Source organism: Conger conger, chromosome 9 (assembly GCF_963514075.1).
Source record: "Conger conger chromosome 9, fConCon1.1, whole genome shotgun sequence".
Taxonomy (NCBI): domain Eukaryota; kingdom Metazoa; phylum Chordata; class Actinopteri; order Anguilliformes; family Congridae; genus Conger; species Conger conger.
This window is the reverse complement of record NC_083768.1, coordinates 6,565,101-6,635,806: the sequence shown is the minus strand read 5'-3', so window position 1 is coordinate 6,635,806 and position 70,706 is coordinate 6,565,101. Positions and strand designations below refer to the sequence as shown.

Here is a 70,706-nt window from a genome sequence, read left to right as displayed (position 1 = left end):
TTGCATAGTGTAGTAATTTGTCTCAAACATTGAAATGCAGGGCTATGTATAAAAATGACTGCAATTACTACATGGTGAAACTACTATGTACAAAAATACCCTTTTCTAGAAGCTGAGAATCTGCACTGTGACCATTTATGAATTGTTTGATCACAGAGGAAATAAAACATTCATAGAAAAAAGCACAACAAGGCTTGACTATGCATAAAATTATGCAGATACGGTCAGGACCTTTAGTTAATGTTTACATCAACCATCAGAATGGGGAGAAAATGTGATCTCAGCAATTTTGACCATGGCATGATTGATGGTGCCAGACGGGCTGGTTTGAATATTCCTATAATTGCTGATCTCCTGGGATTTTCACGCACAAGAGTCTCAAGAGTTTGCAGAGAATTGTGCGAAGAAAAAAAAAAACATCCAGTGATAGGCAGTTCTGCAGACAGAAATGCCTTGCTGATGAGAGAATGGCCAGACTGGTTTGAGCTGACCGAAAGGCTATGGTAACTCAGATAACCACCACTGTACAATTGTGGTGAGCAGAAAAGCATGGCAAAGGCTCATGACAATCTGCTGACAAAAGACAGAAACAAAGGGGTTTAAATTCACAACTAAACAAGCACAAAACGAGAAACAGTACATATAAGGACTGGGGAGGCAGAGACATGCAATGGGACACAGATGAAACAAATGCATGAAGGTGAATGAAATAGAAAACAGACTACGGTGAGCACAGAGGGTAAAAAGGGTCAGAATTTGGCGGCAACAGCATGAATCCATGGACCAAACCTGCCTTGTGTCAACAGTCCAGGCTGGTGGCGGTGGTGTAAAGATGTGGGGAATGTTTTCTTGGCACACATGGGCTCGTTAATACCAATCAACCATCACGTGAATGCCACAGCCTAGTGTTGTTGCTGACCGTGTGCATGCCTTCATGGCCACAATGTACCCATCTTCTAATGGCTATTTCCAGCATTATAATGCACCATGTCACAAAGCAAAAGTAATCTCAAACTGGTTTTATGAAAATAACAATGAGTTCAATGTTCTTCAGTGGCCTTCCCAGTAACCGGATCTGAATCCAATAGGACACCTTTGGGATGTGGTAGAACAGGAGATTCACGGCATGCATGTGCAGCTGAAAAATCTGCAGAAATTGTGTGATGCAATCATGTCAACAGAATCTCAAAGGAATGTTTTCAACATAGAATCCATGCCATCCAGGCCCTATCCAGTATTAGTATAGTCTTCCTAATAAAGTGCTCAGTGAATGTATATCTGCGTTAGAATCCCTGGTTATTGCTGAGAATCATCACAGACTAAAATAGTGCTGCTATCATTTAGCGTTAAACTTTATCTCCAATATTTCCACTGGTAACATATTGCTCCCAGAAGTTTGTTGTATAGAGGAATCTCGTGTTTGTGGGTAGGCTATAGTAACATTTCAAAATGGGATACACACATGGTAATTTCATCCGCGCCTTTGATTTATCGTAAAATGTGTTTTTAAAGGTAGCTTACAAGTTCTGAAAAAGTACATTTGGTGCAGTGTGTCTACCTTGGAGCAAATATGCTTCTTAATTTTCAAGTCATTCATTTGTGATTTATTTTTTGATCTAGCATACAGCTTACTTTCTGTTGTTCAATTCTGGAAACAGGAAAATCCCATTCTCCTCCAAACTCTTTTGGACTTTGGATAACAAACACTTCAGCCAGTTCCCCAAGCTGGCCAGTTCCCTGTCTGGCAGTCGGCGATAAATTGCTCCTGACGAGCTGGTGGGTGCCTTGCATGGCAGCCAATAGCCGTTAGAGTGTGTGTGTGAATGGGTGAATGAGAAGCATCAACTGCACAGCGCTTTAGATAAAGGCGTTCTATAAATTCCAACCATTTACAATTTAGGAAGCACACTGTTGTACAATGTCCATGATCACAATACACTGACCACTGGCTCACCAACAACTGGCAGAAGTGCACTGCCAAGTAACAGCTAAGTTTGGACTATCGCCGGTCAGACTTGTGCTTATTTCCCAATGAACAATTCCCAATGAACAATACTCGATGAAACTAAGGACAATATCTTGGTAGAAGACACCAAATGGGTAATGTTACACACTGATTTTCTAGACTACTTGTGAAATTACTGGCAAAATACTATTACAATCACGTCACCCCCTCCGAGGAATCGCCACCTTAACGTGGTGGAGGGGTTTGTGTGTCCCGGTGATCCTGGGAGCTAGGTTGTCGGGGGCCCTGTTAGCCCCCAGTAGGGTCTCCCAAGGCAAATTGGTCCCGGGGGAGGGGCCGGACTAAGAGCGATTCAAAGACTCCCATGATACGGCCACACAAAGACCCAGTTACCTCGCCCAGAAAAGGGAAGAAAAAAAAAAAACATCCAGTGATAGGCAGTTCTGCAGACAGAAATGCCTTGCTGATGAGAGAATGGCCAGACTGGTTTGAGCTGACCGAAAGGCTATGGTAACCCAGATAACCACCACTGTACAATTGTGGTGAGCAGAAAAGCATGGCAAAGGCTCATGACAATCTGCCGACAAAAGACAGAAACAAAGGGGTTTTAATACACAACTAAACAAGCACAAAATGAGAAACAGGTCTAATTAATGACAGTAGACAGGAACAAAGTACATATAAGGACTGGGGAGGCAGAGACATGCAATGGGACACAGATGAAACAAATGCATGAAGGTGAATGAAATAGGAAACAGACTACGGTGAGCACAGAGGGTAAAAAGGGTCAGAATTTGGCGGCAACAGCATGAATCCATGGACCAAACCTGCCTTGTGTCAACAGTCCAGGCTGGTGGCGGTGGTGTAAAGATGTGGGGAATGTTTTCTTGGCACACATGGGCTCGTTAATACCAATCAACCATCACGTGAATGCCACAGCCTAGTGTTGTTGCTGACCGTGTGCATGCCTTCATGGCCACAATGTACCCATCTTCTAATGGCTATTTCCAGCATTATAATGCACCATGTCACAAAGCAAAAGTAATCTCAAACTGGTTTTATGAAAATAACAATGAGTTCAATGTTCTTCAGTGGCCTTCCCAGTAACCGGATCTGAATCCAATAGGACACCTTTGGGATGTGGTAGAACAGGAGATTCACGGCATGCATGTGCAGCTGAAAAATCTGCAGAAATTGTGTGATGCAATCATGTCAACAGAATCTCAAAGGAATGTTTTCAACATAGAATCCATGCCATCCAGGCCCTATCCAGTATTAGTATAGTCTTCCTAATAAAGTGCTCAGTGAATGTATATCTGCGTTAGTATCCCTGGTTATTGCTGAGAATCATCACAGACTAAAATAGTGCTGCTATCATTTAGCGTTAAACTTTATCTCCAATATTTCCACTGGTAACATATTGCTCCCAGAAGTTTGTTGTATAGAGGAATCTCATGTTTGTGGGTAGGCTATAGTAACATTTCAAAATGGGATAAACACATGGTAATTTCATCCGCGCCTTTGATTTATCGTAAAATGTGTTTTTAAAGGTAGCTTACAAGTTCTGAAAAAGTACATTTGGTGCAGTGTGTCTACCTTGGAGCAAATATGCTTCTTAATTTTCAAGTCATTCATTTGTGATTTATTTTTTGATCTAGCATACAGCTTACTTTTTGTTGTTCAATTCTGGAAACAGGAAAATCACATTCTCCTCCAAACTCTTTTGGATAACAAACACTTCAGCCAGTTCCCCAAGCTGGCCAGTTCCCTGTCTGGCAGTCGGAGATAAATTGCTCCTGACGAGCTGGTGGGTGCCTTGCATGGCAGCCAATAGCCGTTAAGAGTGTGTGTGAATGGGTGAATGAGAAGCATCAACTGCACAGCGCTTTAGATAAAGGCGTTCTATAAATTCCAACCATTTACAATTTAGGAAGCACACTGTTGTACAATGTCCATGATCGCAATACACTGACCCCTGGCTCACCAACAACTGGCAGAAGTGCACTGCCAAGTAACAGCTAAGTTTGGACTATCGCCGGTCAGACTTGTGCTTATTTCCCAATGAACAATTCCCAATGAACAATACTCGATGAAACTAAGGACAATATCTTGGTAGAAGACACCAAATGGGTAATGTTACACACTGATTTTCTAGACTACTTGTGAAATTACTGGCAAAATACTATTACAATCACGTCACGGGGGTGGGGGGGGTGCTAGTGCTCCAAAGCACAATGCTGTTCGCACCACTGACTCTCGATGACAAGACAAAACTGAATGAAGGGCTAGTTATTCCAGTTTGATGTCTTACAAACTGTTTAATCATTTCCTTTAAAGACTGTATTCAAAATGAAACTATATCCTTCCCTAAAACCTGAAGAGGGCTGAACCAAACACGCCCTACCGCGAGGACTCACCTTTATAAGAGACAGTAGAGCATCAGCATTGAGAACAGCATTTCGCAGACGCCCGCATCTTCAACGCACAGGGATTTACCACCATCTCACAAGCAAGAAAAAATCCACCCAGGTAGGGAAACTGTTGCCTTAATTTGGTGGATTTTCATCCTGCAGTTGTCATATAGGCTGGCTCTGTCTGTTAATCATTGTGTTCTGATTATCTGTTAAGTTTGATGACATGTAATATGTAAAGAGCTTTTCACAGAAGAATGTCAAAAGGACACTTTAGAGAGTAACAGAGGATGTAAAAAAAAAAGAAGGGAAAAGGACAGGCCTGAACTCCCAGATAGCAACTACATGAAGTAAAAACTCCCTCACATGGGAGTGTGCCGACCAACATCAATATCTGCGTCTATATTTTATAACTATTTGTGATGCCAATTCAATGTGTTTTTTTTTCCATGTCCTAGCACATACCTTGCCCTGCAAGTCGTGTTAAAAAAAATAGCAGTACGGGGTGTCTCGGTGGCGCAGCCTGTAGAGCACTGACCGCATGCTCATTGCGAGCTGCGACGTCGGTGGTTCGAATCCGACCGTCTGACATTTGTCGCATGTCTTCCCCTGTCTCTCTATACTATATACTGTCCAATGAAGCTGAAAAAGGCCTAAAAAAATGTAAAAAAAATAAATAATAGCAGTACAACATCAGTAACCTGATGAACCACTGTTATTAGTGATATTATTTGTAGATGTAGTAGTGTAATAGAAAAACAACAGACCCAACTGTCATGACATTCACACTGCTTGTTCTGAGTAATTGAGTCATTCATTGAAAGGAGCGTGTTCAAAATAATAGCAGTGTGGAGTTTAATTAGAGAATTCATTCTGTGAAAAAAACAGGTGTCATTAATTAATTGTCCTTTATTAAGGAAGAAGGGAGGCAAATGTTTCACACAGTTATAAAATATATAATTGCTAAGTAAAATAGGCCGTTCCAAACATTGTTCGGAGGAACAACGTCATTTGATTAAAAACTTGATTGGAGAGGGGAAAACGAATAACGAAGTGGAGCAAATTATAGGATGCTTAGCTAAAATGATCTCAAATACTTTAAAATGGCAACAAAAACCCAAAACAAGTGGAAGAAAGCGAGCAACTACTGTTCAAACGGATTTAAGAATAGATTCAGCCATTCATCAGCTCCAGAAAGATCAAAGATAATCTACAATTACCTGTAAGTGCTGTTACAGTCAGGAGACATTTGATTGAAGCTGAGCTATCAGCAAGAGCCCCCACCATTGTTGAAAAAAGCACCATTGCACCATTGTTGAAAAAATTGAATGTGCAGAATCGGTTAAAATTTGGCAAAGAACACATCAATTGGCCCGCTCAATCCCGACCTCAACCCCATTGAAAACTGGTGGGGTGACATAAAAAATGCATTTTCTGAAGCAAAACCTAAAAATTCACAAGAACTGTGAAATGTAGGTAGTTCATCCTGGGCTGAAATACCTGTTTCTAGGTGCTAGAAGTTGGTTGACTCGATGCAACACAGATGCGCAGCAGTTATCAAAAACAATGGTCATACAACTAAATACTAGTTCAATAATTTAAAGTTAAGTGAATCTTTAAAAATGTCTTCAGTTTATAAAGTAATGTTTGAGTTTGCAGAGAAAAATGTTGACTGCCATTTTCTTTGAACAGATTAATATTCTAAAGAATAATAGACTTGATAAAAATTTGTTAATGCTTTGATTTGGAATTCAATGTGTAATGTGTCCGCTACATTTGAAATATGGAACTAAAAGCTTTTAAAAAATAGTTGCACTTTATTCACTTTTTTTAACGCACTGCTATTTATTTGAACACAACTGTATTTGTAGCCGGACTTACTCGAACTTCAACCAACAGAGCTGGTGTTCAGTGACTCATTGTAACCCTGTGAAAATCCAATAAAAAGATATGCTCCACAGGGCAACATTCACTGTAGCGCGGGCCAGGGATGGTAGGGCTTCAATCAGCTGGTCGTCACAACCCAAAAGTTGAAATGCAGTCTTTACGTCCTTGGACAAGATCCGAAGACTACGTTAAATTCTAAATCCAAGAACATTCCTGGTTAAGGAAGAATTGTTGTCATTATTATTCCGGTACATCTATGGATTCCAACCAATCAAGTCCCTGCTGTGAGTTAGCAGCAAAAGGGTGAGCTAAACTACCTGGTGTTTCTGTGTTGCTGTACTGTACCTGATCAAGACCAACCTGTTCTTCACTGGTGAAGAGTAGACTTGTCCAGGATCCTCACACAAAGGAATCACTGTCTTATTGCACTTGCCATATATTATTACATTGTCCTCTCTTACATGCACGTCAGGTAACAAGATTCTTCAGGTGACAAATACAAAAGCAGCCGGAAAACCTCCATGTGGACTAAATGATGAGATTGTAAAATGTATATGCCCTGATTTTACACATGCTTTAACACGGGCAGAGCCAGGATTGAAAATGAGAAGTGAGCTCAACAGTAGTGCTCCGCATAGGAAATTATCTCAGTACCTGTCTGGCTCACCTTGTAGGAGCCGTTCATCTTCAAGTTCATCACCGTAACCTATGATTCCTCTGCTCACAGATTATCCTCTTCTGTTGCAGGAAATGGACAGCAGACTGATTTATGCCGTTGCCTTGGTGATAGGATGTTGGGTGCTGGCAGCCAAAGGCCTCATGATCAACTCCACCCACCCAGTGGGAGCTCTTATCGTAAGTCTGGCTCTATGCTGCTTTCTGTTGGCCCTCTCTGACAGAAGGAGAATATACGTCTTTGAATGACCTTCTTAATGTTGTTTGATTTTCTCTGTAAAAGTCAGCATGATGATGATGAGGTTTACAGAGATGAATGTCACTGATAGGCCCCCATCGGTCGTGCCGGCTGTGGCCAGACGAAGACTTGCTTGGAGACCCCAGCGGACTGTGACCCCGAAGGCAACAGTCCCTGCCTGTTTGTCTCTGGCTCCAGGACCAACGGGCCCGGCTTCACTCCCGAAATTGCCATCGAGCTGCGTGGAGACTCTGAAAACTACATTGTCATGATTGCGTCCTCCGATAACACTGAGGTATGCACTACAGGTTAACACTGAACACCAATAACCAGACCTCAGATTCAATCATTCCCAATAAGCAGCAGGTCTGCCCAAAACCTCAATCTCTCACACACAAACACACTTACACACACACACACACATGGTTTGGTGGTTCAAGTGTTAGTGTAGACACAATGAGATCGTTGCAGCCCCTGAGCAAGGCCTATAACCACACATTGCTCCAGGGGAGTTTAGCCCCTGTCAAAGTTGCTTTGGATAGGAGTGTCAGTTAAGTAATTGTAACACACACAAACATACAGGTTGTAGCTGTTAGGGCTCTTGGGTCAGTAAAATGTGTAAAAAGCCCGCTTTGCCTCTTCAGGGAGGGGGAGATGTGGCCTTTGTCTGCGCACAGTACAATAACACACAGCACTTCTTCGCCACGACCTTTGACAATGGATCACTGACCCTCAACAATGTGAGTATGGCGACAGACCTTGAGCAACATGGTCAGTACCAATACATTGCATGTATGATGTCTTTGCGATATAGCCTTTGTGTCTACATATTGTTGATGACCTGGTTGTTTTCCCTGTCTTTCAGAATATAATGGTCAGTAATGTCCTGGCCTCATTCAATGAAAATGTGATCCGATGCACCTTCACTGTCCCGGGATTGAATGCCGCCCAATACATTTTCGCCGGCAATGGGAACTTCAGCAATGGTGAGAATCTAACCCATACCTGTCCCACTCTCCTGAACAGCCAAACACTGACCCACTCTGCTTACCAGCCCAACAACACTGACCCACTCCGCTTAACAGCCAAAAACGCTGACCAAATGCCATAATAAACAGTATTTACAGAGCAGATTTCGAATACACAGTGCCATTCAATACATCACAGAAAAGCAACAGAAGTAAAAACAGACAATTAAAAGAGGTACTATATATAAAATAACGGCAAAATAACATTAATGGAAATTGATAGAAACACTGAGAAAAAAAAAACATTGAGTACAACATCACAAGCACACACACAGCACAGACGGACACATCAGTGGGGATGCCACAGGTTCCTAGGTGCTCTTGATGGATGTTGTAGTGCCTCAGGAGACTGAAGGGCATATTTATGTTTTTTCTGCAGGACTCCTGGGGGATCCTGAAATTACCCTTAGGAGCAACGGCAGTGTGGACCCGATCAGCACCAATATGCCTTCTCCATCGCAGAACATGAATACCATCCCTGTGGGAGCTCTCAATGTAAGCTTCACTCTGTGCTCCATTCTGCCGGCCCCCTCTGCCAGCCAGGAAAAGATGTGTCTCTGGATGGTCTTCATACAGTAGCTTGCAATGCTGTTTGATTTTCTCTGTAAAAAAATAGGTCAGCCTGACAGTGATGTTGTTTACCGAGACAAATGTCATTGACAGGCAGCCATAAGTCGTGATACATGTGGCCAAACGAAGCTTTGCGAGGAGGTTCCAGCGGACTGTGATCCCAGCGGAAATGGTAACTGCCTGTTTGTCTCCGCCACCACTGCCACCACCACAAGACCCTCCGGCATCAATATTGCCTTCGAGCTGCGTGGAAACACCAGCGGCTACGTTGCCCTCATTCTGTCCCCCGACATGAATCAGGTACGCACAATAGACTCATTCTACACTGATAAGCAGACACAGTCCTCACACTCAATCACTCCCAAATAACCAGCAAGTTAGCACCCCAAACTCTCACTCTCCCTGGCGTGCACACACACACAGAAACAAACACACACACGCACATTAAATCTCTTGGGTCTGTGAAATGTCTGAAAAGCCCTCTATACCTCTACAGGGAGGAGGTGATGAATCCTTTGTCTGCGCACAGTTCAATAATACCCTCAGGTTCTTCACTGCCTCCTTCGACAATGGAGCACTGACCATGACCAACAGGGTGAGTATTAACACAGAGCCTGACCATCACTGCACATCGACTCAGTGACCACTTCATTAGGTATTTATTGGACTTATTGGTCTCCTGCTGCTAAGCCCATCCACTTCAAGGTCCACTTCTGATATGTTGTGTGTTCAGAGATGCTCTTCTGCATACCACTGTTGTAACACATGATTATTTCAGTTACTGTCGCCTTCCTGTAGGCTTGAAACTGTCTGGCCATTCTCCTCTAACTTCTCTCATTAACAAGGCAATTCCATCCAGAACTTGCACTCAACTTTTTTCGTACCATTCTCTGTAAACATGGGAGACTGTTATGTGTGAAAATCCCAAGAGATCAACAGTTTCTGAAATACACAAACCACCAAGACAGGCCTCACCAATCATTCCATGGTCAAAGTCACTTTGATCACATTTCCAAACCCCATTCTGATGTTTTGTCTGAACAACTGAAACTCCTGGCCATGTCTGCATACTTTTATGCACTGCTACATTATTGGCTGATTAGATATTTGCATTAATGAGCTGTTGAACAGGTCTACCTAATGAAGTGGTCACTGAGTGCATGTGGTTTCTAAGTGAGACATGGTCTTTGTGCCTGCACATCGTTGATGTCCTGGGCATTTTCTGTGTGTTTCAGATGGGAGCTGTCAGTAATGCCCTGGCTTCACTCAATGGAACTGTCATCCGATGCACCTTCACTGCACTGGGGCTGAATGCCACAGCCAGACGATCCCCTGACTCCTCCTTCTACGTCTTTGCTGGCACAGGGGAATACGATGGTGGTAAGCACCGATCCACATAACTGACCGACTCTCCTGACCAGCACAATAGCCAAACACTGACACACTCTCCCTACCAATAAACCACTGACCCTCTCTCCTTACCAGCCAAAAACGGACCTTCTCTCTTGACCCAACTGAACACTCACCTACTCTCCTGACCAAGAAAACACTGCCCCACAGTCCTGACCGACCAAACCACTGACACGTTCTCCTTACACTGAGCAAATACACGCTCAAACACAGCATAGATGGACATAAAACTGCGAATGTCCCAGATTCCCAGTTGCGCTTGTTCCCTGTTGTATTTCCTCTGGAATCTGAAGGGGTTACTTATGTTTTTACTGCAGTAAGCCTTGGGGATCCTGTAATTAGTCTTGCGAGCAACAGCAGTCTGGACCTCACCAACAGCACCAGCAACCTGCCAGGGTGCAATGGCGGAGCTGGCTTGCACCCCACATCTCTGGGTAAGGAACTGCTCCTTAACCACAGCCTGATATGTGACCACACTCTCAGTATACACACAATTTCCTGCTGCAAACTACTGAGTCCTCAAAATATGTACTGTCTACCTAACGTACTGCCTTGTCATATTCTTACACTATGTGCTCCGGAATGCAGACTGTGAGTATCCTGGATGAGAAAGTTGTTGCAGTTGTACAGTTTTCTCTTCATGTAGTGTACTTAAAATCCCACACTATAACCACATTTCTGGGGTTTCGCTGAGTCTATTCGGGAGAACACTTTTCTGGAAATAAACCATAAATTATAGGAGGACCCACAGATTGGCAGAGGAAGAAGAGGTGGAAGAAGATTTTGAGGAAACAGTACTTCTGGGCATGCCCACACTTGCATATCCTTCAGGGATTTTAAATACACTACATTTAGAGAAACTTTTCACCAACTCAACAAATTTCTCATCCAGTGTACTAAATACTCAATTTACATAAATGCATAGCAGGCAAATAAGCAGTTTTGGACACGGGAAAAAAAAGTCCTCCCATTGATCACTTTGAGCACTTGCCCTTGCCAGCAGCACCTGTTACACTGAACTGAAACTAGTGTGCCACTTAATGTTAGGTCATGATCTGAATCCTGCTGGATATGGGTCAGTGAATAGCAATCCCAGCCCCCCACCCTACTTTTTTTTTCTGGTTTATGGTTTATTCATATTTACTTTTTCCTCTCTTCTCAGTTTTGTTGGTCCTGCTCAGTGCCTTGATCTCTCGTCTGGTTTGAGGAGCTGAATGACGGGCGCCCCCCCACCCCCCCAACCCCCCACCATCACACTCACTTGAATGAGTCAATCAGCACTGTGCCAAATGGAACCCCAAGTTCTGATGTTATATATACCTTTTCATTTACCTCTTTTGCTGAGTATTTTTGAGTGTGTATGTAAAGTGTAAAGTAGGCCGATGTGTTTGTGTGCGTGTTTGTTACAAATGAAGCCGACCGGTGGAAGTGTGGCAAGCTGTCATGGTTCTGTGTGCAGACCAGAATGCTGCATAATAGGCTGGCATACTGCTCTAATTAAACATGTATCATCACCCTTATATCATTATAATAAACAATGTATTTTTGTATTACTTAATTCAAGCCTGTTGTCATTCTTGGCATTCAAACATTTTCAGTTGTAGGCCCCTGTGGACAGGCTCCCTCTTGGTTTAGATCATACCAACCAGACTGATATCAATCCAGGGTTAGATATGGCGTTCCACAAGGATTTGTGCTTGGGCCCTTGCCCTTCTCTCTACATCTGCTTCCCCTGGGACAAGTTACTTGCAAGCATGGCATTAACTTCCACTGCTATGCAGACAACACCCAGTTGTATCCGTCAGTCAAACATGAGGTCTGTCAACTATGGAGGCCTGTCTTGAAGACATAAAAGAATGGATGGCCCACAACTTTTTTTTTGCTAAACCCTGATGAGACTGAGATAATGGTAGTGGGACCCAAGTCCCTGAGATGCGAATCATCTGACGATGTGCCTAACATTGATGGAATTTCCATCACTTCAAGTGCTCCCATCAAAGATCTTGGTGTTACTTTTGAACCACATCTCTCGGGTTGCTGTTTATCAGTACATGATGCAAAAAATCTAGTACATGCTTTTATTACCTCACACTGGTGTCAACCAGCAGCAGACGATTCCCCCACTGAGTCTGGTTCTGTTCAAGGTTTCTTCCTGTTAGCCCTGGAGTTTGTCTTTGCCACTGTTGCCCTTGGCGTACTCTTGGGGGCCGGTTCTCTGTAAAGCTGCTTCATGACAAAGGCAAAAAAAAATACCGATTTTGGCATAGCTATGTATGTTGTGCCATTACCATGCTGTGGACAGCCCTTAAATTAAATTAGAATAAACATGAAGACGGTGCAAAGATTTTTCCCTTATTTAGAGGGAAATGGCAGTTATCGGTTGCATTCACGAGAAGGCCTAATCGTCAAGCACGTTCACTTTTGAATTCCATTCCAGATTTATACGTCACCAGTGCATACGCCACTGTAAACCAACTTGAGCAACTTTCTTTGGTCAGTTAATTTTAGAAATCAAGGGGAAGCACAATTTGGGGAAAGTAACACCCCCCCCAAACTTTGGGGAAAACATCAAATGGTTGCCAAAAATGATCATGTTGGTGGTTCTGTTAGTTTGGGTGCTACACCACCACCACTTGCCGCCCCCACCCCAACATTGAAATGGAATCCACATCCTTGGAAATGACCCAAAGATATATTTAATCAAAGAACATTTTTACAAACAAGACCCCCTGGTTTATTAAGAATTGTTGCATTGTTATTATTCCAATACGTTTCTGGATTCCAACCAATCAAGTCCCTGCTATGAGTTATGAGCAACACAAGAGATAGAGCTAATCTATCTGGTATTCCTGAGCTGCGTGATGAGGCCCAATGCTGGTTATGCCACACCCTGTTGATGACGAGACAGAATTGAATTAAGGGCCAGTTATTCCAGTTTGGTGTCACCCCCTTGGACTGACCTTTATAAGACGAACATCAGCACTGAAAACACCATTTCGTGCATTTACAACCATCTCACAAGCAAGAACAATCCACACAGGTAGGCAAAGTGTTTTCTTTAAAGGGTGATTTCATCCAGTAGTAACTATATAGGGTGGCTTTGTCCGTTAACCCTTGTGTTCCAATTACCTGTGAGCACATGAAAATGTAAGTCTGGGGCAAATCAATTGAATTTTATTTGTAAAGCGTTTTTCACAGAACACTTTACAGAGTAAGAGTGTGTAAAAAAGGGAAGACACCCGGCCTGAACTGCTAGATCAAGCACATGAGGTACAAAAAATAACACCCGAGTGGGGAGCAAAACCCTCAAATGGTGGCAATGGGAAGAAATCTCAGAAGGAACCTGGCTATAGAGGGGGTAATATACCGACGGCAGGTGAATGGTTTACAGAACTCCAATCTAATGAATGGATGGGGGGTATAAATCATGTTTTTCTGTGAAACCTTTCCATTAAACAAGATTTAAAGATTTAAAAAATTAAAATTATTTTTCATCTTTGACATTCCATAGCTCATATAGGCAAAAAGACTTGAAGCAAATAAAGATGATGAAGAGCAAACATAAATTAAAACACAACAGCTAAAATTACTCTGGTTTAGTCACTGGTTATGAAAAACATCTATTAAGTGTCATTCCTCTTTTATTAAGTTAAAAACAGGTCAATTTGACTCAAATTGAACAGGGGCAAAGGCACTGTCCTAGTGAATGTCTATGTCACAAGATCTGGTATTGGATCCAGACGCTAGTGCCAACGGTGGCTGGCAGCTCCGCTGAGCAATGGATAATTCACTGTAGCTTGGGCCAGGGATGGCAGGGCTTCAGTCAGCTGGGGTCACTGTGTCTCACTGTTAGCCAGTGGCTTGACCCCAAATGAGTGTGAGGCTGGAAAAGCATGTGTGTGCATGCAGAGGATTCAGTTTTGAGAAGACGTGGAAGGAGTAGATAATAATGCAGACATTATGTGCAAATAATAGAACGATATTTGTTAAAAACTGAGGCCTCATGTATAAAAAAGTACTGCGCTGTTTCTTAAACAGCGGCTTAGGCAGAAAACCATGACTACGTACTTGTGAAATCCCACTTGCATGTTTGTATCAAAGTTAGCCATGAGTTAATTACCTATGGCTTGTGTCAAGGTACACTATGTTTGAACGCTGTGTGTGGATCCCTCAAGTAGACTGTATTCATGCTTTAGGAATAACACTGAATTGAAAGTCCATAAAAGGTATGGAGTGAAAGACATGTTGAAAGGTAACCTGTTACTAGTTGCTCACCTTGTAGGAGCCGTTCATCTCCAAATCGTCGCACTCTCACTCCGCCCACCCTTCCTATGATTGCACTGCTCACAGATTCTTATCTTCTGTGGCAGGAAATGGACAGCAAACTGGTTTATGCCGTTGCCTTGGTGATAGGATGTTGGGTGCTGGCAGCCAAAGGCCTCAAGATCAACTCCACCCACACTGTGGGAGCTCTTACCGTAAGTCTGGCTCTATGCTCCTTTCTGTTGGCCCTCTCTTGACAGGAGAAGGAGAATATATGTCTCCGGATCGCCTTTTTTAATGTTGTTTGAATTTCTCCGTAAAAGATAAGTCAGCATGATGGTGATGAGGTTTACAGAGATTAATTGTCACTGACAGACCACCATCAGTCGTGACGGCTGTGGCCAGACAAAGACTTGCTTGGAGACTCCAGTGAACTGTGACCCCAGCAGCAACAGTACCTGCCTGTTCGTCGCTCCCTCCGTTCCCATCTCCAGGGATGATGACGGATGGAGCTTCGCTTCCCTTATTCCCAAATTCAGGAAAGAGCACAAGGCCGGATGGAGCTTCAACACCGATATCGAATTTGAGCTGCGCGGAGACTCCGAAAACTACATTGTCCTTCTTCTGTCCTCCGATAATAATCTGGTATGCACTACAAGCTCACATTGTACCCCGATAGTCCTTACACTCAATCACTCCCAATAAAAAGTAGGCCTGCCCAAACTCCCAATCACTCTCTCTTTCTCTGACTGACACACAAACACACACACACAAACACACGGGTACATACACATATAAAAATACATCCACTCAAACACAACATACATAAACACAAACACAAGAGACATGCATGAACAGACAGACACACGCAAACACACAAGTTGTGGACTCATGTCCACCATATGTAAATGGTAAATGGTTGGCATTTATTTAGCACCTTTATCCAAAGCGCTGTACAATTGATACTTCTCATTCACCCATTCATTCATTCATTCATACACACACACACACACACACACCAACGGCGATTGGCTGCCATGCAAGGCACCAACCAGCTCGTGAGGAGCATTTGGGGGTTAGGTGTCTTGCTCAGGGACACTTCGACACACCCAGGGCAGGATCGAACCAGCAACCCTCCGACGAGCCAGACGACTGCCTCTTACCGCCTGAGCCAATGTCGCCCCCTATATGTAAATATGTCAAATCTCTCTGCAGGGAATGGGCGATAGCGGCGTCGTCTGCGCACAGTACCAGAACATGAGCCGTTTCTTCACCGTGACCTACAACAACGGATCACTGACTGTGGTGGATGTGAGTATGAGCAGAGCCAACTGACCAACATGGTCAGTCTCACCACACGGCATGTGTGATGTCTGAAAGGGAGACACACGCGGCTCACTCCCGATCACTCATCGTCCCCTTTTATTTTACTTGCTCCTCACCCGGATATCGATCAAGATTCACCATCTTTAAGGACATTCCAATCATGTTCTTAATGAAGTTAAGAACTCCCAATCTTCCCTTTTGGCAAAAACAAAAATCAGTGCTGCCACTTTCCCCGTCTTCATTTCTTTTTCATTAATTCATTTCTCGTGATGGGTGGGGCTAGGAGTCAGAAAATAGCAAGAAAAATAAAAAAGATTCGAAAAATAAGCGATTAGAACGAGCCTATAGCTCATTTGTGTCTGCGTATTTGTCTGCGTATTGTTGATGTCCGGGCACTTTTCTGTGTGTTTCAGTTTGAAGGAGTCAATAATGTCCTGGCCTCACTCAATAGAAATGTGATTCAATGCACCTTTACTCTTCTGGCGAATTCCACAGGCAGGCCAGCAAACTTCTACGTCTTCGCTGGCAATGGGATGTTCAGCAATGGTGAGAAACTAGCCTCATATCTGACCCACTCTACTGACCAAGCAAAAAAAACATCACACCCACAGATCCCCAGTTGCTTTTGTTATTTGTTGTATTGCTTCAGGACTCTGAAGGGGATATCTGTTTTTAATGCAGGAGTCCTGGGGGATCCTGAAATTACCCTTATGAGAAACAGCAGTGTGGACCTGACCAATGTGCCATCTCAGAACATCCCTGTGGGAGCTCTCAATGTAAGCTTCACTCTGTGCTCCTTTCTGCTGGTCCCCTCTGCCAGCCAGGAAAAGATGTGTCTCTGGATGGTCATCATGCAGTTGATGCTTGATTTTCTCTGTAAAATTATTATTTTTTTTTTTAAGTCAGCCTGACAGTGATGTAGTTTACCGAGACAAATCTCACTGACAGGCCGCCATAACTCGTGACACATGTGGCCGGACGAAGCTTTGCGAGGAGGTTCCAGCGGACTGTGATCCCAGCGGAAATGGTGACTGCCTGTTTGTCTCCGCTGCCACTGCCACCACCAACAGACCCTCCGGTATCAATATCGCCTTCGAGCTGCGCGGAAACACCAGCGGCTACGTTGTCCTCATTCTGTCCCCCGACATGATTCAGGTACGCACAATAGACTCATTCTACACCGATAAGCAGACACAGTCCTCACACTCAATCACTCCCAAATAACCAGCAAGTTAGCACCCCACTCTCACTCTCTCTGCCGCACAAACACACACACACACACACACACACACACAGTAAGGCGCTTGAGTCTGTGAAATGTCTGAAAAGCCCTCTATACCTCTACAGGGAGGAGGTGATGAGTCCTTTGTCTGCGCACAGTTCAATAATACCCTCAGGTTCTTCACTGCCTCCTTCGACAATGGAGCACTGACCATGACCAACAGGGTGAGTATTAACACAGAGCCTGACCATCACTGCACATCGAATCAGTGACCACTTCATTAGGTATTTATTGGACTTATTGGTCTCCTGCTGCTAAGCCCATCCACTTCAAGGTCCACTTCTGATGTGTTGTGTGTTCAGAGATGCTCTTCTGCATACCACTGTTGTAACACATGATTATTTCAGTTACTGTCGCCTTCCTGTCAGATTGACCATTCTCCTCTAACTTCTCTAATTAACAAGGCAATTCTGCCCAGAACATGCACTTAACTGGAAGTTGGGTTTTTTTCCTCACCATTTTCTGTAAACTCTGGAGACTGTTGTGTGTGAAAATCCCAAGAGATCAGCAATTTCTGAAATACACAAACCACCAAGACAGGCCTTACCAATCATTCCATGGTCAAAGTCACTTTGATCACATTTCCAAACCCCATTCTGATGTTTGGTCTGAACAACTGAAACTCTTGGCCATGTCTGCATACTTTTATGCACTGCTACATTATTGGCTGATTAGATATTTGCATTAACAAGCAGGGTTCTAGACTGCGACCAATATGCTACCATTTTTTGAGAGTGTGCGAGCTACAATTTCACATGGTCGCATTAGTGCGAGTGCATGATGATCACCGGTGTTTTGGTGCCGCTCCGGCAGCGAATATCACACGCGTACTGCGTTAGCCATTGTGGTTGAAAATAGTACTTTTTCTTCTTCACTGGCTCAGTCGCTCTCTCCCTACCTGCACTCTTACTGCCTGTACCTTCATCATTAGTGCGCGTGCACGTAGCGGCGCTGAAGACAAAAGGCGCGAAACAAACAAACAATCAAAAAAAATTAAGCGGTCCATTACAGATTATTTTAAAAAACAAAGTGAGGAGAGAGAGAAGGAGGCTGGTGGAGAGGGAGAGCCAACAATATGTCCCGAATCAGACACGACTGATGATGAGAGTGCAGGCAGCAGGGAGAAGAGTGCAGGTGGAAGCAGGGAGCGACTGAAGAAAAAAAAGTATTGCTTTCAAACACAATGGCTAACGCAGTACCCGTGGTTGCGGTACGAACGGGTGAATTTAGATTCAGATTTCCTTTATTGACATTGGGAAACCACAAAATTCAGAGTTCAGTGTGGTGATGGCCTTGGGATAAAAACTGTTCATTAATCTTGTGGGTCCAAAACATTCAATGTTTGGCAGTGTTCAGTTCACGTATGAATGCTGCAGCTAATAAGTTATGCTGTTAGTAGGGAGGGCAAAGTGGAGCTTTAGAATGTAGACCGCTGTGTGTGCGCGTGAGTTCGCCAATAGATTTCTCACAGAAAACGTAATTTGTCCACGTTTTTACTTCACAGTAGAGGTGATCAAACTTACAATAACTAAGTGCTAGTGTGTTCTAAGCCTTTACTGGTCCCTGTACGATGTTAGCATGATGTAGCTAGCATACGCGAATAGCACAAAGCCATACAATTTGCTTTTTAACGCCACTTGGTCATTCGGACGATATAAATAAAAGCATTTGATTAAGTTCGACGGCACCGGAATTTTCTGTCGTACCGTCCATAAATGGCAAAAGTCCCACCATAGGATTTATTTAAATCTTTAAAAGTTATACATTTTCTGAATCATGAATTCATCTTGTTTCTATCAGTGATTCGGCGTGATCGGACAGTTCTGTAACTATGTAAGTGACGTAAGAAGGATACAACAGTGTTATGCTAAGCAAAGCCGTTATGCTTTGCTTGTATGTTTGTTATATTTAGTTATGTTCAGTTATGTTCAGATTAAAATATTTTGCAAATAACAAGTCTGGAGTCACTGTCAATCTTTACATCAATGCAAAACTAGGGTATGCAACTATTCATCAAGGTCATTGATTAATACCATGCTGTACAAAGAAAAAAGGGGCGACCAAATCATATGCTGGTGCGGCCAACTGAGAAAGGTGGTAGCACCAGTGCTACCAGTGGAAAAGTTAGTCTGGAACCCTGTTAACAAGCTGTTGAACAGGTCTACCAAATGAAGTGGTCACTGAGTGCATGTGGTTTCTAAGTGAGACATGGTCTTTGTGCCTGCACATCGTTGATGTCCCGGGCATTTTCTGTGTGTTTCAGACGGGAGCTGTCAGTAATGCCCTGGCTTCACTCAATGGAACTGTCATCCGATGCACCTTCACTGCACTGGGGCTGAATGCCACAGCCAGACGATCCCCTGACTCCTCCTTCTACGTCTTTGCTGGCACAGGGGAATACGATGGTGGTAAGCACTGATCCACATAACTGACCGACTCTCCTGACCAGCACAATAGCCAAACACTGACACACTCTCCCTACCAATAAACCACTGACCCTCTCTCCTTACCAGCCAAAAACTGACCTTCTCTCTTGACCCAACTGAACACTCACCTATTCTCCTGACCAACCATACCACTGACTCACTCTCCGGACCAACCGAATACTCACCCACTTTACTGACCAACAAAACACTGCCCCACAGTCCGGACCGACCAAACCACTGACCCATTCTCCTTACACTGAGCAAATACACGCTCAAACACAGCATAGATGGACATAAAACTGCGAATGTCCCAGATTCCCAGTTGCGCTTGCTCCCTGTTGTATTTCCTCTGGAATCTGAAGGGGTTACTTATGTTTTTACTGCAGTAAGCCTTGGGGATCCTGTAATTAGTCTTGCGAGCAACAGCAGTCTGGACCTCACCAACAGCACCAGCAACCTGCCAGGGGGCAATGGCGGAGCTGGGCTGCACCCCACATCTCTGGGTAAGGAACTGCTCCTTAACCACAGCCTGATATGTGACCACACTCTCAGTATACACACAATTTCCTGCTGCAAACTCCGGAATGCAGACTGTGAGTGTCCTGGATGAGAAAGTTGTGGCAGTTGTACAGTTTTCTCTTTATGTAGTGTACTTAAAATCCCACACTATAACCACATTTCTGGGGTTTCGCTGAGTCTATTCGGGAGAACACTTTTCTGGAAATAAACCATAAATTAAAGGAGGACCCACAGATTGGCAGAGGTGGAAGAAGATTTTGAGGAAACAGTACTTCTGGGCATGCCCACACTCGCATATCCTTCAGGGATTTTAAGTACACAACATTTAGAGAAACTTTTCACCAACTCAACAAATTTCTCATCCAGTGTACTAAATACTCAATTTACATAAATGCATAGCAGGCAAATAAGCAGTTTTGGACACGGGAAAAAAAAGTCCTCCCTTTGATCACTTTGAGCACACCTGTTACACTGAACTGAAACTAGTGTGCCACTTAATGTTAGGTCATGATCTGAATCCTGCTGGATATGGGTCAGTGAATAGCAACCCCAGCCCCCCACCCTACTCTTTTTTTCTGGTTTATGGTTTATTCATATTTACTTTTTCCTCTCTTCTCAGTTTTGTTGGTCCTGCTCAGTGCCTTGATCTCTCGTCTGGTTTGAGAAGCTGAATGACGCACACCCCCCCCCACCCACCCACCCACCCACTTGAATGAGTCAATCAGCACTGTGCCAAATGGAACCGCAAGTTCTGATGTTATATATACCTTTTCATTTACCTATTTTTGAGTGTGTATGTAAAGTGTAAAGTAGGCCGATGTGTTTGTGTGCGTGTTCGTTACAAATGAAGCCGACCGGTGGAAGTGTGGCAAGCTGTCATGGTTCTGTGTGCAGACCAGAATGCTGCATAATAGGCTGGCATACTGCTCTTATTAAACATGTATCATCACCCTTATATCATTATAATAAACTATGTATTTTTGTATTACTTAATTCAAGCCTGTTGTCATTCTTGGCATTCAAACATTTTCAGTTGTAGGCCTCTGTGGACAGGCTCCCTCTTGGTTTAGATCATACCTACCAGACTGATATCAATCCAGGGTTAGATATGGCATTCCACAAGAATTTGTGCTTGGGCCCTTGCCCATCCCCTGGGACAAGTTATTCGCAAACATGGCATTAACTTCCACTGCTATGCAGACAACACCCAGTTGTATCCGTCAGTCAAACATGAAGTCTGTCAACTATGGAGGCTTGTCTTCAATACAAAAAGGAATGGATGACCCACAACTTTTTTTTGCTAAACCCTGATGAGACTGAGATAATGGTAGTGGGACACAAGTCCCTGAGATGCAAATCATCTGACGATGTGCCTAACATTGATGGAATTTCCATCACTTCAAGTGCGCCACTGTTGCCCTTGGCGTACTCTTGGGGGCCGGTTCTCTGTAAAGTTGCTTCATGACAAAGGCAAAAAAAAAAATACCGATGTTGGCATAGCTATGTATGTTGTGCCATTACCATGCTGTGGACAGCCCTTAAATTTAATTAGAATAAACATTAAGACGGTGCAAAGATTTTTCCCTTATTTAGAGGGAAATGGCAGTTATCGGTTGCATTCACGAGAAGGGCTAATCGTCAAGCACGTTCACTTTTGAATTCCATTCCAGATTTATACGTCACCAGTGCATACGCCACTGTAAACCAACTTGAGCAACTTTCTTTGGTCAGTTAATTTTAGAAATCAAGGGGAAGCACAATTTGGGGAAAGTAACACCCCCCCCAAACTTTGGGGAAAACATCAAATGGTTGCCAAAAATGATCATGTTGGTGGTTCTGTTAGTTTGGGTGCTACACCACCACCACTTGCCGCCCCCACCCCAACATTGAAATGGAATCCACATCCTTGGATATGACCCAAAGATATATTTAATCAAAGAACATTTTTACAAACAAGACCCCCTGGTTTATTAAGAATTGTTGCATTGTTATTATTCCAATACGTTTCTGGATTCCAACCAATCAAGTCCCTGCTATGAGTTATGAGCAACACAAGGGTGAGCTAATCTATCTGGTATTCCTGAGCTGTGTGGTGAGGCCCAATGCTGGTTATGCCACACCCTGTTGATGACTAGACAGAATTGAATGAAGGGCTAGTTATTCCAGTTTGGTGTCATCACCTTGGACTGACCTTTATAAGACGAACATCAGCACTGAAAACACCATTTTGTGCATTTACAACCATCTCACAAGCAAGAACAATCCACACAGGTAGGCAAAGTGTTTTCTTTACAGGGTGATTTCATCCAGTAGTAACTATATAGGGTGGCTTTGTCCATTAACCCTTGTGTTCCAATTACCTGTGAGCACATGAAAATGTAAGTCTGGGGCAAATCAATTGAATTTTATTTGTAAAGCGTTTTTCACAGAACCGTGTCATAAGGACACTTTACAGAGTAAGAGTGTGTAAAAAAGGGAAGACACCCGGCCTGAACTGCTAGATCAAGCACATGAGGTACAAAAAATAACACCCGAGTGGGGAGCAAAACCCTCAAATGGTGGCAATGGGAAGAAATCTCAGAAGGAACCTGGCTATAGAGGGGGTAATATACCGACGGCAGGTGAATGGTTTACAGAACTCCAATCTAATGAATGGATGGGGGGTATAAATCATGTTTTTCTGTGAAACCTTTCCATTAAACAAGATTAAAGATTTTAAAAATTAAAATTATTTTTCATCTTTGACATTCCATAGCCCATATAGGCAAAAAGACTTGAAGCAAATAAAGATGATGAAGAGCAAACATAAATTAAAACACAACAGCTAAAATTACTCTGGTTTAGTCACTGGTTATGAAAAACATCTATTAAGTGTCATTCCTCTTTTATTAAGTTAAAAACAGGTCAATTTGACTCAAATTGAACAGGGGCAAAGGCACTGTCCTAGTGAATGTCTATGTCACAAGATCTGGTATTGGATCCAGACGCTAGTGCCAACGGTGGCTGGCAGCTCCGCTGAGCAATGGATAATTCACTGTAGCTTGGGCCAGGGATGGCAGGGCTTCAGTCAGCTGGGGTCACTGTGTCTCACTGTGAGCCAGTGGCTTGACCCCAAATGAGTGTGAGGCTGGAAAAGCATGTGTGTGCATGCAGAGGATTCCGTTTTGAGAAGACGTGGAAGGAGTAGATAATAATGCAGACATTATGTGCAAATAATAGAACGATATTTGTTAAAAACTGAGGCCTCATGTATAAAAATGTACTGCGCTCAGTTTCTTAAACAGCGGCTTAGGCAGAAAACCGTGACTACGTACTTGTGAAATCCCACTTGCATGTTTGTATCAAAGTTAGCCATGAGTTAATTACCTATGGCTTGTGTCAAGGTACACTATGTTTGATCGCTGTGTGTGGATCCCTCAAGTAGACTGTATTCATGCTTTAGGAATAACACTGAATTGAAAGTCCATAAAAGGTATGGAGTGCAAGACATGTTGAAAGGTAACCTGTTACTAGTAGCATTCATAAGATGGGATAATAGTCCATTTGAGATGTACACATCAGCAGTGCATACACCACTGTAAACCAACTGAAGCAAGGTTATTTTTATAAATCTCTCAGTCTCAAGGGTGACCTAATCTACCTGGTATTCCTCTGCTGCTTGATCATAACCAACCAGTTCTTCAGTCTACCTCCTGAAGAATAGACTTGGCCAGGATCCTCACACAAAGGAAGCACTATTTTCCATATGCAACACTGTCTGACATGCAACTCAGGACATGAGGGTTTTTCAGGTCACAAGCAAGGAAGCAGCTCGAACCCCTCCATGTGCACTCAATAATGAGACTGTAAAACGTATACGCCCCTTATTTTACACATACTTTAACACAGCCGGATATGTGACTGAATTCAAAATGAGAAGTGAGCTCAACAGTAGTGCTCCACACAGGAAATTATCTCAGTACCTGTCCGGGAGATTGGCTCACCTTGTAGGAGCCGTTCATCTCCAAATCGTCGCACTCTCACTCCGCCCACCCTTCCTATGATTGCACTGCTCACAGATTCTTCTCTTCTGTGGCAGGAAATGGACAGCAAACTGGTTTATGCCATTGCCTTGGTGATAGGATGTTGGGTGCTGGCAGCCAAAGGCCTCAAGATCAACTCCACCCACATTGTGGGAGCTCTTAACGTAAGTCTGGCTCTATGCTCCTTTCTGTTGGCCCTCTCTTGACAGGAGAAGGAGAATATATGTTTCCGGATCGCCTTTTTTAATGTTGTTTGAATTTCTCCGTAAAAGATAAGTCAGCATGATGGTGATGAGGTTTACAGAGATGAATTGTCACTGACAGACCACCATCAGTCGTGCCGGCTGTGGCCAGACGAAGACTTGCTTGGAGACCCCAGCGGACTGTGACCCCAGCGGCAACAGTACCTGCCTGTTCGTCTCTGCCTTGGTTCCCAGCTCCAGGAAAGAGAGGGCCGGATGGCGCTTCAACACCGATATCGACTTTGAGCTGCGCGGAGACTCCGAAAACTACATTGTCCTTCTTCTGTCCTACGATAATAATCTGGTATGCACTACAAGCTCACATTGTACCCCGATAGTCCTCACACTCAATCACTCCCAATAAAAAGTAGGCCTGCCCAAAATCCCAATCACTCTCTTTTTCTCTGACTGACACACAAACACACACACACAAACACAGGTACATACACATATAAAAATACATCCACTCAAACATAACATACATAAACACAAACACAAGAGACATGCATGAACAGACAGACACACGCAAACACACAAGTTGTGGACTCATGTCCACCATATGTAAATGGTGGCACTTATTTAGCACATTTATCCAAAGCGCTGTACAATTGATGCTTCTCATTCACCCATTCATTCATTCATTCATACACACACACACCAACGGCGATTGGCTGCCATGCAAGGCACCAACCAGCTTGTGAGGAGCATTTAGGGGTTAGGTGTCTTGCTCAGGGACACTTCGACACACCCAGGGCAGGATCGAACCAGCAACCCTCTGACGAGCCAGACAACTGCCTCTTACCGCCCGAGCCAATGTCGCCCCCTAGATGTAAATATGTCAAATCTCTCTGCAGGGAACGGGCGATGACGGCGTCGTCTGCGCACAGTACCAGAACACGAGCCGTTTCTTCACCGTGGCGTACAACAACGGATCACTGACTGTGGTGGATGTGAGTATGAGCAGAGCCAACTGACCAACATGGTCAGTCTCACCACACGGCATGTGTGATGCCTGAAAGTGAGACACACGCGGCTCACTCCCGATCACTCATCGTCCCCTTTTATTTTACTTGCTCCTCACCTGGATATCGATCAAGATTCACCATCTTTAAGGACATTCCAATCATGTACTTAATGAAGTTAAGAACTCCCAATCTTTCCTTTTGGCAAAAACAAACATCAGTGCTGCCACTTTCCCCGTCTTCATTTCTTTTTCATTAATTCATTTCTCGTGATGGGTGGGGCTAGGAGTCAGAAAATAGCAAGAAAAATAAAAAAGATTCGAAAAATAAGCGATTAGAACGAGCCTATAGCTCATATGTGTCTGCGTATTGTTGATTTCCGGGCACTTTTCTGTGTGTTTCAGTTTGAAGGAGTCAAAAATGTCCTGGCCTCACTCAATGGAAATGTGATTCAATGCACCTTTACTCTTCTGGCGAATTCCACAGGCAGGCCAGCAAACTTCTACGTCTTCGCTGGCAATGGGATGTTCAGCAATGGTGAGAAACTAGCCTCATATCTGACCCACTCTACTGACCAAGCAAAAAAAACATCACACCCACAGATCCCCAGTTGCTTTTGTTCTATGTTGTATTGCTTCAGGACTCTGAAGGGGATATCTGTTTTTAATGCAGGAGTCTTGGGGGATCCTGAAATTACCCTTATGAGAAACAGCAGTGTGGACCTGACCAATATGCCATCTCAGAACATCCCTGTGGGAGCTCTCAATGTAAGCTTCACTTTGTGCTCCTTTCTGCTGGTCCCCTCTGCCAGCCAGGAAAAGATGTGTCTCTGGATGGTCATCATGCAGTTATGATGCTTGATTTTCTTTGTAAAAAATTTTTTTTTTTTAAGTCAGCCTGACAGTGATGTAGTTTACCGAGACAAATCTCACTGACAGGCCGCCATAACTCGTGACACATGTGGCCGGACAAAGCTTTGCGAGGAGGTTCCAGCGGACTGTGATCCCAGCGGAAATGGTGACTGTCTGTTTGTCTCCGCCGCCACTGCCACCACCAACAGACCCTCCGGTATCAATATCGCCTTCGAGCTGCGTGGAAACACCAGCGGCTACGTTGTCCTCATTCTGTCCCCCGACATGAATCAGGTACGCACAATAGACTCATTCTACACCGATAAGCAGACACAGTCCTCAATCACTCCCAAATAACCAGCAAGTTAGCACCCCACTCTCACTCTCTCTGCTGCGCAAACACACACACATATACACACACACATACACACACACACACACACACAGTAAGGCGCTTGAGTTCTGTGAAATGTCTGAAAAGCCATCTATACCTCTACAGGGAGGAGGTGATCAGTCCTTTGTCTGCGCACAGTTCAATGATACCCTCAGGTTCTTCACTGCCTCTTTCGACAATGGATCACTGACCATGACCCACATGGTGAGTATTAACACAGAGCCTGACCATCACTGCACATCGAATCAGTGACCACTTCATTAGGTATTTATTGGACTTATTGGTCTCCTGCTGCTAAGTCCATCCACTTCAAGGTCCACTTCTGATATGTTGTGTGTTCAGAGATGCTCTTCTGCATACCACTGTTGTAACAGATGGTTATTTCATTTACTGCCGCCTTCCTGTCAGATTAACCATTCTCCTCCAACTTCTCAAATTAACAAGGTAATTCTGCCCAGAACATGCACTGAAATGGAAGTTTTGTTTTTTCGTACCATTTTCTGTAAACTGGAGACTGTTGTGTGTGAAAATCCCAAGAGATTAGCAGTTTCCTTTGGCCTGAAGAACTGAAACTCCTGGCCATGTCTGCATACTTTTATGCACTACTACATTGTTGGCTGATGAGATATTTGCATTAACGAGCTGTTGAACAGGTCTACCTAATAAAGTGCTCACTGAGTGCATGTGGTTTCTAAGTGAGACATTGTCTTTGTGCCTGCATATCGTCGATGTCCTGGGCATTTTCTGTGCATTTCAGATGGGAGCTGTCAGTAATGCCCTGGCTTCACGCAATGGAACTGTCATCCGATGCACCTTCACTGCACTGGGGCTGAATGCCACAGCCAGACGATCCCCTGACTCCTCCTTCTACGTCTTTGCTGGCACAGGGGAATACGATGGTGGTAAGCACCGATCCACATAACTGACCGACTCTCCTGACCAGCACAATAGCCAAACACTGACACACTCTCCCTACCAATAAACCACTGACCCGCTCTCCTTACCAGCCAAAAACTGACCTTCTCTCTTGACCCAACTGAACACTCACCTATTCTCCTGACCAACCAAACCACTGAATCACTCTCCAGACCAACCGAATACTCACCCACTTTACTGACCAACAAAACACTGCCCCACAGTCCGGACCGACCAAACCACTGACCCATTCTCCTTACACTGAGCAAATACACGCTCAAACACAGCATAGATGGACATAAAACTGCGAATGTCCCAGATTCCCAGTTGTGCTTGTTCCCTGTTGTATTTCCTCTGGAATCTGAAGGGGTTACTTATGTTTTTACTGCAGTAAGCCTTGGGGATCCTGTAATTAGGCTTTCGAGCAACGGCAGTCTGGACCTCACCAACACCACCAGCAACCTGCCAGGGGGCAATGGCGGAGCTGGCCTGCACCCCACATCTCTGGGTAAGGAACTGCTCCTTAACCACAGCCTGATATGTGACCACACTCTCAGGATACAAGCAATTTCCTGCTGCAAACTACTGAGTCCTCAAAATATGTATTGTCTACCTAACGTACTGCCTTGTCATATTCTTACACTATGTGCTCCGGAATGCAGACTGTGAGTGTCCTGGATGAGAAAGTTGTTGCAGTTGTACAAATTTCTCTTGATGTACTGTACTTAAAATCCCACAATTTAAAATAACCACATTTCTGGGGATTCGCTGAGTCTATTTGGGAGAACACTTTTCTGGAAATAAACCATAAATTATAGGAGGACCCACAGATTGGCAGAGGAAGAAGAGGTGGAAGAAGATTTTGAGGAAACAGTACTTCTGGGCATGCCCACACTCGCATATCCTTCAGGGATTTTAAGTACACAACATTTAGAGAAACTTTACACCAACTTAACAAATTTCTCATCCAGTGTACCAAATACTCAATTTACGTATATGTATAGCAGGCAAATAAGCAGTTTTGGACACGGGCAAAAAAAGTCCTCCCTTTGATCACTTTCAAGAGCACTTGCCCTTGCCAGCAGCACCTGTTACACTGAATGTTAGGTCATGATCTGAATCCTGCTGGATATGGGTCAGTGAATAGTAACCCCATCCCCCCACCCTACTGTTTTTTTCTGGTTTATGGTTTATTCATATTTACTTTTTCCTCTCTTCTCAGTTTTGTTGGTCCTGCTCAGTGCCTTGATCTCTCGTCTGGTTTGAGGAGCTGAATGATGCACCCCCCCCCCCCACCATCTCAGTCAATCAGCACTGTGCCAAATGGGACCCCAAGTTCTGATGTTATATATACCTTTTCATTTACCTATTTTTGAGTGTGTTTGGAAAGTGTAAAGTAGGCCGATGTGTTTGTGTGCGTGTTTGTTACAAATGAAGCCGACCGGTGGAAGTGTGGCAAGCTGTCATGGTTCTGTGTGCAGACCAGAATGCTGCATAATAGGCTGGCATACTGCTCTTATTAAACATGTATCATCACCCTTATATCATTATAATAAACTATGTATTTTTGTATGACTTAATTCAAGCCTGTTGTCATTCTTGGCATTCAAAAATGTTTTCAGTTGGAGGGAAATGGAGAGATGCAGATGGGGAGAGGTATTAAAATTACCTGGGTTGAGCTTTCGATGGTGGTTGTCCATCCAGCACTGGATGTCACTCAGGCAAGCAGAGATACAGGCTGAAACCTGTGTATGAGATGGTGGGAACGAGATGAAGGGTTTAGTGTCGTCTGCATAGCAGTGGTAGGATAGCCCATGTGCAGTGATCACAGGGCCAAGGCAACGAGTGTAAAGAGAAAAAAGAAGTGGGCCAAGGACTGAGCCCTGGGGAACTCCTGTGGCAAGGAGCCGAGGTGTCGATACCGTACCAGCCCAGGCAACCTGGAAGGAGCGACCAGAGAGGTAGGACTCAATCCAGTTCAGGGCTGTGCCACAGATGCCCGTTGCTGACAGGGCGGACAGGAGGATGGAGTGATCCACAGTGTCGAAGGCAGCAGAGAGGCCTCCGTGGACAGGCTCCCTCTTGGTTTAGATCATACCTACCAGACTGATATCAATCCAGGGTTAGATATAGCGTTCCACAAGGATTTGTGCTTGGGCCCTTGCCCTTCTCTCTACATCTGCTTCCCCTGGGACAAGTTATTCGCAAACATGGCATTAACTTCCACTGCTACACAGACGACACCCAGTTGTATCTGTCAGTCAAACATGAGGTTGTCCATCTGTGAACTATGGAGGCTTGTCTTAAAGACATAAAGGAATGGATGACCCACAACTTTTTTTTTGCTAAACCCTGATGAGACTGAGATAATGGTAGTGGGACCCAAGTCCCTGAGATGCAAATCATCTGACGATGTGCCTAACATTGATGGAGTTTTTCTTTGCCACTGTTGCCCTTGGCGTACTCTTGGGGGCCGGTTCTCTGTAAAGCTGCTTCATGACAAAGCCAAAAACAATACGGATCGATTGATTGAATGAGTGAATTGGTCAGCTCTCCAATAACTGATTTTTTTAACCTTGCCATTTAAAAATCATTCTAAATGCATTTGCAATTGCCATTGGCCCACCAAATACCGATTTTGGCATAGCTATGTATGTTGTGCCATTACCGTGCTGTGGACAGCCCTTAAATTAGAATAAACATGAAGACGGTGCAAAGATTTTTCCCTTATTTAGAGGGAAATGGCTGTTATTGGTAGGATTCACGAGGGGCTAATCGTCAAGCACGTTCACTTTTGAATTCCATTCCAGATTTATACGTCACCAGTGCATACGCCACTGTTAATCAACTTGAGCAACTTTCTTTGGTCAGTTATTTTTAGAAATCAAGGGAAAGCACAATTTGGGGAAAGTAACACCCCCCCCAAACTTTGGGGAAAACATCAAATGGTTGCCAAAAATGATCATGTTGGTGGTTCTGTTAGTTGGGGTGCTATACCACCACCACCACCTGCCGCCCCCACCCAAACATTGAAATGGAATCCACATCCTAAAGATGTGGAAATGACCCAAAGATATATTTAATCAAAGAACATTTTTACAAACAAGACCCCCTGGTTTATTAAGAATTGTTGCATTGTTATTATTCCAATACGTTTCTGGATTCCAACCAATCAAGTCCCTGCTATCAGTTAGCAACACAAGGGTGAGCTAATCTATCTGGTATTCCTGAGCTGCGTGATGAGGCCCAATGCTGGTTATGCCACACCCTGTTGATGACGAGACAGAATTGAATTAAGGGCCAGTTATTCCAGTTTGGTGTCACCCCCTTGGACTGACCTTTATCAGCACTGAAAACACCATTTTGTGCATTTACAACCATCTCACAAGCAAGAACAATCCACACAGGTAGGCAAAGTGCTTTCTTTACAGGGTGATTTCATCCAGTAGTAACTATATAGGGTGGCTTTGTCCGTTAACCCTTGTGTTCCAATTACCTGTGAGCACATGAAAATGTAAGTCTGGGGCAAATCAATTGAATTTTATTTGTAAAGCGTTTTTCACAGAACCGTGTCATAAGGACACTTTACAGAGTAAGAGGGTATAAAAAAGGGAAGACACCCAGCCTAGCAGTTCAAGCACGTGAGGTACAAAAAATAACACCCGAGTGGGGAGAAAAGCCCTCAAATGGTGGCGATGGGAAGAAATCTGGCTATAAAGGGGGTAATATACCGACGGCAGATAAATGGTTAACAGAACTCCAATCAAATGAATGGAAGGGGGGTATAAATCATGTTCTTCTGTGAAACCTTTAAACAAGATTTATTAAAAAAAAAATTTTTTAATTTTAAACAAGATTTTTCCTTTGACATTCCATAGACCAGATAGACAAAAAGACTTGAAGCAAATAAAGTGTCAAGGTACACTACGTTTGACCGCTGAGTTTGGATCCCTCAAGAAGACTGTATTCATGCTTTAGGAATAACACTGAATTGATAGTCCAGGTGTGGAGTGCAAGAAATGTTGAAAGGTATCCTGTTACTAGTTGCATTCATAAAATGGAATAATAATCAATTCGAGATGTACACATCACCAGTGCATACACCACTGTAAACCAACTGAAGCAAGGTTATTTTTATAAATCAACACAGTCTCAAGGGTGACCTAATCTACCTGGTATTCCTCTGCTGCCTGATCATAACCAACCGGTCCTTCAGTCTACCTCCTGAAGAGTAGACTTGGCCAGGATCCTCACACAAAGGAAGCACTATTTTCCATATGCAACACTGTCTGACATGCAACTCAGGACATGAGGGTTTTTCAGGTCACAAGCAAGGAAGCAGCTCAAACCCCTCCATGTGCACTCAATAATGAGACTGTAAAACGTATACGCCCCTTATTTTACACATACTTTAACACAGCCGGATGTGTGACTGAATTCAAAATGAGAAGTGAGCTCAACAGTAGTGATCCACACAGGAAATTATCTCAGTACCTGTCCGGGAGATTGGCTCACCTTGTAGGAGCCGTTCATCTCCAAATTGTCGCACTCTCACTCCGCCCACCGCCATGATTGCACTGCTCACAGATTCTTCTCTTCTGTTGCAGGAAATGGACAGCAAACTGGTTTATGCCGTTGCCTTGGTGATAGGATGTTGGGTGCCGGCAGCCAAAGGCCTCATGATCAACTCCACCCACCCAGTGGGAGCTCTTACCGTAAGTCTGGCTCAATCCTCATTTCTGTTGGCCCTCTCTTGACAGGAGAAGGAGAATATATGTCTCCGGATCGCCTTTTTTAATCTTGTTTGAATTTCTCCGTAAAAGATAAGTCAGCATGATGGTGATGAGGTTTACAGAGATGAATTGTCACTGACAGACCACCATCAGTCGTGACGGCTGTGGCCAGACGAAGACTTGCTTGGAGGCTCCAGCGAACTGTGACCCCAGCGGCAACAGTACCTGCCTGTTCGTCTCTGCCTCTGCTCCCAGCTCCAGGGTCGCATGGAGCTTCAACACCGATATCGACTTTGAGCTGCGCGGAGACTCTGAAAACTACATTGTCCTTCTTCTGTCCTCAGATAATAATCTGGTATGCACTACAAGCTCACATTGTACCCCGATAGTCCTCACACTCAAATCACTCCAAATAAAAAGTAGGCCTGCCCAAACGCCGAATCATTCTCTTTCTCTGACTGACACACACACACATACACACACACACACACACGGGTACATACACATATAAAAATACATCCACTCAAACATAACATACATAAACACAAACACATTACATTACATTATTGGCATTTGGCAGACGCTCTTATCCAGAGCGACGTACAACAAAGTGCATACCCATAACCAGGGATAAGTTCGCTGAAAGACCCTAGAGGTAAGTACAATTTCAACTGCTACCTGTACAACAAAGATAAGGACAAGGGCCATTTTTTATTATTTTTTTAAACAAACAAACAGACACAAGAGACATGCATGAACAGACAGACACACGCAAACACAAGTTGTGGACTCATGTCCACCATATGTAAATGGTAAATGGGTGGCATTTATTTAGCACCTTTATCCAAAGCGCTATACAATTGATCCTTCGCATTCATTAATTCATTCATTCATTCATTCATTCATTCATTCATACACACACACACACACACACACACCAACGGCGATTGGCTGCCATGCAAGGCACCAACCAGCTCGTGAGGAGCATTTGGGGGTTAGGTGTCTTGCTCAGGGACACTTCGACACACCCAGGGCAGGATCGAACCAGCAACCCTCCGACGAGCCACACGACTGCCTCTTACCGCCCGAGCCAATGTCGCCCCCTAGATGTAAATATGTCAAATCTGTCTGCAGGGAACGGGCGATAGCGGCGTCGTCTGCGCACAGTACCAGAACACGAGCCGCTTCTTCACCGTGACCTACAACAACGGATCACTGACTGTGGTGGATGTGAGTATGAGCAGAGCCAACTGACCAACATGGTCAGTCTCACCACACGGCATGTGTGATGTCTGAAAGTGAGACACACGCGGCTCACTCCCGATCACTCATCGTCCCCTTTTATTTTACTTGCTCCTCACCCGGATATCGATCAAGATTCACCATCTTTAAGGACATTCCAATCATGTTCTTAATGAAGTTAAGAACTCCCAATCTTTCCTTTGGGCAAAAACAAACATCAGTGCATCCACCTCCCCACCTGCCACTTTCCCCGTCTTCATTTCCTTTTCATTTCTCGCGATGGGTGGGGCTAGGAGTCAGAAAATAGCAAGAAAAAGAAAAAAGATTAGAAAAATAAGCGATTGGAACGAGCCTATAGCTCATTTGTGTCTGCGTATTGGTCTGCGTATTGTTGATGTCCGGGAACTTTTCTGTGTGTTTCAGTTTGATGGGAGTCAATAATGTCCTGGCCTCACTCAATGGAAATGTGATTCAATGCACCTTTACTCTTCTGGCGAATTGCACAGGCAGACCAGCAAACTTCTACGTCTTCGCTGGCAATGGGATGTTCAGAAATGGTGAGAAACTAGCCTCATATCTGACCCACTCTACTGACCAAGCAAACCACTGACCCACTCTCCTTACAAGACAAATGAAATAACTCTCCTTTAAGCCAAACACAGACCAAGTCAGAGTAAAACATCACACCCACAGATCCCCAGTTGCTTGTGTTCTATGTTGTATTGCTTCAGGACTCTGAAGGGGATATCTGTTTTTAATCCTGAAATTACCCTTATGATAAACAGCAGTGTGGACCTGACCAATATCCCTGTGGGAGATCTCACTGTAAGCTTCCCCCTGTGCTCCTTTCTGCTGGTCCCGTTTGCCAGCCAGGAAAAGATGCGTCTCTGGATGGTCATCATGCAGATTTATGATGCTTGATTTTCTCTGTTAAAAAATAAAAATTAAAAAAAAGTCAGCCTGACAGTGATGTAGTTTACCAAGATAAATCTCACTGACAGGACACCATAACTCGTGACACATGTGGCCGGACGAAGCTTTGCGAGGAGGTTCCAGCGGACTGTGATCCTAGTGGAAATGGTGACTGCCTGTTTGTCTCCGCCACCACTGCCACCACCAACAGACCCTCCGGCATCAATATCGCCTTCGAGCTGCGCGGAAACACCAGCGGCTACGTTGTCCTCATTCTGTCCCCCGACATGATTCAGGTACGCACAATGGACTCATTATACACTGATAAACAGACACAGTCCTCACACTGAATCACTCCCAAATAACCAGCAAGTTAGCACCCCAAACTCTCACTCTCTCTGCCACGCAAACACACACACATGGTAAGGCGCTTGAGTCTGTGAAATGTCTGAAAAGCCCTCTATACCTCTACAGGGAGGAGGAGATGAGTCCTTTGTCTGCGCACAGTTCAATAATAACCTCATGTTCTTCACTATCTCCTTCGACAATGGAGCACTGACCAGGACCAACAGGGTGAGTATCAACACAGAGCCTGACCATTTATTGGACTTATTGGTCTCCTGCTGCCTTTGGCCTTTGGCCTGAAGAACTGAAACTCTTGGCCATGTCTGCATACTTTTATGCACTGCTACATTATTGGCTGATTAGTCTCACACACACACACACACACACATATATATATATATATATATATACACACACACTCACCGAGCACATTATTAGGAACATTTTTACTTTATTACACCTACTTATTCATGTGATTATATAATCAGCCAATTGTGTGGCAGCAGTGCAATACATACGATCATGAGATCAGTTGCTAGCAAGCCGAGGCCAGGGCAACACCTTGAACTCCTCAAGCCACTCTTGAACAATTTGTGCAGTGTAGCAGGGAGCAATATGCTGAAAAAGGCCACTACCATTGGGGAATACCGTTTTGACGAAGGGGTGAACCAGGTCCGCAACAATGTTTAGGTCGGTGATCTGTGTCAAATTGACGTCCACATGAATGCCCAGACCCAAGGTTTCCCTGCAGAACATTGCCCAGTTAGGGTATTGCAGCAAGACAGTGATCCAAAGAATACCTCAAAATCAACCATGAAGTGCCTCCAGGATAGACGGATGAAGGTTTTGGAATGGCCACCAGGCCCCAGACTTGAGATCTCAAATATGCTGTACATACAAGGAGGTCGAAGAATATTTCTGAGGTGTTCTGCCAGAAAGAATGAGGAAAAATTCCAAAAGCGAGAATTGAAAGACTTAGCTGGCTACAGGAAGCGTTTGCAAACTGTTACATTAACCCGAGTTAGAAAGTACTGACTGACAGGGTTCCCACAATTTTTCCTTTTATATTATTCTGAAACTGTAAAAAAATAAAATAAAAAGTAATCTTGCTTTCAGGAAATGTGTCCTGTTTAACTTTGTACCATTTAGAAGTTAGGTTCGCTTCTCTTCTCTTCAATATTCATTGTAAAAGGCTCAATTTTGGCACACCACTGTAGCTACCGGCAACATAAGCTAATGCTAAAGTCTCACCAGGGCTGAGCCTGTGTGGATTTTTTTGCATTACTTTTTTCACGGTGCAATTTTCAGTCACTATGGTAGCAAGATATACCGTTTGAAAGCTTAAAATGTGTGATTCTCTCTCTATAACCTATTTTGAGATGCCATTGCTTTAGCGAACACTTCCTTATTTCGTAACGTGTGCATGACAAAACAAGAGTGGGGAGGGCCTCACCTTCTCTGCATCTTGGAAATCCACAGACTACACGAACGTCCTTTTCACAGCAAGTGTCCAGTGAACCAAATGCATAATATTTTCAGTGAGAAACAAATCTTCCACTTCAGCTTTTCCAGCTTTGTTTCAGTAATATTTAGAGTAATTTTGACTCTTGGAAAACAAACCCCAAAGGGTTAGCTACCTTTCAGAAGAGGCCAGGATTAGACATAAAGGCTCAAGAATAGTAACCATTTTATTTTGAGTACGTCATTTTCAAGCTAGTGTTAAAAAAAGCTTGAAAATGACACTCTGGGCTTTGCTGTGTTATAATACTGTTTGTAGGATGCAGCAGGGCCAGAAACATCTTCCTCAGAGAGGAATACAATACTTGCAATACAACATGTTCACATTTTCTGAATATAGAAGACTTGGGGAGTTATTGGTGTGTGACATTTTTTGGACATGTGCATGTAGTTGGTAAACTGATTAGTATAATCAGGTGTGTGAATGATTGGTTGGAACAAAAGACTGCACCATGGGTAAGATTGAGTATGATATGGAGAATTATCCCCATTACATAGTCTCAAACATAAAATAATAAAAAAGAATGTTTGGTTATGCATCACATACGCCAGTACACACTTAAAGGGACATGAGTTTTTTGTGTAAAACATTGTTACAAGACCATTGTGAATCCCTTATTATCATTGAAAAAGGATCACTGACATGTTGACTCACCCTCTGCCTGTGTATATAGTCCTTACATTCTGGTTTCAAAATGGACAGTTGACGGCCGTCACTCTGTACCAAAACATTGCACATCTGTACAATATTTCAAGTTCATTGGTTGAAAAAAATGTTTATTGCCACATTTTTAATTCACATTTGTCGTGTGTAGCTGCCCAAATTGCACTCCAGACAAGCTATCACTGAAACTCTGACAAGTTATAAAACGATACCAGTTTGCTATTGGTAGCAAAAAGCAAATTAGCCATAGTTAGCTCGACGAATTTACAAATATCCACCTGAGGCAATACGAACATAGTAGCTAGCCTTGCGAACATTGTTGCACAGGCGTTGTGTCTCCGGTGGATATTTGTAAATTCGGCAAGCTAACTAATAGCTAATTTGCTGTTGCTACCGATAACGATCTGGTATCGTTTTATAACTAGATATGTATTCCTCGCTTGGATAATAAGCAATAGTATACTGTTTCAGTGATAGTTTTCTGGAGAGCAATTTGGCCAGCTACACGTTGCTTTTATCTCGAGGGTGTTTTTGCTGCAATTCCTCTCGTTACCTATTGTACCTTTAAAATGAACCTTAACGTCCGCCCTTACAGGTCAGTTTGAGACCCTTCACGTCCGCCATTACAGGTTTCAATAAACAATTTTTTTATATATATATATTTTTTTACATGCGTCTATGGGCTAAGATTAAAATAAAAAGTACTACTAAAAATACTATTGTGAAACAGGGGTAACAAGAGTACAATATAAACCACATACCTGGGGATATAGATCAAAGCGGGTCTGTGAATCATATTTTCACACCGTCTTCAACATGCCTACCGGTAGGGAGAATTTACGATAAGCACACGGAGATAAAATTGAGACCGTTAGATTAACGTTATAGAACACTCGTTGGCTAATGAGATAGCTAACATACTGAGCTGATTTGCTCGAAAGAAACGAGCAAAAATTATGTAAAGCACCACCTTAAGCAAAATAATTTAGTTCACCGCAATGATATTACAAAAAATACAAGCTGCTATGCACTTAATACGACGTTGGTGCTTTGAATTTTCACATTCTTACCCACAGCTGAGCACACATATCTCACGCAAGGTCAAGGCAGACTGACTTGACGGTTAGAGGAGAGCGAGCACGACGTAATGACGACAAAATCATAAGTAGTTCGGATTGACAAAATACATTGGTACTACCAACCAGAAAAGAATAACAAGCAAGTAAAGGATTTTTGGATCTGCAACACTTGCTAAAACTCAACTGACAGTAGCAGCATTACCATTTTAGCCTGCTAAATTTGCTAGCTAGAACTGTGGAGTATTTCACGAAGCAGGATTAGCAGTTATTTATTTAGCTGCTGCACTAAAATACCAGAAACCCGCCAAAAATATAAAACAGTAAAAAGAGCAGTGCTGGGGTTTTATTTGGTGCAGTTATCCAGCTAACTCGGTAATTTTGCTGAGTGAAATACTCCCCAGTTCACTTAGCTATAGCTACAGGCAGATGACTAAAATGCTTATGTTATGCTGTGCTATACACAGATGTAGCTAGCAACAACAGCAATAAGCCAACAGGGTCCCCAAGATGAGCTTTTAGAACACCAGCTGTTAAAATAATTTACATGGACGAGAAACGGAGGCGTTGAGCAGTTTATCGTAGGATATATACCATCCATAAGGAATCGCTAGGATTCCCAGTGATCCTTGCACACTATAGTTATTTCTCAGGGTAGGTCAAGGCCAAGTTACATACAGTGCAGCCCGTAAGTATAATTTGGACAGTGGTACAATGTGCGTTCTTTTGGCTATGTACTCCAGCACATTAGATTTGAAATGAAACGACGAATATGGGCTAAAAGTACAGACTGTCACAGGGTATTTGTATCCATTCCGGGGGATCCGTAGAAATTGCTTCCCTTTAAATGAGTCCCAATATTAGGGGACCAAACGTAATTGGACAGTTGGTTTGAACGAGGTTAAAGTGCAGACTGTCACCTTTAATTCTACATCCATATTGTAGGAATTGTATCTTCTTTTTTTTAATCCTTTTTTTAAGGGACAAAAATTAATCGGACAGTTGGCTTCTCAGATGTTTCTCGTTAGTCAGGTGTATTCAATCGCTTCCTTAGTGCAGGTATGAAAGAGCTTCCAGTATCTAGTTCTCATTCTAGGCTTTTGATTGCTTTTGGAGTCTCTTATTGGCATTTGTCAACATGAGGACCAGAGGTGCAATGACAGGAAACCCATCGTTTCATTTCAAATCCAATGTGCTGATTAGAACCAAAAGAACAGAAATTGTACCACTGTCCAAATACGTATGGTCTGCACCCACACATATCCGTGCATAATACCAAGTAGCCTATTAATCAAACCTTCTGGTGTAAAAATACATCCATCAAGGACATCAATAATACATAGTTCAATAATATCAATAATAAAAACAGTTAAGTGAAATGTTTGTGTACAGTATATCAAAAGAAAGGAAATTTAATCGGTTGACACCAACATCAGCCTGCTCTCCACCAGCACCGAGCACCTGGAGTTATTTTCAACTCATAAGTTAACAGTGATGTAAAAATCACTGCTGGTCTTTGGACGCAATGGATATATAGAAGAGACTTGGAAATATTCCAAAAAGCCTAATCGTCAAAGGGTTAAGAGACTGTCGGAGCTGTCTGTTATGTCGCTCAGGCTAGCCAAGTTAGGTCCCGTATTTCCGTGAGTGTCATGTGATCGCCTGGATAGGCGTTCAAGGGTGGAGTTCGAGCGCCAGTTTCCTTTTGGGAAACACAGGCTGGAGATTCAAGCCAAAAATATTTGTTTTGATAAGTTTTGCCCCGTATTTAGGAAACGACTACACCGAAAGTGATTTTAATAATGCCTACACACAAATTTAAGCATTTAGTCCACATAAGCTGAACTGAAACAAGCGTGACAGCACTCCTTTACGGCAAATACAAAAACCAGGACCAACCACAACCGCCTTTATGCTTTCCACATTGCCGTCAAGCACAATTAATCCTGTAATGCAGTGGTAACTACCACAAAACATTTTTGTAAACCATAACGTCACTGAAAACCATAACATTAAACCAATGTTTTTCTTAGTTTAATGTTATTCTGGAACATTACAGCGTAACCGTTTCTAATTCAAGTTGTGAAGCATATCTAGCCAATATTAACTAGCTTACACCACATAAGGGCTGCACGATTCACTCGATATGAATGCAAATGTTCATAGTTCCTTTAAAATCAAATGTTCTTGAGTAGTCAGAATAAAACTGGTTTTGGTGCGGTACTGGTAAGCGCAAAAGTATTTTGAATTTGTTTGCATAGACAGTAGTCAGAACATTGTTTCACCATTCAAATACCCCAGGATTGCACGGTGTACAATAATTTTCTGTGATGTTTGTCAGCACCACACCCTATACTGCACCTTCACTTCTTGGGGGAGGGTTGAGAGTCACACACCCCAACAGGTGTAAGCCAGTAAAACCTGTTGACTCCCTTTCAGAGCAAGGCCCCAAAATGACAAAATAAGACACATTTAAATTTTAACATTTTATTGAAATTGATTCTTTTAAACAGTTGAAACGACAAAACCAAACAAACGGACATAACGTAGTTGCCATATTAAAGTATCAAGGGACATTTTGTTAAAGTTCAGTTTAATTTGTTTTGCAAAACAAAGGTCTATTGTTTCGGATGCGTTTCCTGCCCGATTACTGTACATACATCAGTACACTGCCACCTGCTGGCCAAGAAACAGCACTACCACACCTCACACCCTGTCACCTACAGCAATAACTACTCTTGTGTAAGATCCAGTCTCAATGCATTACACTAAATAGAACAAGCTATAAAAAATAAAACAAAACACTCCTTTGAAATAGAGTGTATGTGCGTGTGTTTGGGGGGGGGGTGGGGGGTGGGTGGGGGCTTGTTAAACATTGAGAATAAAAGCAGGGAGAGGGGGGTACAGAGGGGATTGGGGGGTACAGAGGGGATTGGTGTGATAAGGGGAAAGAACAGAAATGGCCTTTCAGTATATGTGCATGTGTGTGGAAGCAGCATGTGTTGTTTACGAGTCCTCATCTCCATTGATGCTGTCACCGTCATCCTCTCCTTCCTCTTGCTCCCCTTCCTCCTCCTCATCCTCATTGTCATCCTCCCTCCCTCGACTCTTCACCTGGAGAGGAGGCAGCCGGATGAGATCGCACGGACAACACACAGCCGACGACAGCATCCCAACCCCCCAAGAGCAAAGTTCTGTGAGCATAACCAACATCACCCTCCTCCCCCCCCTCCTCCTCTCTCACCTCCTCCTCCTCCTCCTCCTCTCTCACCTCCTCCTCCTCCTCCTCCTCCAGCAGGTCTCCCTCCTCCTCAGAGTCATTCAGCTCCTGGCTCTCCCTCTCTCTCTCCCTCTTCACGCTCTCTTCTTTCTTACTGCTCGAGTGCTGGAGAGACGAGACCTCCCCTTGCTCCGCCTTCACACTCTTGCCCTCTGAAACGGACACAAAGATACAGCCGTGAGCACAAGGGACAACGCACATAGATTTACATTACATGTACTCACTCACTCTCCCACACAACTGCAGACAGGTAAGCCCCCCCCCACCCCACCCCACCCCCACCCCCCCAGGACAACGCATGGCTTTGGACACGCCGGGCCCCCGAACTCTACCTGACTTCTTGCTGTGGTCCTTCTCCATGCGGTCCAGACTCTCCAGCAGGTAGTCCACCTTGTGCTTGATCTGCGTCAGCTCCTTCTTAATGGTCTGCAGGTCGTCGGCCTTCACTGCAGCCACAGAGGGGCATAGTTTAGAGAGCGCGCCGCACGGAGGGGGGGCGGCGGCGGCGGCGGCGAGCGGTGCGGAGGCCGGGCGCGGGCACTGACTTGTGCGCGAGGAGGAGGTCCGCTGGCCGCTCTTGGAGGAGAAGCTGGTCTTGGTGCGGCGGCTGCCGCCCCCGCTCACGCTCACGCGCGGGCGCTTGGAGGGGATGACCGCCCGGGAGAGGGGTGGGGGGGGCGGGGGCACGCGCGACGGGTACGAGTACATCCTGCGCAAAACATTTTTTATTTTTATTTTTTAAACATTTTAAAACCGGAGAAGCTACACCCACCCACCCAGCTACATCCTCAAAGAGGGCAGTCCTGGGATTTTTTTGGTGGGGACATTACCACAAGTCACACTTAATTACATTTTTCCTGCTTACAAAAAAACCCACTAAAATTCTTGCTGAAATCCCTGGTGTTGATGTCACTTCCTGGCTCCGACCCAAAAGTCACACACATCCCCACGAAACGCATGAGATCAATACCAGGAGGAACAATAAAAAGGAGGAATAAATGTTTGTTGCAAACCTACCGGTCATAGTAATCCCTTTGGAAGTCGTAGTCCAGATCAAACGAGGAGCTACTACAGAGAGAGAGAGCAAGAGAGAGAGCAAGAGAGAGAGAGAGAGAGAAAGAGGGAGTGAGTCGTACAGTAACAGTAGATTAAAAAAAGCCAGAGAAATGCATTTTTGCAGGACTTAAACTGATATACCTTTTCATGTCAAACTGCAGTTCCCATTGTGCAAAGGGCCTGGAAAAATAAAAGTTCCTTGTAGCCTTTTGATTGTTGAAAAGGATAGACCAGTTCACATTTAGCCCAAATATTTTTTTTCTAATTTCTAATTTTTTCTTTTTCTTTTTCCCTTTACAATGAACAATTTCAGCAAGACGCCAGCTAATGAGCATAGGGGTGACGAGCAGATTTTACATGGAACTGGTCGGTGCAGAGACAAGGCAATGCAGTGATGGCATTCCACTCCAAATTCACTCCATAGGCCACCAGAATTGTGCCTGCTTTCACCCCAGAAACGCAGCGAGGTCAATCGCCAGAGGAGAACATAAACATACAGACAGGTGTGTCCCACCTACCTGTACATGTCTCCAGCAGAGCGCTTGGTGGTCTTTGACCTGTGAGGCTTGGGCTCACCAGCCAGGTTAATATCTGTGAAAGAATTAAGAATTTGAGCAACAACTCTACCACTTACCCAACACTGTCTTCCCATCTCTGCCACCGACTCAACACCGTTCTCTCCAGACCTACTCCTTACCAAACCTCCATTCTACCAGACTTGTTCCATAACACACACCCACTCCTCCAGTCTTAGCACTTACCCAACACTGTACCCCCCAACCTCTACCACTGATTCACTGTTCTCTCCAGGCCTACTCCTTAAACCCGACTTATACTTCTGCGTCGAATCCGTAGACTACGGCATAGCCCGACACGCACCTCCCCAGAAATGTAACTACGTGTTGTAGCCTCTGTGTAGCCTACGGCGTAGGGAATGCGGCTACTTGTACAACTCTGTCTAGCTTTACACAGCACCCATATCCCACCAGACTTCACGCTCTCGCTCGCACTCGCACTCGCACACCCCTCCAGTCTTAGCGCTCACCCAGGACCTGTCCCACGATCATGCGGCCGTCCTCCCCGGCCACGGCGGAACGGGCGTTCCTCTCGTTGGCGTACTGCACGAAGGCGAAGCCCTTGTGCACGGAGCAGCCGACGATCTTGCCGTACTTGCTGAAGATGGCCTCCACGTCCGCCTTGGTCACCAGCAGCGTGTTCAGGTTGCCGATGAAGACGCGGGAGTTCAGCGAGCGCGGGTCGGTCTTGTTGGTCACGTTGCTCGCCATGAGGCTGCTGGTGGTAGGGGACCGACTTAGAGGAGGGGGGGAGGGGAGAGGGAGGGGTGGGGGGGGGGGGGAGGGGGAAGGGAAGAGAGAAAGCGAGAGACCAAGAAAGAGGGAGAGAAAGAGCAAAAGAGTGAAGGAGAGAGAAAGAGGGGGCTAATGAGTGATCCACACAGGATTATTATATTCTTCAAGTATACAAGATAAGAGGTGCAGAGCGCTCATCTCTAAAAGCAGCACCAGGTACCTTTCAGCACCCGGCTATTCTAAGAGGTTCTGGCGAATATGAGCCACATGACCATGTAGCATTCTCACCGGGCCTCAACCGCGCACTACACTCAATTACCTGTCTGCAGGTGTGCGAGTGAGTGAGAACATGTCATGTAAATCAATGTGCATGCATCAGTGCTAACCTGAGAGTGTGCACGTGAAGGCGTGCGAGTGTATAAACGTGCGCGTACAGTACACGCGTGCGACTGGGAGAGCGTGTAATCGTAGGATCTCGGGACACTGAATGAGTGGTGGTCCTGAAGCAGAGGGGCTCTGACGGCCGAATAATGTGTAGGGGTGGTGGGCAGAAGTCCTGGCACAATTCATTTTTGAAAAAAGCAAAATATTTTAATTAAACAAAAACTCTGCTCACAGGTATAGCCCCAGAAAGCACATCACTGCTTTGGAGTTACTTTTAGAGTATTAGAGAGAAAAATAAATAAATAAAAATAAATGCTGCCTAGGCCAATCAAAAACACACTACACATTAAAAATAATAATAACAATAAAATGTTTTAAAAAATAAACAATTACATTTTTATTTATTTATTTATTTATTTTTAAAATCACAACTTGGCAAACTATTCCTTCACTGCACTGTAAGAGCGCAGAGGCCCAGTTTTTTGGGGTCACAGTGTGGGAAATGAGGTGCACAGCAGACACTGGACGGGCAGGGAGGGGGGGTGGGGGGGGGGGGGGGGAGAAGGGGGGGGCAGGACATCGCAGCATGGGACACAGATACTCCACCGGACACTGAACAGCTGTGGATTACACATGGCAAAAAGAACGGCCGGCAAACATAACAGCGGTGGGTTATTCAATCATCACTCACTCCATCGTGTCTGGGCGGTCGTCTGTCAGTGTGTCTGTTCTGTTCTGTTCCCCTGTGGGCGGGCCGAGTGTGTGCGAGCAGGCGTCCCTCACAGTGACACTACAACTCCCAGCGGCCCCCAGTCCGTGCGCTTAACTTCTCCAAACGTGGCTTTCCCCCACCGAGTTTAACTGAGGCGACAGAGAACACACCTCAGAGAAGCACACGGGGGAGCACATTCTTGTAGGAGTTTGTTGTTTGTTTAGCCCCGCTATCACCTCCTCCTCCACCGACCACCCCCCATTCTGAACCCAAAGTGAGCAAACGGTTATGGGCCGAACAGAGGCCCAGGAGGTACGCCGAAAGAAATGCTCTTCAGGAGTTAAACTCAACTCCAGGACTGCCACACTGCTCAGTATGGCGGTTAGTATAACACTCAGAGGATGTGTGTATGTGCGCGTGTGTGTGTGTGTGTGTGTGTGTGTGTGTGTGTGTGTGTGAAGTAGAGATGGACAGATGGAGAGGTAAATTATAAATGGAGGTAGATTGAGAGAGATGGATGATAGATAGATGGAGGTAGAGTTTCAGATATGGTGATGGAGACCTATATTCTGCAAAAATACTACCATCTCCATCAACCTGTCCATCACTCCATCTCTCAGTGCATCAGAGATTGAGTATTATAGTAATCACCATACAGCAGATTGAAGCATGTCGGTACAGCCTCAAATACATGGCCAACCGAAGGGTTGCTTTTGGGCTGTAAATGTCTTCACCGTGTGCAGATACATTAGGCTCAGAACCCCCCTCTCTCCCTCCCTCTTTATCCTCTCTTCAGGGACCTTTTTTTCTTTCCTCCTGTTCTCCTGAGAAAGGAAACGAGAAAATTTTTTTTTTTTGTTTGTTTTTTTTTAAACAGCAGCCCGTTAGCCAACCACGTGACCTTCAAGCCTTCCATGTCCCCACCCCTCCAAAAATAAAAACAATTCCCATGCCAAAAACGTCAATCCCGGACTCCCTCTTCCTCTCAAATAACATCCAGGAAAAAAAAAATAAAAAATGTAATTAAAAAATTTTTAAATCCAGAAAAACAATGGGCCTGCTGCCAAGGTGGTCAGACAGATCGGGGGGGGGGGGGGGGGGGGGGGTCAAAGGAGTTGGTGGTCCAGAGAAAAGTGTTAAGAGACATGGAGACATGAAGACTAATCTTTCGATAATAATGAGTGTATGATAATAGGCTGCGCTCTCAGTGAGGGGGAATTTAAACTTTGTGGAAAACCATTTAAATCAGAGGGGGCTGTGCACGCACTCAAAAAAGGAGGTTCAAAACATCAAAACATGAAGAAAAAAGGGAAAATGGTAGCAGGGGAATCACTGGGAAAAAAAAAATCTGAAATTAGAATGTTAAAAACAGGAAATACAGATAACATAGAAAAGTAATAATTCAGACAAGATTCATTACCCCATAACCCCCCCCCCCCCCCCTTCCTCCCAACACAATCATCATCATCATCATCATCATCATCATAACCATCATCTCATTGATACTCATACCGGGCAGCATCATCAACAGGCCACACTACACCAGTTGTAAATTCACAAAATGGATTCAAGCGGATTCCATTTCCCACAACGCATCTGTGACAGCTTTCACACTTCAACATCCTGAACAAACAGGCTTGACGTGAGTCAGCTTCTCTCTGGAATGCAGGACTTTAGTATCACTTCCTCGATGCTAGGTTTGGGTGGCTTCCCGCAAGCAGGATTGACGTATTCAGCCTTCTCGTAGGTACAGGTTTTACTGCGGGCGATGGTTGCACAAATCCACAAAAGGTGGGAGGGCCAAGTAGGTGCGAGAGCAGGGTACAGTGTTCGTCATCTCAATTTTAATCACTTTTTTTTTTTTCTTCACTAAATATAAAGTCATCCACACAATTCTTTTTTTTTTTGGCCCCAAATTATTAGATATTGGTTTCTGTTGCTATGGCTCCCTGTCCTACACTGACCCACGCGAACAGCTCCAACAACCAAGTGAATCTAAACCAGGGCTTCACAGCCAGAACCGGGTCAGTTTCAGGACTTACAATGAACATCTCGGTTTTCAGCCAGGGGCCACTGCGATCGCACCGACATGGTACCCGATGTGGGGCTAACCAATGTCTAATTTCCCACCTCGAAGGGAACCTATGGAGTGCCTTTAACGTATGAATATCTGTGTGTATACCTTGGTTAAGGAGCCCGTGTTGTCTGCAAAGGGAGAGGTGGCCCTTAGCCGACCCATTCTCCAGGAAACAAGAGGGCCTTATTTTTTTTGGGTTTCATCCAAACCATAGCAGACACTTGTGCGACACACGTTCAAGGGAACACATTACAGCCATTTGGCAGACGCTCTTATCCAGTGACGTACAATAGAGCGCATGCCTGTAACCAGGGACAAGGGCTCTAAAAACCCGAGACAGCAGCACGGTTACAAGCGCTAGAAACTTAATGCATAAAAACTCAAACCCTTGTAGAATAATCAGATACAACCGAGGGGCAATACCACAGTATTGGCAACTAGAACACTAAGAATCGTAAAAATAAATAAATAATACCTCTCTCTAGATATGGGAGGATTGAAGTTGTAGTACAGTGGCCAGTCAGGCATTGAAGGAGGTACCGCTCGCTCCAGTAAAACAAGTGAAGAGCAATAACTGAAGAATTTGGAGAAGACGAGGGTTGCGCAAGAAGGGCCGACCCATTTCAGGATTGTGTGTCAACTTAAGATATGACGGCGTCAATTAGATAATTATCTGACGTGTGTATGAGCACCGGCTATAGCAGCAGACTAAGTGTATCCTAATGATTTTACTGTGCTCAAGTACAGGCTTGTGCCAGGGTAATTTATACAGCCGTCAGCAAATTAAAAACTAAGGCAACTGGTCGGAACAAAAACCAGTACGCAGACGGACCCTCGAGGACCAGAGTTGCGCACCCCTGCTTTAAATCATGCTAGGCAGTACCGCAGCACGTGGTTAATTTTCCCCAAACAACTCCTCATTAGGCTTTGTGTTCCTCGTTTTCCACGTACTGTTCAGTCTCAAGGGCCAGGTGTCCACATTGAACATTAAGGATTTCATAATGTACAAACCATTGCTACATATCGGCACGCCACACTATCATGTTTACTTCTGACTTTATAGATTATCTGATTTTTATACCTCCAGCAAAGGTTAACATTCAAGGGAACCTTATTTCCGATAGATGCGAGACAGAAAATATGAATCTTTAAAACGTATGTTCAAATTGTAGCTACGGTCATCAACTGGAAACTGAACATGCAGTCAGATCAAAAATGTGAACACAGTAGTATGAGAACATTCAAGCAGAAGAGACTGACATTAAACAATCTATAGAGAGGCAGCTGAAATGCAAGCAATCCACCCAGTCTGATCAACTTGCTCATGGCCTCATATTGGATTGTGACAATGCAGGACAGCAACGTCCCAAAAACATGCAAGTGCCACACTGTATACATGAGCTCTCCTCATAGAAATCTGAAGACAACAGACCGATCAGGCATGCAACTGAAAGTGTTTTGAGTGACTAGGCCAGGGATGGGCGAGGTGGGCCATATCAGTGCCTGGATTTCAGACTTCAAATTCTGCTCTTAATCATTAAATTAGCCCAATCGTTTACATGATCTGTCATTTATAGCCACATTCCGTGACAAACAGCAGCTGATAAATGTTCTCGCCATGTAGCATTTGAGTGTGGCCTAATTTACGAGTGAATCGATCATGGCGCATATGGCTAATTAGCGGATTGAGGGAGGGGAATTTGTGGCAGCGAAATCCTGCATACACAACGGTGTTCCAGGACTGGAGTCGCCCATCCCTGGTCTAGGCCTTACTAGTCAAGTATTCCTAAAATTAAATGCTATTTAAGGAGTTCACTGGAAACAAAGTTGGACAAAATCTCAAGACTCTCGTTCAAATTAGACTACCACTCCCTCTGTCGACAGTTGTTTGTGTAGCTGCCGTGCTGGTGTTCATGTCATGCAATTAGGATGTCGTCACATTTTGATTGCGGCTGCACTTGTGATCTGGCACAGAAAATTCATTCCAGGCCAAGAATGCACAAAATTGAGGCTAGCTCTGAAAGCAGAAGCAGCACAACACACATTAAATATTTGCAAATGTCCTTTCTTGAGCATTAGTATATTTTGGATACCATTCGCCAATGTCTTGATTTATTGATGTTGAATAAAGGTTTTTTTAAATTTATTTTTATAAACTTCCCTCATGAAGCGGTTGCATATGGGCAATTCCAGTGACGTCAACCTGGGCGTGAAAAAATAAACTTACGTCCCAATTAAAACCTATTATGTCCCAAACGTAATCTGAAAGAAGGTAGGCCAACAGGAAAATGCTTAAGGTAATGCTATTTGGCTGCCAACATTCAAAACCAGATGACAACAAATGTAAAGATAGAATTTGATTATTAAGTAGATCGTGAAACGGTGTGCATTTCAGACGCTCCACATTGCATAAAAATGAAGACAACTGTATAAATATTTTAATGTTCAGCCAAGCCTCCTACCTTACCTGGATATCAAAGTTTCTGCATTAGTCTTTTCTAAGCTTAACTTTATTTTTATATTTTGGCCCTTCCCCACAGTAGGTGCTATAATATGAATTAACATTTTTTTTATCATTTAAGAGTCATTTTCCTGAGGGAGTTTGTCATTTTGTGTCCAAATTCCCCATCCACAACGCTGGAATTGCAGGGCATACATAAGCAAAGGAATAAATTCATACCTTCCTATGGCCTTACGGTTTAATTAGGCAATGTGGGAATGATGTTCTGAATGTGCCATTAAAAAGGGCACAGCAATGGAAATGCGACAAGTTACGATTTGTTGTGCTAAAGGACCCCAAGCAAATAGCTTCAGCTATCCTGAAGTCAAATTAGACCACTTATGGGCGCAGATTAGTTTATATACATTTTGTTGTGTCTTTTGAATGCTTAAAAATAAACACAACACAAGTGGAGGCAAAATTACCAGCTCATAGCTTCCAGCATAAAACATTAATTGTTTTTGGGATGTGCTAGCAATGTCAATGTTAAGATTGAAGAATGGAGCCAGGAGTACATCAGCCAATTGGCAAATGATCTTATTCACTCCCACTAACGAAAGTGTCAGTCCCAGAAATAGGAACGCAGAAGGTACAGATGGCCCATTTATAAATCAGTGAGCATAAAGTTGGCAAAAAAAAGTCATTGGAAGTTGGTCCTGACCAGAGTGGGGAAAGCACACTCCACCACCGGAGGGCGCCAATACACAGGAGGGGATTTATGAACAAACAGGAAAAATTCTATTTTTTTTTTTTTTTTTTTTTTTTTTTTTTTTTTTTAATCTTCGGGATATTGGTGTCCTAGAACTACATCATTTTCGATTACCAGAAGCAATTGTTGCATTCTACACACGTGTGTGATCTTACACCTTAAAGGGCTAAAGGACACACCAGAACACTCAGTCCATAGTGTCCATTACGCCATTACCTCGAAAAAGGTTCATCTTCTGAATTTATTTTTATATTATCTTAGTCTGCCTTTCCATTGAATCACACTTATGTGCTTGCCTATAACTTTCTGAACCTGCAAGCTTGACAATGGTGGGAATCGAAGGCATCTGAAACCCTATACTGCTTCATACTACACAAATCCTGTACAGCAAAATGATGCTCATGAGCATTTATGCATATTACTTTATTTAAAATGCAAATATAAAAAAAAGGTGTGCAAACTCTCCATATCCCCCCCCCCCCCCCCCTCACATATAAAATTACATACCGTACTGTACAGGCAACCTAGATTTCGTTTATATAAATTTGGTCTTGGATGCTTATTGTCTTCTGCATTAGGTTTGCCAGTATAAAAGCAAATGAGACAACCAAACATTAACTAACATGAAGTAACAGATCGCTTCAACTGATGCTGCCAGGAATCCCCTGTGGAGCCAGCCAAGAAGTGATAGAAGCAGCCGAAGTCTGCAGACACACCGTGGCAAAATCTCCATTAGGTTTAGAATAACCCACCAGCTGAGATTCTTATAAAACTTCAGGCCAATGCACCTAAGACCTAAGAGAATGGATGCAGTTTGAGGTCGGTGCCTTGCATGGCAGCTAATCGCAGTTGGGTGTGTGAGTATGAGTATGAATGGGTGAATGAGAAGCTTCAATTGCACAGCGCTTTGGATAAAGGCGCTATATAAAAGCCAACCATCTACCATTTAAGGGGAAGGGCGGTTACAAGAAATTGATTTCATTTTGTTTTGTTTAACTATCCACAGCTCTTTATAGTTAGTTAGATTCTTTAAGCATCTTCACTGCACAGAATGTATTTGTGTGTGCCTCAGATTTCTGCACAGTACTGTATGCCCATATATATATTTTTGTGCTATTCAGACCGAGAGAAAGAGCAGAGTGAGGAACAGATGGAGGACAAGAGGCAGGCCAGATGGCACTGCAGCAGGGAGTCGAACCCCAGCCCACACGGGGGGGGGATTCGCATACGGCTCTGAAGTCAGCCAGACTACGGACCGCGCCACACAACAGGCCAAAGAATTTAGCCTGTGTTTAACGGCATCATCTGTTGGGCTCCGTTTCCTACAGGCACAGAGCCGGCACTGAAGAGGACGGCTCTGGAATCGACATTACTACACAAGGAAAATGGAAATTAAGAAAATTCACCGCTTCAGAACGAAGTAGTAGTACTGACACAAGAAAAAAAAAAAATTAAAAACTGATCTTTATGGTTTATAAAGGAATAAGCTAAATTATATGAATCTACAGGGTCTGTAAATATTCTGTAGAAGCTGCTTTAGAGGGTATATTCCTGCTACTACTGTAAAGCAAACCCATCACCACATACTTTTTAAAGGATCCAAAAGATCTGACACACAAAAATAATGTGGGCCAGTTAAAAAACATACACCGAAACTGAAATAACTCCAGAAAATTAACTACTCGCTTTACCTGGTAAGTCGTGCACACTGGTTATCTGCACATACCCCATTGCCACCAAGAAGACCACAGGCACAAATTAATGTGAACAGGGCTCATTCCATCACTTTTTTTTTTTTTTTTCCTTTTTCCTTTTCTAGCCCCTAGCACCATCTAGCGGGAGAGGCTAGAATAGGATTAAAGAAACACTGAGAAAGAGAAAACAATGCACTTGCGTCTTGAAACATCAGTTTGAAGCCACATCACTTAGACGTCAGGCTTTCCAAAAAAATAAAATAAAAGAAATATTACTTTTTTGTAATACTGCAAAGGATGCGTTGATGTTTTATTGCTGAAAGGAAAGATTGGGAGTTCCCAACTTCTACTTCTAGCACCTAGAAGGAACATTTAAGCAGTTGGTGGACTTTGATCGATTTCTGGGTGAGGAGCAAGGAAAGGGAAAAAAAGTAAGGGATTGAAATGAGCCCAAAGAGTCATAATGGATAACATCTGCACTTAACTAAATAATTATTTGTTCCCTTTAACCCTTACCACTCTTGGTGTACCCTTAAAAAACCCTCATCCATCCGTGCTCATAGAAACACAGGTCACAGCAGAACGATGCACCATGTCTAGGTGACTTCATCACGCTCACACAATGGCGGGTGTTTGTGGCTCATTAGGCATTTTAAAATGGGGAAGATGCGTTCGTATCATTAAACCAACATCATTCTAAACATAAATAAGCACACCGGCTAACACCATGAGTACATGAGCATGCATTAGTTTATTCAACCAAACTACTCCAAATTACATCGGCCTGATTCGATTGCAGAAACACAGAACATTACAAACTCGCATAAAATGCAGTGACATTCCTTTCAGTGATCTACGGACATATTTGTGAATTTGCTCATGGGAGATGCAATGAACAGACAATAGAACTTGGTGTTCCAATATCAGGCACATTGGGATTCCGGGATTACAGTAAATTAGGGTTGTATAGGTTTACTCAACGATGGGAATATTTGCAGGCGCGGTAAAGAATAACAATTCTGATAGGAACATTTCATCAACAGCGGACATCGACAGTGAAACTGATAGGCTGTCCCAATTCTCTTCTCATTTTCCACACTACTTCCAGGGTAGTGGAGACATGGATTAAAGCAGGGAGGAGGGAAAATAATTATAATAATGGGTTCAAAATAATGTAGACAATGTTTTGAGAACCGTTTCAATCACGCCAAATTCCCAGCGAAACCCTTGAAATGCATACATCAATACTACTTTAATAGAAATGTCTTGCCTACTTGGCGAGCAAGCCGATAACGTGCTCAATTTCGTACGCAATAGTAAGCAGTTTCAGATGCGGGCCCTTTAAAAACCCGCTCTAATCCTGGGGCTCATTCAAATCTCTTATCTGGCCCCTACCTCTCCACCCATCATGAGAGGATAGAAAATAAATAATAATAAAAAGTAAAGAGGGGGGGGAAGTTCAAGAACTTGAATTAGGCTAATGGAATGACCTTGTTGCAAACGTCAGTTCGAAGTCACGTCAGATAGACGAGGCAGACACAGAAAGGTAGATCCACCAGGTTCATCATTTGTACGTCAGGCTTTTCGAGAGGGGGGGGGGGGGGGACTTCTGCAAAGGACACGCAGATGTTTCTTTGCTCAATGGAAAAATCTGGAGTTTCTATCTTCTACTTCTAGGTCCTAGAAGGGACATTTCAGGGGTTGGAATGGGATGGGGGTGCTCGGTCAATTCCTGGGCCAGGAGCAAGGAAAGGAAAACAAGCGGAGAAAAGTAAGCGATTGGAATGAGCCCCTGGTGCGCCCTTGAAATCCTTCCCCCTCCCCACTCACTCGGGGCACCCTGTGCATGTTACCCAGGGAGACGAGAGAGAGTCTAAACAGAGGTTCCCCTCCACATGCACCTCTCCCCAGGTTTGCTCCTGGAGCAGACGGAAGGTGAGGATGAGACAGGTCACACTCCAGCAGGACGGGGCGTCATACGGTCTGGTGCACATCTGAGAACAGGCAGCAGAGTGACCATGCCCCCCACGTGAGAGAGATAAGATGGAGAGTGAGAGCCGGCGTGTGTGCGTGCGTCCTTGGGCCCATATTGGTGCGCATCGGTGTGCCCTTGCCAGCGTCTGCACGCCTCTGCGTTTGTGTGCCCGTGTATCCGGGTTAGTGTGTCTGTGTGTCCCTGTGCCCGCGTGTCTGTCCTTGTGCCTGTCTGTCGGTCTCTGTGTGTCCTTCTGCCCGTGCGTGTCTGTCTGAGTGTGTGTCCTTCCGCCCGTGCGTCTGTGTCAGTGTCCTTGTGCTCGTCTGTCTGTGTGTCCTTCCGCCCGTGCGTCTGTCTGTCTGTGTCCTTCCGCCCGTGCGTCTGTCTGTCTGTGTCCTTCCGCCCGTGCGTCTGTCTGTCTGTATGTCCTTCCGCCCGTGCGTCTGTCTGTCTGTGTGTCCTTCCGCCCGTGCGTCTGTCTGTCTGTGTGTCCTTCCGCCCGTGCGTCTGTCTGTCTGTGTGTCCTTCTGCCCGTGCGTCTGTCTGTCTGTGCGTCCTTCTGCCCGTGCGTGTCTGTCTGTGTGTCCTTCTGCCCGTGCGTCTGTCTGTCTGTGTGTCCTTCCGCCCGTGCGTCTGTCTGTCTGCGTGTCCTTCTGCCCGTGCGTCTATCTGTCTGTGTGTCCTTCTGCCCGTGCGTCTGTCTGTCTGTGTGTCCTTCTGCCCGTGCGTCTGTCTGTCTGTGTCCTTCTGCCCGTGCGTCTGTCTGTCTGTGTGTCCTTCTGCCCGTGCGTCTGTCTGTCTGTGTGTCCTTCTGCCCGTGCGTCTGTCTGTGTCCTTCTGCCCGTGCGTCTGTCTGTCTGTGTGTCCTTCTGCCCGTGCGTCTGTCTGTCTGTGTGTCCTTCTGCCCGTGCGTCTGTCTGTCTGTGTGTCCTTCTGCCCGTGCGTCTGTCTGTCTGTGTCCTTCTGCCCGTGCGTCTGTCTGTCTGTGTCCTTCTGCCCGTGCGTCTGTCTGTCTGTGTCCTTCTGCCCGTGTGTCTGTCTGTCTGTGTGTCCTTCTGCCCGTGCGTCTGTCTGTCTGTGTGTCCTTCTGCCCGTGCGTCTGTCTGTCTGTTTGTCCTTCTGCCCGTGTGTCTGTCTGTCTGTCCTTCTGCCCGTGCGTCTGTCTGTCTGTGTGTCCTTCTGCCCGTGCGTCTGTCTGTGTTTGTCCTTCTGCCCGTGCATCTGTGTCTGTCCTTCTGCCCGTGCGTCTGTCTGTGTCCTTCTGCCCGTGCGTCTGTCTGTCTGTGTGTCCTTCTGCCCGTGCGTCTGTCTGTCTGTGTCCTTCTGCCCGTGCGTCTGTCTGTCTGTGTCCTTCTGCCCGTGCGTCTGTCTGTCTGTGTCCTTCTGCCCGTGCGTCTGTCTGTCTGTGTCCTTCTGCCCGTGCGTCTGTCTGTCTGTGTCCTTCTGCCCGTGCGTCTGTCTGTCTGTGTCCTTCTGCCCGTGCGTCTGTCTGTCTGTCTGTGTCCTTCTGCCCGTGCGTCTGTCTGTCTCTGCGTCCTTCTGCCCGTGCGTCTGTGTGTCCCTGCGCGCCTTTACCTTTCCCCATGCATGTCCGTTTGAGATAGTACGCATGTATGAACTTACAGAAACTCATTGCACAGATGAAAATATTTGCCGATACTGCTCCAAAAAAATAGTATCTGTAGTTCATTATACCTAGAGAGTTGTATACTAAAACATTTAAAAGCAACACCATTGCCCAGCACATTACGATAATGGTAATATTTCCAAAGAGGGGAGAAAAAATAAAGCTCACATCTGAGAGAAGTCTAGAGCATAGAATTGTAGTTGTTTTTTTTTACACTGCAAATTATGAAGGTGTTAAATATTTGTAACAGGAATAGAGACTTTCAGCAGAGAATTTCTGGGGGGGGGGGGGGGGGGGGCAACACTACTTTCAAAAATATGGTAAACCTCAGAAGATTAAAAATGGATGCAAGTGTAGTATCATACGAGGTAAAAATGTTTAAAAAAAAATCACTTACGGGTCACCGCTGATCAAAAAAGCTGCTGCAAAAACTGAAAAAAATAAAATAAAAAAAGGACAACAAAAAAAGGTTTAATTAGAAAAGAGATTGTATAGTGTTGACAATGAAACCCAAATGAGGGGGGGGGGGGGGGGCAAAAAAAATAGAGTATAATTTTAAGATGGGAATTTTGGGCAATACATTCAGCAGACAGGACCTTACATTTTAAAAAATGTATCAATCTCTGTGGTCATTGCAAATGAGTTCAGAGCCATAAGGCACAAACCTTAATTTCACCTTTACCACCACAACTGTTCACATTCAACCATTTCAAACTCAAGCATTTAGAAGAAACTACTAAAGTAGTGTGAACCAGCGTGGCCATTTGGATCGAGTACCTCAAGAGCAGTAGTGAAGCAGGTACAACCCAACACACCCCTCAGCCCAGCCCCAAAAGATAAAACAAAAATAATAATAATATAGGCCCCATGTTACATTCAGTGCTTACTCTACCAGAACTGCAAATTGATCCCATCCATCGCCACCTGCAATCACACTGCACATAAATCTAAGAAACACCAAATATGACAAGAGCATGGTAGAGTTGGCTAGTCTGTGCGTTTACACAAAGGACGAACTCGAAGATTCGCGGCCTTCAAACACAGGGGGCGAAGCCACAGCCCTACCGATCCGGGTGTGTGCCTTCAGATTCAAGATGGAGGAAGCGTCAGCCTACGGACCGATTTACGTTTCACCTCACTTCTAAAAAGGTGAGCGCTTTAACAGGGACCATCTTACTGCTGTTCCCATGATAATGATGCAGACAAAAAAAAAAGACATTTATCAACGTTTGCGTGCTAAATTTAACCCGCAGGTCGCAGCGTCACTTGATGCATTGCGGAGGGAGACTCCCGCCACTAACGTTCACGTGTTTTAAAATTAGGCACAAGAGGATCTGGGGGGGGGAGTGAAGACAAACATTGCCGCAATCATCAGTTAAAAGTATTTTAATAAAAACACAATGCGTAAAATAGGTTTAGATATTGCTTCAATTTACATCAATAAAGTTTTTTTTAATGCATATCTAAAACTGCAGAACCTGTCCGTCATGACGCAAAATGATTTTAGATGTCCCTTTAAAAACTGCCCGACTGTTCTTGACGAAAAATGTCTTTCCTCAAAAAAAGAAAAAAAAGGAAAATCGTTACCAGTCCTACTGCATGACTGCGTAGTGCACAAACAACCGACAGCCAAAAATGAAAAGGTCAACCAAAAAAAATAAAAATGAAAAAATAAAATAAAAGCAACGTTTTTTGAAAAATCTGGACAACTGACCAAATGCAAACACGGTCGAAATCAGCGCAAACAAATTATGAATCCCAACTGAGAAAAAGACTTCACCACCGCAAGAGGAGCGTCGATCCTTTCAGACCATAAACAATCTTCAGCATTTTCCATGTTAAAAATATGTTCTGACACAAACCACTGAGGATAGCACTAGCTAATACAGCTGGAAAAATCCTGATTCATGAAAAAAATGCATTTCGAAAAACAAAACAAAAAAAAACTCTAGTTAGCTGGCTAGCTAACACAAGCTAGCTGGTACTGCTGCACAAAATGTACGACACAATAAACCAACAGTCTACCAGTTTGTCAGAAAAATACATTAAAAATAAAAATCCCAGACACTGCAAAGTCAGAAAAATAAAAAAAAATCGAAAAACTGTTCCGAATCAAAATACTCACCAAGAGTTTAAAGTTTAAAATGATTAAAATTCGGTGGTTTCTATCAATTATTTTGTTGAGTTTTATTTCTTCTGTTTCATATACAACCTCCTGCTCGAAAGACGTACGTCTGCTCACTCGAAATGGCGCACGATCTGAACACATAAAATGTAGGGAACTCCGCCTGGTTCCGCCTTCATACTTTTATTTCGGTATATAACTGGATGTTTTTACGATTGCGTCAGCCATTCTGGCTGCTGAGTTGCTATTTAATATGTCAATCTACCTTCGTCACACAACCGTTTCAGAAGACCTCGCAGCTAACAGGTCGATAGGGTAGACAGTCAGAAGAAGAGCCGCCCAAATATTGCTAATCGAAAGACTATTGGTTAAAAACCACAATGAGGGCTTCCTGCGGCAGTGATTGGTTAAAGTAACGAGAACGAGCACCTTCAAAATGAGGGATTCAGAATAATTACCGGAATCGGAAACAGTTATAATTTGTTTTTATTTAGGCATAAATATTAGCCTTTTCCCCATCTCCCTGATCCCTGTCGGTTAGGCTACTCTTATTCCGACCTTACAGTCTACAGGAAAACCCTCATTGGCTTACAAAATTAAATTTAGTTGGGGTTTTTTTATCCTCGTCAAACTGTCGCTTGAAAAATGTTTGAATTGGAAAAATCTAGCCTTTCCAGCTATGCATGATTTGAAGGCCTGGTTCAAAATCCTGCCGAAGCCATTGTACTCAAGTGGAACGTCATTTCAGGGTGACTCTGGGGATTGATGATAATCACACGAAGGCAGTGATCAGTGGTCGCACTTTATTGATGCTAAAGATGGGAAAGTACAGTGTGGTTTCCATTGTGCTGTAAAACTGGACCATCTTCAATTAAGTGGCTTGTCAGTGCTCACGAATTAGTGGTCAGCCCCAGCTTAAAGCACACGCTATACCCAAGGCAGAGAGACAAGGGGCAGTCTCGGGCTGGCTGAGGACGGTTGTCAAAAAAAAGAAAAACGAAAACATCTGGAAACTTTTGATATGAAAAGTGCTGAAATTCCACATCACGTAGCCTATATAATTTACGTGAAGGCTGAGCAAGCCTATCGGTGTGTGTGTGTGTGTGTGTGTGTATGAGTTCATTAGGGGAGGACAAACACTGCACGTGTAAAGACTCCATCTCTTCCTCAGTGGAATTAGCAGAACTCCCTGATTCTTCAGCGTTCCCATCACCTGCCTTTCCACTACCAGTCTGTGCGTATTGTGAGTGTGAGTGTGTATCGTGTTAATGAACTGATGTAGTAAAGGCCTATTATGTGTTGGGGTATGTGTAGTGTGTGTAAGTATAGCAAACGGTGTGTAGGGATTGGGGTATGTGTAGTGTGTGTGTGTGTGTGTGTGTGTGTGTGTAAATGTAGCGGGTGTGTAGGGATTGGGATATGTGTTGAGTTTATGTGTGTGTGAGAGAGTGAGAGATAGAGAGAAAAAGTGAATCTGTATGTGTGAGAGGATTGTGAGTGTGTGTGCGTGTACGTGTGAGGGTGTGTGAGATTCAGTAGTGAGAATATGAGCTACTATAACTGTACGACCTCTTCACAGGAAGTTACATTTTTGGTCTAAAAATTAATGCAAATGATTATGAGTAATCTGAGAAGATGGCTGTGCTATTTTAACAGACAGCACTAAGCCAAGACAAAAACACAGAAAACTGTTAGAATGGTTAAAAATAGGAGACAGGAAACAGAAGTTGAAGCAGGTTTAGTCAGAAAAACTATTTTTTGATTTCATTGACTCACTGCTTTTCCCTAATTTGTATTATTATTCAACTGAAAATCTGTTAGTCTTTAAAACGATGAAGACAGCAAGGTGTTATTTGAGGCAGCAGCCCAATCAGAGGGATGCAAATGTATCTCCATTCCAGCTGGCCAATCAGAGCCCAGGGAAGGAAGGAATCTCCTTCTGAGGAATCTCCCAGAGTCCTTTTCTGCGCGTGAAAAGAACAGGGTCAGCACAGTCATGTGTCACAGACATACACCAACATAAAAGAAAAACTGCATCAGCAAAAGCTTTGGTATATTGTCCAACAATATACCACTCGTCCTTAAACTTACCTGTCTCAGGTATGCGTTGCTTACCTGTGCCTCGGGTGTGTATTGGTTAACTGTGCCTCAGGTGTGTATTGGCTACCTGTGTCTCAGGTGTGTATGAGGTGTGTTACCTGTGTGCAAGGTGTGCTCTACCTCTGTCTCAAGAGTCAGATTTGACTATTGTATCAGGATGACACCATACATCTCAGATCCTTGTAATACAGGTAGGAATAGGTATACCTAAATTAGATAAGCATCCCAGGAACTTCATTACACCATTACAGCAAATGCTAATTATTGGAATGCAAATTTGCCATGTTCACTGGGTAGAATTCAGATAAAATTCTGTCAATATTGTTTCCAACATCCAATGTGAACCAACCTTTTCCCAGATCCAGATTCAAACATTGGGAATCCAAATAAATGTTTCAAATCCATCCTGGGACCACCACAACTACCATGGAGTACAAGATCTCCATGTTCCAGATGTTTTTGGATCATAGCTTCTTTGACCTTTTTATACATTTTAATACCCTGAAAATATGGGAATTATTATTTTCCCCTGTCCTGAATAATGAGTCATTAAAATGTAGCATTTTATGTTCCATTATGTTGTAGGATAGTACCTGTTTCTGGCCACTGGATGCCACTGATTCCGCTCGCCAGTGAAAAACATGTGTTTGTTTCTCCCACACTCTCAGAAATGAAGTTTTGAAAAGTGCCTAAAAAGGTACAAATGCTTGATCCTAATGGCGGGGGGGGAGGGGGGGGGGGAGGGGGTTAGGGTTAGGTACATGAAATTGTACCCCCTAACAAACAATATACAATTAATTTGTACCTTTTTTTGATTGGAAAACATACTAATTTATGAGAACATTACTGTACTTTCAGGGTACATTTTGGAACAAAAATGTACCTCCACTGTCACTTGTGTACCTCCAGAGTGGTCACAACGCTGGTCTGTTCTGGTCCCACGACTGTGTGACATCACAATCACTGAAAATTCCAAAGAACACTGAAGCTCCACTCCTTTGGTGCATTGTAGGTCCTTACCCCTCCCCTCCCCCCCTCCCCCCCAGTTCAGGTTATGCTATATAGAGGGTTTTAACGTGTGATATCATTTTGACATTATGTTTTTCTCTTCTTAGGACTTGGCATGGATGTAATCTTTATGCATTCCGAATTGGTGTTTGGATTCGTCATTAGCGTCGGTAGCTTGCATTAGTGAGCCAGCTCTGGCACAAACGCCCGTTGGCGTGCTCTTGCACTGCGGATAAGAGCATCTGCGAAACGAATGCAGGGCTGGCAGTGTGCCGCTCCGGCCTGACCAGCAGGGCGCAGCAGTGAGATGCGAACGTGCTTGGCCATCCGGTCCAGACGCCCGGTCGATGCCCAACACCACCGGGACCTCCCCGGCAGAGAGGAAGGAGCCGGGAGAGTCCGGTTTCAAGGCCAGCTGAGGTGTTAACCAACCTGGAGCTCCAACGTCTGAACCATGAAATGTTTCACTATAAAGTAGGCATTAGCCAAACAACCATGTTAAAGCAAAAAACGTGAAGTACCAAGAACGTCAGACAACAAAGTCTTGTGGTCCCACAGAGTAGCACCCACACTCAGACTATGTGTTGAAACAGCAAAAACATAATGATTAATATGCTAGTTTTTGGTCAGTGATAACATTTGCAATGTTTATCTTCCCCTGATTTTATTTTTCCAATGAGTGTGTTATGCCAGAAATGGCTTTTTAAAACTGCCACAAAGTTCATTGACGAGGCTCAATCCGCAAATAGGTTGCTTGATTGATTCCAGTGAATACATTTGGCTCGTCTTGCTTCTTGCGCTTTGATTTGAAGAATATCCGGAAGATGCATCGTGGGGTAGCTCTAATTTCAGGATTTAATTCGCTATTTCGCTTGGCTACCTACCTGGTAGGGTTCTGGCTGCAAGGACATCGGCAGCGCGTGAGGACACAAATAAAAAGGGAGATGAAACACCATATATTTCAGAGGACAGGCTAACCATATGTTTAATATTTATTATTAATTCTTGTAGGTTATACATAGGCTACATTTGGCTACGGGTTTTGCATCTCATCTATAAAATATGCGTTGGCAAAATTATGCCACATGTCATCAACATAATCATAATATACGCTCTGTTTCATGTCCATTTTAAAACCTCCACCATTCTTCAAAGCAACATTCATTCGTAAACATGGCAAAACTAAGTAAAACACAACTCGGTTGACCTATTGCCTACGAACACCGTGGGTGTAGGCTGCTTGATGTTTCTGTTTGTCAAGGTAAATCCATCGTTATTGTTCTTTTATGAGAGAAGCCAGATACCTTATTTTGAGCTGTGCTATAACTTCCCTCCTTTTCCGCACGCTGGACGATGGGGAAGTTTTATTTTCCTGAGACGGCGGGAAGTGCCGCGTGCTATCTTCGTGGAACGGCGTGCGGTGTATTATGAAATAACAATTACAGTCACTGTAAGAACCTGGACATGCAATTACATGCATAACATTCTGATCTGGATTTATTATAATTATTATGCCTATCGTTAGTATTATTAATTAATTATTATTATTATTATTATTATTATGATTACTGAGCACAGCGAGTATTGGAAAATAGGCTGCATGGTATAGTGTATAGGCTAAAAGTCGTTAATTGATCTGTTCACACATGTTAATAAATGTATTTGTAAGGCTAATTTATTTCCTTGTCTCCGTGATCCACAGACGTTTGTTCACGCTGTGGGGGATAGAGGCTCACTTTAACGTCGGATAACTGTCCCAACAGGCAGTCAGTTGTATGCCAGAAGAAGCGACTGCGCAGTGTATGCGCTTATTACTATTTGACAAGGCACACTAGAGGGAGAGCGAGGTGGGCTGAAAGAAGAGAGAGAGCTGTCCTTAGGATTTCTACTTTTTCGCACATAGCCTGCACGCACCATTCAGTGTCGCACTTCAACTGTGGCCAGAAGCTACCGGCAGCTTTCCAGGTCTAGAGCGAAACGTTAGGCTACAGATTAACGAAGCCGCTCTTCCATACCGGCATAATAAAAAGGTGTACCGGACTTGTTTTTTTTCTTCTTCTTTATTTATCAACATTTAGAAACCTCTCGTTCGCCATCCAGGCGGGTTGCTTCTCCAATTGGCGCAGGCTGGAAGCGCAAGGCACGACGGCAGCGAGACTCTATTGCAGCACTACCGTGACAAAATGAGTGAGGTAAGCTGTATTTACGCTTCAACTAAAATACATGGACAATGCACATGCACTGTCCCACTCGGCATAGTTGTTCCACGTGTTGAACTGGGTTTCTGTTCTCCATACGGCGTCTTTCTTGCATAGTGGCGATCAATTAATCTACGTTTCGCTGCGGTTGCTCGGTGCCACTCCTGTCATAAGCGTAGGGGAGGCATTGAATTTGGGGTTTTATGTTTGGGTTCAAATGCATATATAGGCTATTGCATAAAATATAGCTCGTATCCTACATTTGAGCCTCGATGATCGCACGTCAAACATTAGCCTGTTGAAAACATGTATTTCCAACACAGTTCTCGATGGAAAGAGACACAGATCTTATAACACTGACAATACAAGTTACACGTAGTGTCGTGTCAGTGGGGACAGTTTTCGTGTTTTAATGTTATTATCATTATTGATCTATGCATATAAACGCACGTCTGGTGAGCTACCACTTTTTACCTTATCTGCCTGGGTTCAGCGGGGTTCCCCGGCGAGGTGTCTCTCGAGCCCGCGGCTCTTCCTCGCCAATGATGCGGAATGGATGAGGCATAAATGACAAGTTTTGTCTGACATCTGGCACTCCCCGTTGTCACCTTGCAGCCTGACGTTGGCTGCATCCCAAAACCTGGCGACCACTGCACAGCGGCGGGGGCTGCCACGCTGACGGGTTATACAACTTGCGGCAATCGCGGGCAGGGAGGTGGGGGCCGCCACATCGGGTAATTGTGAGGCGCAGGAGCGCACGGTGTGGCGCTCAGGCTACCGGGGTTTTGCTTAATGGACCGCGCTATAAAACGTGACGTGTAGAGCTGGAAATTATTTTCTTGCTTTGAATGCGCGAATGGATGCGCTTTCTCTTGCGAATAAAGTTTTCCATTGCAAATAGGATAGTTAATATGCTATCCCGTTCTATCATAACCACTCTGGCAAACCGTATAGCCTAATCACTTGTTTATGGTTGTTGATGTGCAATTTAAAATAAGTGGTTTATTTTATTATGAGACGTTATATGATATAATACAATATATTGACAGAAAATGTCATATTGTAGATAGACACCACTATACGTGTAGCCACTATCCTTTCGGCAGCGGCAGACCATAGTCTACCTTGTGCTTTTTTTAAACCACTGGTAAACCTAATCGCTCCTGTAAATTGCCCAGAATCAGTGCCAACATTGTGTATGAACTGAACGACTCTGGTCTGAGAGTGTACTGTATGCGCGCTCTTTCGCATTGCAGCTCTTGGTTTCTTAGTCCGCCTGCGACTTCTGTTACCTGGTGTTATTGAAGTGTTTGCTCGCATTGCGTTTATTTTGAATTGTTTTTTATTTCCTCTGCAACCTTGTCTACAGTCTAGCCCATTTGGGGTTATTTGATTTAACTCCTACACGCACTCAGGGTAGCCCCGGTTATCAATTTTGCCTGCGTTCATGTGTTACTTTGAGAAATCCTAAGGTCGTTCTCTCCTTGGCAACAGCGCGAGAACGTGAAGTCCACTGTATTAATACAAGTGTGCGCGTATCCGCGAGCAAAACATCTGCACAGCGCGTGGTAGACGGAGCGAACGCCAAATCTGCCTTTTTCGCATACATCTCATAAAGAAGAATTCGAGAGAGAGAGAGAGAGAGAGAGAGAGAGAGAGAGAGAGAGAGAGAGAGAGAGAGAGATTCATTGCGGGAAAAAAATCAATACAGCGAAGTGGTGTATTTAAAGATACATTAACATAATGGTAGCTTATTTATAGGCTGTAGGTTAATTTATCGTCAGTTTTACAAGAATTATCCTTTGATTCGCTCCGCTTGTTTTCCATGTACTTTTTTGGAAGGTTGATTTTATCATTTATATTATTTCAATCTCCCACTGTTTTCTTTAACAATGTTTTTTTTCCGTGGATCACAGGCACCCTGTTCTCATAGTTGGCTGAGTGGAGGACCTGGAATAACCTGTGTTACATAAACTGTGTTTGACAGAGATGTAGAGTGGAAGAGCACAGATATTCATTTGGCATATTCTCTCATTTTAAAACAAGCTGTCCGCTACTTTACACCTTACACACACACAAACACACACACGCACACGCACACACACACACACACAGACACACTTTCACAACTGGAGCAGCAATGAGATACAGATCATTTCCTTGCCTCTGTCTGAGATTGACGAAGTAATGAATTAATAAAGCGGCAAAGGTGGCTTGCCCCAAAACAGCAGGCCCAGTCTTAACAAGCTGGGCTAATTGGGAGATCTTAATTACACCACGTGTCTCTGCCAAGCGCAAACAGAGAGCCGCGCGAGAGCAAGCTGCAAGCACGGCAGTCTCAGCCACTGACTCACAGTAGAGTCACTGACTGACTGTCACTGACTGACTCTAATATGCAAGCGAGTCTCACAGTCACTGACTGACTCTAATATGCAAGTGAGTCTCACAGTCACTGACTGACTCTAATATGCAAGTGAGTCTCAGTCACTGACTGACTCTAATATGCAAGTGAGTCTCACAGTCACTGACTGACTCTAATATGCAAGTGAGTCTCACAGTCACTGACTGACTCTAATATGCAAGTGAGTCTCACAGTCACTGACTGACTCTAATATGCCAGCGAGTCTCACAGTCACTGACTAACTCTAATATGCAAGTGAGTCTCACAGTCACTGACTGACTCTAATATGCCAGCGAGTCTCAGTCACTGACTGACTCTAATATGCAAGTGAGTCTCATAGTCACTGACTGACTCTAATATGCAAGTGAGTCTCATAGTCAGACCTTTGTCCTGGCACTTTTAGGTACTTCTCAGCAAAGCCCTCACATTTTTGTGGCTTACTAACCGTTTGCGTCTTGCAGCATAGCCTCTGTGGTTCTGGTTGTGAAGTCTTCTGCAGACAGTAGTCACTGACACATCCACGCCTGCCTCCTGAAGTGTGTTTCTGGACAGGTGTTTGAGGGTCTTCCTTGGTCTACCAGTCCCCTTTGCGATTACTGAGGTCACCAGTGCTCTCTTTCTTCTTAATGATGTTCCAAATTGTTTGTTTTGGTAAACCTATTGTTCTCATAATGCCTTTCTTTGCGTTCATTGGTAGAACTCATTGCTCTTCACCTGATGTGGATGTAAATATACTGAAATTAAATCCGATAGTCTACACTTTAACCTGATGTTCATTATTGCATTTCAAGTCCAGAGCCAGAACAACAAAAACTGTCACCATTGTCCAAATACTTGTATATATATTATACACAATATGTATATTGTGTGCACCTGTGTAGTGTGAGTGGAGGTACAGTATGTGCATTTATACCAACATACAGTATGTGTAATGTTTGTTTATTACAGTGTCAATCGACCAATCGATCGGTTGATACAATTCATACTTGAACAGTTTGATAATCAAATTGCCACAAACCCACACCATAAAGCCACAGAAACCACACTAGCCAGGAAACCTATTTTCACCGTGGTTGTGACAGGTAGGAAAATATGTGTCAACACTGTACAAAGTGCAGAGGAAAGGGAGGGATTATGGAAGGAGGAGAGTCAGCAGATAGATGAGAGGGGACGAGTGGAAAGAGAGGGAGAGACCGTGAAACAAGATGAGAGAGAGGGAGATAGAGAGGGGGGGGGAAGAGGAGGGGGGGACGTGAAGCCATTCTCTCGATATAAACAGGATTAGTACAAGGAGCTGCAGCAATTTGCATTTGAAAGGCTCACTCAGAGCCAGAGAAAGAGAGAAATCAATGAACATGGCGTCCCATAGGGGTGGGAAAGAATAGAGACAGCAGTACTACAGTCTAGATAAGGGCCAGTGCAGTGGGTGCAGTATAGGCAATACATGTACAGTGCAGTACAGTGCGGTTACTGGGGAATACAGGGTGTTACAGTGCAGTACAGTGCGGTTACTGGGGAATACAGGGTGTTACAGTGCAGTACAGTGCAGGTTACTGGGGAATACAGGGTGTTACAGTGCCATTACTGGACATTACAGTGCAGTGCAGTGCAGGTTACTGGGGAATACAGGGTGTTACAGTGCCATTACTGGACATTACAGTGCAGTACAGTGCAGGTTACTGGGGAATACAGGGTGTTACAGTGCCATTACTGGACATTACAGTGCAGTACAGTGCAGGTTACTGGGGAATACAGGGTGTTACAGTGCCATTACTGGACATTACAGTGCAGTACAGTGCAGGTTACTGGGGAATACAGGGTGTTACAGTGCCATTACTGGACATTACAGTGCAGTGCAGTGCAGGTTACTGGGGAATACAGGGTGTTACAGTGCCATTACTGGACATTACAGTGCAGCGCAGTGCATTGGGGTTACGTGGCACAGACACCAGGGTGGCACGTTACGTTGAGTTGCAACACACACATCCTGGCACGAGAAACATGGAGTATTTCGGGACGTACAGAATACGTACGGGTAGCAACGCACAGCGAGAGCGAGGGAGTGAGTGAGAGACAAAGGGAGAGGGAGAGGAGAAGAGGAAAGCGTAGAAAATAGAGAGCGAGAGAAAGGGGTGGGTAAGTCTATGGGGGGGACGGATATAGTGGCAGCCTATAATTACTGTGGATGTGCGTGGGCTTCGTCCTCTCTGTCCTTTCTGTGCTTCCTTCTTCTTCTCTGCTTTTTTCTTTTTTTCCCCTCGCTTCTCTCTCCCTGTAGGAGTTTGTGTGTGAGTGTAGTATGTAGAATATATGTGTGTGTGTGTAGTATGTAGTCTGTACGTGTGTATGTGTATGAGTTTAGTATGTAGTCTGTATGTGTGTGAGTGGAGTATGTAGTCTGTATGTGTGTAAGTGTTGTATGTGCATGTGTATAGTACATTGAGTGGTTGTGTACAGAAACATACTATGTGTGTATAGCGTGTACGTTGAGTTTGTGTGCATGGTGTTATTGGAGGGATTGAGGGCGTGTGTGTGTGTGTGTGTGTGTGTGTGTGTGTGTAGGGATTGGGGTATGTGTAATGCTCTTAGCCGGAGGGTCGTTCTGTATTAGAAGGGAGAGAGCATCTGTTCTTTCAACTCAGAGACAGAATGGACCAGACCTCTCTTCCTGTCTCAAAGCCATATCACATCAGCTCTATTGAGTGAGGGATTCAGAAAGAGAGAGAAAGAGAAAGGGAGTGCAGTTAACTGATAGAGCAGAAAGAGAAGTGGGTCACAGGTCACATGTGGCGGGCATTTTTAGACAGATTGAGAGAGGGAGAGAGCGGGAGAAAGCAGATTAGACACGCAGTGATGATTAGGGATTACTGCTTCAGCTGGCAAACGTCTGATTTCTAGAGCAACCATATTACAGACAATAATATCACACACACACTACACACACGCATACAAATACACACACCCCAATCCCTACACACACACTACACACACACACACAAATACACACACCCCAATCCCTACACACACACACTACACACACACCCCAATCCCTACACACACACACACACTACACACACACCCCAATCCCTACACACGCACACTACACACACGTACAAATACACCCCAATCCCTACACACACACACTATGCACACATCCCAATCCCTACACACACAGTATGCACACACATACAAATATACACACCCCAATCCCTACACACACACACACACACATACACACATACACACATACACTCTACGTTCACATCCCAATCCCTACACACACACACACACACACACACACACACACTACACACACGCATGCACCCTAATCCCTACACACACACCAATCCCTACATTCACACAAACGCATACACACACCCCAATCTCTAAACACACTACACTTACACACACACCCCACACTCACACAGGCACACACAAACCCATACTCACCCAACAGCGGATATTTTGGCTTTTTTCCCTTGTAGGGTCGTTTGTAAATGGCACACAGCACAGTCATAATTTATAGATCAAAATTTGTGAGCACTTACAGCAGCTGCCAGGTCAGCATTACTGATATTACTGTGACAGACCCAATGGGAGCAGAAAGTGCTGCACTAATGTCTGTAATATATGACATCTGTTTTATTTCTGAAATAAAGGAGGCATTTTATATGCCAGTAATAGGTGGACTTCTGTAGTACTTCAGTGTCATATTTCTGGAATATATGATAACTTGTATTTCTGTAACTAATTATGGTGATTGTAGTTCTGAAATGAATGATGGTGATTGTAGTTCTATAATGAATGATGGTGATTGTAGTTCTGTAATGTATAATGGTGATTGTTGTTCTGTAATGAATTACGGTGATTGTAGTTCTGTAATGAATGATGGTGATTGTAGTTCTATAATGAATTATGGTGATTGTAGTTCTATAATGTATGCTAATGATTGTAGTTCTTTAATGTATGGTAACTGTTATAATAACAGCTGTTATGTCTCACAATTACAGAGAGCCACAGGAAACACTAACAGCAGCCCACAGCCTGCAGCTGAAAACAAAGGTCAGATCCCTCTCTTTATCTCTCTCTCTCCCTCACTCACTCTTTCGCCCCATCCCTATGTTACCCTCTCACACTCTCCCTCCTTTCTCTCACTCACTCTCTTCCTCTCCCACTTCCCTCTCTCCCTATTTCTCCCCGTCTCTCTCCATAATTAGGACTATAAATAACACCTTTTCTCTCCTGCCTCTCTGAACAGCTCCCTCCTTACCTCCCTTTCTCCCTCCCCCCTCCCTCTCTCTTCAGAGTAACCATAACTCACAAAGAGAGACAGTCACTTACATATCAACCTGTTAGAGATGTGCCTATGTTTATGTTCAAATGGGAGTGCTGTATCCTGGACAACAGATCCAAGATGGTAGGTGCTAAGCTTCGCTCCTCTACTTCAGAGTGGATCTATGGTGAGAGTGCTAAGCTGGGCTACTCCAGTTTGGAGTGGATCAATGTTGTGCAGTGCCAGGCTTGGTTACCATAGAGTTACTCTCGTTACTCTAGAGTGGTTCTAAGATGATACCTCTGGGTGTTTTTGTTGCTGTAATATGGTTACGCGAGAGACTAACCCCCTTTTCCCACCACCAACTCTTAACCCCCTCCTTGCAGAGAAGGTTCCGGGAGGCGCGGGGAAGCCGGAGGAGGAGGAGGTGGACATCGACCTGGAAGCCCCTGAAACGGAGAAGGCGGCGCTGGCCATCCAGAACCAGTTCAGACGCTTCCAGAAGAAGAAGAAATAGAAGCACAGGGAACGAGGACGACAACAACAACGACAAAAAAAAAAAAAAAAAACATCCTCAGATAAACCGTGAAAGAGAGAGGGAGGGATAGAGAGAGAGAGAGAAGAGTAGGAAAAAGAAGGAAGAGGAGTTTATAATAACTAAGCATGAAAAGTACCTTGTCACCACCCCCCTCCTCCCCTCCCTCCATCCCCCCTTTCTTCTGCACTCGTCTGTCAGAGCCCTTGCAGGGAGCAGGTAGCACACGGGCCTGGCTGCTGATGACATAAGCACACCACTCAGCTGGCTTAGCCTCTATAGCACATCGCTCTGCATGTAGCACTCTCTCTCTCTCTCTCTCTCTGTCTCTCTCCCCCGCCTCTCACCATCTCTCCCCATCTCTCCCCCTCTCTGTCTGTCTCTCTCTCTCTCCCTCCCTCCCCCTGCCTCTTGTCTCCCATATCCCTCCTCCCCAGCTGTTTTTCTCTCTCTCTCTCTCTCTCTCTCTCTCTCTCTCTCTCTCTCTCTCTCTGTCGGACTCAGGTGAATCCCCCATAGAGCGAATGGATGGGTGGCGGGTGTGTCATTGGAGCGGTTCAGGTTTTGGGCCTTTTTCTGGTGCCTGCTGGTGTTTTCACTGCAGAGCCATTTTGGGATCAGAACCAACCAACCACCAACGACTAACCAATCACACAGCACACTGGCCGGGCGCTACGCGCGGGAGCACAGCGTTTGCACAAGCCGTTGGTAGAGTAGAATGGAACGTTTGGAACATTAACATTCAAAATTCTTAGTCAGTGTTCTAGAGCTCAGTTGCTTTCAGTCACCAGTTGTGATTGCTACATCAGCATTAGAATGTTCAGTTAAGAACACTCTAATCGCCTATTTGTGATCTCACACCTTA

At 44.2% G+C, this 70,706-nt stretch overlaps 5 protein-coding genes across 12 annotated transcripts; 4 read left to right on the top strand and 1 right to left on the bottom strand.

Moving 5' to 3' along the window:
• Positions 1 to 4,369: 4,369 nt before the first annotated feature.
• LOC133137334 (uncharacterized) lies at positions 4,370 to 11,743 on the top strand. Its single transcript, XM_061255547.1, has 11 exons — positions 4,370 to 4,495; positions 7,012 to 7,119; positions 7,269 to 7,472; positions 7,822 to 7,917; positions 8,043 to 8,163; positions 8,585 to 8,700; positions 8,869 to 9,075; positions 9,272 to 9,370; positions 10,011 to 10,155; positions 10,503 to 10,619; positions 11,348 to 11,743. The coding sequence occupies exons 2-11, from the start codon at positions 7,015 to 7,017 to the stop codon at positions 11,389 to 11,391; spliced, it is 1,254 nt and encodes a 417-aa protein (XP_061111531.1). The 5' UTR covers positions 4,370 to 4,495; positions 7,012 to 7,014; the 3' UTR covers positions 11,392 to 11,743.
• A 1,382-nt stretch (positions 11,744 to 13,125) lies between these two features.
• LOC133137779 (uncharacterized) lies at positions 13,126 to 20,994 on the top strand. Its single transcript, XM_061256116.1, has 11 exons — positions 13,126 to 13,225; positions 14,556 to 14,663; positions 14,824 to 15,093; positions 15,664 to 15,759; positions 16,188 to 16,320; positions 16,456 to 16,550; positions 16,723 to 16,929; positions 17,122 to 17,220; positions 19,320 to 19,464; positions 19,869 to 19,985; positions 20,621 to 20,994. Exons 2-11 carry the CDS (start codon positions 14,559 to 14,561, stop codon positions 20,662 to 20,664), a joined length of 1,311 nt encoding a protein of 436 aa, XP_061112100.1. The 5' UTR covers positions 13,126 to 13,225; positions 14,556 to 14,558; the 3' UTR covers positions 20,665 to 20,994.
• Positions 20,995 to 22,172: 1,178 nt separating this feature from the next.
• LOC133137277 (uncharacterized) lies at positions 22,173 to 28,967 on the top strand. The gene is made up of 11 exons (XM_061255454.1): positions 22,173 to 22,272; positions 24,080 to 24,187; positions 24,348 to 24,569; positions 25,120 to 25,215; positions 25,632 to 25,764; positions 25,900 to 25,994; positions 26,166 to 26,372; positions 26,578 to 26,676; positions 27,230 to 27,374; positions 27,779 to 27,895; positions 28,610 to 28,967. The coding sequence occupies exons 2-11, from the start codon at positions 24,083 to 24,085 to the stop codon at positions 28,651 to 28,653; spliced, it is 1,263 nt and encodes a 420-aa protein (XP_061111438.1). The 5' UTR covers positions 22,173 to 22,272; positions 24,080 to 24,082; the 3' UTR covers positions 28,654 to 28,967.
• A 1,762-nt stretch (positions 28,968 to 30,729) lies between these two features.
• On the top strand, positions 30,730 to 34,937 carry LOC133136203 (putative ferric-chelate reductase 1). The gene is made up of 7 exons (XM_061253493.1): positions 30,730 to 30,794; positions 31,995 to 32,102; positions 32,263 to 32,475; positions 33,255 to 33,350; positions 33,786 to 33,919; positions 34,364 to 34,570; positions 34,749 to 34,937. The coding sequence occupies exons 2-5, from the start codon at positions 31,998 to 32,000 to the stop codon at positions 33,801 to 33,803; spliced, it is 432 nt and encodes a 143-aa protein (XP_061109477.1). The 5' UTR covers positions 30,730 to 30,794; positions 31,995 to 31,997; the 3' UTR covers positions 33,804 to 33,919; positions 34,364 to 34,570; positions 34,749 to 34,937.
• A 5,411-nt stretch (positions 34,938 to 40,348) lies between these two features.
• Positions 40,349 to 57,478, bottom strand: hnrnpc (heterogeneous nuclear ribonucleoprotein C). Of its 8 annotated transcripts, none has more exons than XM_061256172.1 (10): positions 57,327 to 57,478; positions 44,599 to 44,768; positions 43,259 to 43,524; positions 42,732 to 42,804; positions 42,355 to 42,393; positions 42,175 to 42,225; positions 41,703 to 41,866; positions 41,490 to 41,603; positions 41,122 to 41,309; positions 40,349 to 40,991 (listed from the first exon to the last, which is right to left on the bottom strand). In XM_061256172.1, the coding sequence occupies exons 2-10, from the start codon at positions 44,601 to 44,603 to the stop codon at positions 40,884 to 40,886; spliced, it is 1,008 nt and encodes a 335-aa protein (XP_061112156.1). In that variant the 5' UTR covers positions 44,604 to 44,768; positions 57,327 to 57,478; the 3' UTR covers positions 40,349 to 40,883. The 8 variants fall into 8 exon arrangements, with proteins under 8 accessions (XP_061112156.1, XP_061112160.1, XP_061112157.1 ...); XM_061256176.1 differs by having other exon boundaries at positions 41,149 to 41,309; XM_061256173.1 differs by having other exon boundaries at positions 43,259 to 43,506.
• Positions 57,479 to 70,706: the final 13,228 nt, after the last annotated feature.

Bases quoted from the DNA above. Each gene is read 5' to 3' on its own strand.
- LOC133136203 (XM_061253493.1), top strand. From the start codon at position 31,998: ATGGACAGCAAACTGGTTTATGCCGTTGCCTTGGTGATAGGATGTTGG. The intron at 32,103-32,262 runs GTAAGTCTGGCT...TGTCACTGACAG, and splicing joins ACCCAGTGGGAGCTCTTACC to ACCACCATCAGTCGTGACGG. The intron at 32,476-33,254 runs GTATGCACTACA...ATCTGTCTGCAG, and splicing joins TGTCCTCAGATAATAATCTG to GGAACGGGCGATAGCGGCGT.
- hnrnpc (XM_061256171.1), bottom strand. The intron at 41,310-41,489 runs GTAGAGTTCGGG...TGTCCGTTTCAG, and splicing joins GGACCACAGCAAGAAGTCAG to AGGGCAAGAGTGTGAAGGCG. The intron at 40,992-41,148 runs GTGAGAGAGGAG...CCTCCTCTCCAG, and splicing joins AGGAGGAGGAGGAGGAGGAG to GTGAAGAGTCGAGGGAGGGA.
- LOC133137779 (XM_061256116.1), top strand. From the start codon at position 14,559: ATGGACAGCAAACTGGTTTATGCCGTTGCCTTGGTGATAGGATGTTGG. The intron at 16,930-17,121 runs GTACGCACAATA...ATACCTCTACAG, and splicing joins TGTCCCCCGACATGATTCAG to GGAGGAGGTGATGAGTCCTT. The intron at 19,986-20,620 runs GTAAGGAACTGC...CTCTCTTCTCAG, and splicing joins GCTGCACCCCACATCTCTGG to TTTTGTTGGTCCTGCTCAGT.
- LOC133137277 (XM_061255454.1), top strand. From the start codon at position 24,083: ATGGACAGCAAACTGGTTTATGCCATTGCCTTGGTGATAGGATGTTGG. The intron at 26,373-26,577 runs GTACGCACAATA...ATACCTCTACAG, and splicing joins TGTCCCCCGACATGAATCAG to GGAGGAGGTGATCAGTCCTT. The intron at 27,896-28,609 runs GTAAGGAACTGC...CTCTCTTCTCAG, and splicing joins CCTGCACCCCACATCTCTGG to TTTTGTTGGTCCTGCTCAGT.
- LOC133137334 (XM_061255547.1), top strand. From the start codon at position 7,015: ATGGACAGCAGACTGATTTATGCCGTTGCCTTGGTGATAGGATGTTGG. The intron at 7,473-7,821 runs GTATGCACTACA...TTGCCTCTTCAG, and splicing joins CGTCCTCCGATAACACTGAG to GGAGGGGGAGATGTGGCCTT. The intron at 10,620-11,347 runs GTAAGGAACTGC...CTCTCTTCTCAG, and splicing joins CTTGCACCCCACATCTCTGG to TTTTGTTGGTCCTGCTCAGT.